At 36.1% G+C, this 72,089-nt stretch overlaps 3 protein-coding genes across 8 annotated transcripts; 1 reads left to right on the forward strand and 2 right to left on the reverse strand.

The window, feature by feature from the left end:
* Nucleotides 1-4,221: 4,221 nt before the first annotated feature.
* LOC104889364 (meiotic recombination protein SPO11-2) lies at nucleotides 4,222-7,541 on the reverse strand. The gene is made up of 11 exons (XM_010674562.4): nucleotides 7,289-7,541; nucleotides 7,131-7,214; nucleotides 6,875-7,004; nucleotides 6,461-6,598; nucleotides 5,896-5,984; nucleotides 5,271-5,399; nucleotides 5,087-5,181; nucleotides 4,930-4,992; nucleotides 4,774-4,850; nucleotides 4,561-4,688; nucleotides 4,222-4,431 (listed from the first exon to the last, which is right to left on the reverse strand). The coding sequence occupies exons 1-11, from the start codon at nucleotides 7,526-7,528 to the stop codon at nucleotides 4,297-4,299; spliced, it is 1,308 nt and encodes a 435-aa protein (XP_010672864.2). The 5' UTR covers nucleotides 7,529-7,541; the 3' UTR covers nucleotides 4,222-4,296.
* Nucleotides 7,542-12,044: 4,503 nt separating this feature from the next.
* On the forward strand, nucleotides 12,045-46,531 carry LOC104889365 (ABC transporter A family member 1). 6 transcript variants are annotated; one of them, XM_010674563.4, is made up of 40 exons: nucleotides 12,047-12,317; nucleotides 13,906-13,985; nucleotides 14,521-14,692; nucleotides 16,216-16,298; nucleotides 18,782-18,998; nucleotides 21,249-21,478; nucleotides 21,631-21,691; nucleotides 21,837-21,923; nucleotides 24,223-24,455; nucleotides 24,542-24,656; nucleotides 24,740-24,829; nucleotides 26,817-26,974; nucleotides 27,059-27,171; nucleotides 27,682-27,788; nucleotides 28,387-28,449; nucleotides 29,383-29,469; nucleotides 30,303-30,401; nucleotides 30,483-30,667; nucleotides 31,298-31,352; nucleotides 31,452-31,523; nucleotides 31,657-32,355; nucleotides 32,518-32,696; nucleotides 33,125-33,335; nucleotides 34,358-34,441; nucleotides 35,434-35,475; nucleotides 35,593-35,689; nucleotides 36,326-36,453; nucleotides 36,559-36,663; nucleotides 38,402-38,548; nucleotides 40,880-41,143; nucleotides 41,231-41,366; nucleotides 42,370-42,449; nucleotides 42,528-42,635; nucleotides 43,047-43,197; nucleotides 43,617-43,753; nucleotides 43,849-43,923; nucleotides 43,990-44,290; nucleotides 44,628-44,761; nucleotides 46,016-46,074; nucleotides 46,152-46,531. In XM_010674563.4, exons 1-40 carry the CDS (start codon nucleotides 12,231-12,233, stop codon nucleotides 46,231-46,233), a joined length of 5,613 nt encoding a protein of 1,870 aa, XP_010672865.1. In that variant the 5' UTR covers nucleotides 12,047-12,230; the 3' UTR covers nucleotides 46,234-46,531. The 6 variants fall into 6 exon arrangements, with proteins under 6 accessions (XP_048497580.1, XP_010672865.1, XP_048497581.1 ...); XM_048641623.2 differs by having other exon boundaries at nucleotides 12,045-12,317; nucleotides 43,849-44,290; XM_048641624.2 differs by lacking the exons at nucleotides 12,047-12,317; nucleotides 13,906-13,985; nucleotides 14,521-14,692; nucleotides 16,216-16,298 and adding an exon at nucleotides 18,059-18,156 and having other exon boundaries at nucleotides 43,849-44,290.
* A 10,058-nt stretch (nucleotides 46,532-56,589) lies between these two features.
* Nucleotides 56,590-60,771, reverse strand: LOC104889366 (heat stress transcription factor B-3). Its single transcript, XM_010674564.4, has 2 exons — nucleotides 60,027-60,771; nucleotides 56,590-57,323 (listed from the first exon to the last, which is right to left on the reverse strand). The coding sequence occupies exons 1-2, from the start codon at nucleotides 60,270-60,272 to the stop codon at nucleotides 56,829-56,831; spliced, it is 741 nt and encodes a 246-aa protein (XP_010672866.1). The 5' UTR covers nucleotides 60,273-60,771; the 3' UTR covers nucleotides 56,590-56,828.
* Nucleotides 60,772-72,089: the final 11,318 nt, after the last annotated feature.

Here is a 72,089-nt window from a genome sequence, read left to right on the forward strand (position 1 = left end):
GCGGAGGCAACGGCGGACCAGAGGTCGACGCCGGCGGCTGCTGTGGTGGACCAGCCAAGGAGGCGGAATTAGTGGCCGAGAGATCCATGAGAAAATAATTATTTTTGGAGAAAAAAATTATTTTAGAAAAAAAACCTAGGCTGTGATACCATGTACAAATGTGGAGAATAATTGAGTGAACTTGTTGTAGGTTAACCTGGCATTCAATATTTATAATGTTTACAATACAGACATATGACTAGTAAAATACCATTCTACCCTTTACAATATAATATTATCCCTTTACATATAATATTATCTAATAAGACATACAGTTTTAATGGCTGAACAAGTATTGTCAACCAGCTAATGGTCGTGCCTAGACTGTTGCCCCAGCCTGTAGTGATTTTTGAGCAACTTCCAAGGCCTCCTCTACTGAAGATGCAGTTTCCAGCCGAGCTTTGTTGACAAAGGGTTGAACTCTTTCAAGTTTAGGAAGAAGTTGAAATTCCTAAAATGAGCATTAACGGTCCGTTTGATTAGTGGTTATAATTAGTGACAATAATAATGATATTTAGTGTAAATTTGTGATGAAGTTCTCATGTTAATGATCATGCGAATGAAACTTTAATACAAAACATAGGTTTCCTTTCATAAATTTACATTACCACCCAATACCAGTGGTAATGGATAGTAATGAGATTTTAGGAAGAAAATGTCTTGGGATGAATTAGCATTACTAGAGATAATGATATTGAATTTCTAGTACAAATTTACATTATAATGCATTATCATCCCACCATTAATAGCCTCTTACAAAACGGGCCGTAAAAATCTTAGTCATTGTGCATTATCACATAAATGCTCAAGTCATGATTACCAGTACACTATAGTCTAGAAGATTAAGATTAATAATGCATGTGTAACACTTTATTTAGACAGGAAGAAATGGAGGGAAAGGGAGCAAAGGAAAAGAGAGGGTAACATGTTCCCTTGTTTGGGTAAGGGATTGGAGGAAGGAAAAGGAGAAAGTTCAAATGGATGGATCATCTATTTTCCCTCCCTCTTCAACAAAGATCATCCCTCCAAATTAGATAGATTTGGATGAAAAATAGATCTCTCTATCTTCCCCCTCCTTTTTCTTTCCCCTCCCCTTCCTTTTCTACCCCCTCCCTCACTTTCCCTCATATATTGCTATTCAACAAAGTGTAATAAATTTCTAAGACCAAATACTTGACAAGTTGCATTTGTATTATATAAGTGTCCGATCACTTCCATAAAATGCAAATTCTTATATGTGATGCACTACACCATTTGTTGATGGTATAATGTAGCTTACCGCCAACGCACAAATAGGGTCATTGACATTGCATAAATATTTTACACTTTGTTTTGATAGGATAAAAATGGAGAGAAAGGGAAGGGAAGATGGGGGTAAGTTCCCTTATTTGGATACGGGATTGGGGAAAGGAAAGAGAGGGAGAGGAAATGATCTATTTTTCCTCCATCTTTCATAAACATTATCCCTCCCAAATCAAAGAGATCTAGAGGGAAAATGGAGCTTCATCTTCCCCCTCCCCTTCCTCTTTATCCAATCTATTCTTTTCCATCCTATATTGCTATCAAAACAAAGTGTTAGAAGAAATTTGATAAAACTTTATAGGAGATACTGATATGTCTTATTAAGATTATTGATGTTGTGGCTCCATTAGCTAAGCATGTGACATTTTAGCACAAATGATGTGAAATGATGTGGCTCCATTAGCACATACTGATAAAACGCACAAATGATGTGAAATGCTTTTACAATGTTAGGGTAGTATGTTACTGATAAGTGCGTTTTAAACGTATTTTATGGGCTCCTTTTAGCTCATTTTGATCATCTTTCTCCCCTTTCTTCCCTCTTTCTTCTCTTTTCCCCTTTTATTTCATTCACTTGATCATAGTGACATTTTGCTAGATTTTTAGTCATTTTTGACCGAATTTCTAATACATTTGCTTTCACCTTGTTTTGCCATGTTCTTGATATAGGTGAAACTACTAAGATGGCTACGATTTGTAAAGTTGGAAAATGTAGCAATAAAAACAAAGCACACATTGAGAAATGGTGCGCTTGCACCATTCTCCATGTCCGCTTGCACAAAGGAGCACATTGCATAATAGAATCTTGAACAGAGAACTTCAAATGGACATAAATTTCAAACCACAAATTGGATGAAGGTAATTCCAGTTGGAGGTGAAAGCTCGTTTCGATATCTTTTCAATGACTGGTCATAAGCTTGATTTGGATATAAAACGAAGAAGTTATGCTCGTTTTAAGTTGAACTGTCCAAGTTTAAGGCAGAAGGGTGAGGTGCGCCCGCACCTGATTTTGGTGCGCCCGCACCTCTGCTTGGTGCGCCCGCACCCTTCGTTTCCGAAAAGAAAAAAATCAAGCCTTCATTAAAAACGATAGTTTTGTTTTTTAGTTTGGACTTATGCTTTATTCTAGTTTTTAGAGAATATTTTTAGGGTTTATACTAGAGAGAAAACACTTGAGTTTTGATTGAGAATTGAGATCATTAATCATAGTTTGTGATTCTGTTAACATTGAAGGTACTTTTCATTGAATTTAATTTGAATTTTCAGTTTTTATTTCATTCTCTTAGCGTTTGTTCTTACTTTTAATTTATTTTAGATCTTTATTCTCATATTCTTATAATTGTGATTTATATTAGTTTAATTATCTTTTAATCATGTTTAGCCTTAGATTAGTTATAGATTTTATGTTTAATTGCTTAGAATCCATGATTAGTGAGTAGTTTCATATTTAGGGTTAAGGTGAAAGTATGAGTTAGGATTTTAAATGTTTTGTTGATGAGATTGTGATGTTCCAAAGAAAGTTATGCATTGATCTTGGTGTTTTGAAACCTTATGATAGATATTGATCACATTTATACTTTGGTATTTTGAATTCAAGTATTCTTAAATCGAATTTTGAACTCTTTTATCATCCCCAAGAATCAACTTAATTTCTATGCCAAGATATTGGGTAGAAATTAAGGAGATCCTTTATTAGGGGTTTTGCGAATTTATTGAATCTCTTAATCAATTAATTAAAGACCATTCGAGAAATGATTTAGTTGATTGATTAAGTGATTATTCTTGAGGACCATTCGAGAGAGGACTCGAGTATTTTAGAGGGAAACTAAACCTTGCATGATCATCTCCATTTCTTCACAATCGCATCAACAACAATCATTGTTCGTTCTTATTCATACTAGTAACCTTAACACTAGTGTTTTCCTATTTGATATTTAAACTCTTGTTATTTGCTAGTTCTAGTTTTTAGCTAGTCATAATTGTTACCAAACCATTTCAAACCCCCAAATACCATTCAATTAGGTAGTCTGGACTTGATAGACTTTAATTAATCTCATTTTCCCTATGGATCGACCCTTGACTTGCCCTTACTATTTTCTTAGTAATTGCATGTTAGAATTTAAAAATATTGTTTGGAAAGTGGTTTTTTGGTGTCTTAACGACACACTAAAAACCTCTTATCAGTTACTGAGTATCAGTTTATGATGTTTTGTTTTATGTTTTAGGTATTGAAGAGCAGTTGCAATATGACTATTATAATAAGATATGTAGAGGAGACTATGTATGATTTTAGAAGGGGTTTAAAATATTTCGTATGATGGAGAAACAACTATTATCTTATGATGAGCAACTGTATAGTTGAATTACTATTTTAAGCTATATTTTATTTGTGGGCCATCATAATCCACAGGCTTAAGCTATGATTCCGTTACCAATTAAAGTTATGTATTTTTGGAGCTTTACAGCTACACATAACAAATGTTTGCCATTGTCTACCCTTGACACATAACTTACCCGAGAGAATAAGAAATACTATCCAATTATGCCTGAACTTTCTTTCTATAATGTTCAACCACATTGGAAGTAGGGTGCGTTCTTTTCACCTTATTGGACCTGAACTTATCTGAACTGAATTTATTGGACCTGAACTGAACTTATTAGACCTGATTGGATCTGATTCAACTTATTAGACCTTTATTGCACCTGATTAGACCTGATTGGCTGATTGAAACTTATTGCCCTGATTGGACCTGATTGAAACTTATCTGAACTTATTGGACCTAAAACTTAATTTATTAAGGTGAAGAGAACGCACCCGTTATTGCAGCATGTAATGTTTTGATTTGTCACATTGGTTGGTTTCCTCTAAGAAGGTGCAAGTAGTCAATACCCAAACTCGCTATTAGCCTATTATTACCAGGCTTCTTGATAAGGTATGTGCCAAATGTTCATCTACTATATGTAGCTGGCCTGGACTATCTTTTTGGCCAAGTATTTTCCTAAGAAATCATATCCATGACAATAAAGAGCTTCGATATCTGCTCTTTGGCCACTGTGAACCATTTGCGATAACTCGTCCTGGTAATCATCCTGCAGTAGACAAAATCGTGCTCAGTTTGAGCTCCACATGCTTCGACAACAAGAAAAAACCACTTTCGGTGTAAAATTATGTCTAGGTACATTCTATTATTCTAGTGCTGAAAAACAGTAATCAGCTACCGGAAGTATATCCAAAGATGCAAGGCTTTTAGCAATCTGCTTGTCCTTTGGCTTCAATGGTGTCATAGATTCTTCAGGTATCAGCTGGAGATCATCTCCTCTCACTCCTAGCCATCTCACATTACAAGCTGAAACACAGGATTGTGATAGGAGTCAGACCACTACACAAGAAAGAATCGTTCATATGCTTGTACAAGTACTAGCTGCAAGTACCATATTTGTACGCCTCGAGTCCCATCCCAATGCTTCCATACTTGAAGGTACACAAAATGCCTAATCCAGCAGGATTCCTTCACAGGTGGGCACTTGAAAGATTACCATATGAACATAACAAGGATGTAGTAGCAAGAGATCAGAGATAATGTATACCAATCAACCAGGGCCAGAATGGGCAAGTTAGGGAAAGCTTTCGTAATCCTGTGAAGGAGAAACCTGTGCCAAAAGACCAGTGAGGAAGTTCAGAAGTTCATCAGTGTGTCTTGCCTATAAGCTGCAAAAATGGCAACTGTACAGCTTAGGAACATACCTTGTAGCTAAATCTGGGTACCCTTTTGCTGTAATAAGAATGCTTGGGACTTGGTTGAAGAAACAATCTTCAACCAATCGTTGGAATATGGCATGCTGAACATTCCAAAGCAATTGTTGAGAAATGAAACTGCCTATCATCTGGTGGCCAGATTAGCCACTTTAACCCATAGAGGTGAAAATACCTTCTCTATGACAATTATGTAACGTGCATCTGATTTCATAATGAGGGATTCTAGCATGCTCAGATCACCTGAGATAGGATGTCCTGAAGACCCGCAAATTGAACAGTCTACTATCTCTTTATTTGGCTCCTGATCCAGATGGCACCGTATATGATACATGCAACACATGAGCAAGTTCATTAATATTCCACACATAATCTACAGAATGACCAGTGATACTCTTATAGCACAAATAAGTTATAGAGAGAGGCAGTAACCTCTTCGAAGCTCTATAAGCTTCTGTTCAAATGTTTAACTAATAAAACAGTTGGTGCTTTATCGTCTTTGTATAGGGTCATTTGGTAAAAGAAGATACCCCACAACTCAGGCATCTCTAGCAAGGTATTGCACTATTATTAGATCTAAAATTCCAAATTGTTAACTAAGTCAGTGGGACTCTTCAACATTCACTGTGACCAGTATCTGTACAGACACTTAGATTCTTCATATTAGATAAGTTCCTTGATGTCATACCATCGTATCCAAAACTGAACCAAATTATATCCTCAAGTTTGAGTAATATATGCACAACAAGTCAACTAGAATTTAGCGAGGAAATAGAAAGAGAGAGAGAGGAGTATGGTACCTGCAGCAGTATCCGGCCAGCAATAAGCCCTCTTGTAGAAGCCATGATCCCAAGGCTAAACCGGCTACAATGAAGCAATGCAACCACATCTGCAACAATATAGCAAACATCAACCTACTGAGTTAGAAACTAATTAGCTCAACTTTTGCTAGAGAAAAAGGAGCTTTGCAATTATTAATTTTGAGAAGCCTAAGATTTCAACCTTTTAGAGATGGAAGTGATTTTGAGCTTTGCAATCATTCAAATTACAAGTGATTTTGATGAACATTAAGACCAAAAGAAGAAGTGAAATTTAGCCAATATTTATATATGTTTTATATTTAGTTGAATTTGCATCGTTCCCGTAAAGTGGCATTTCACAATTCATAATGTATTGATATTACAATATGACCAGTAACATTAATGTTCAGAACGTCTCGAACCAAAAAAATTGGCTACAAAACTACTTTTGAGTTTGCAATTTCTTGGATGTCTCCGAAAAAAAGGCCGTTGAACATAAAGTGCTACTAGAAGTGATAAAGAGAACATGTAAACCAATAAACCAAAGTGATAGGGTAAAATTGACCTTGAACAGTCTTATTGACCTGTGTTTGTGAGCTAAAGTATTCAGATGAAGTACATAGCAGCTTATAGTAAAGTTCTCGTTGAGTAACTCTCTTTTCCTCCACAAGTATCTGGTAACACATTTCCATCACCTTCCACACTGTATAATTTTCACATCAAATCATCAAATAGTGGACAAAAAGAGAATATTATCATTGAAATTCAATGAAACACATAGAAGGCAACAAAATCTTCACAATAAACCATCAAAAAATGGACACAAATAGAGAAATTCTCATTAACATTAACTCAAACGCTTAGAAGGCAACAAAAATTTCACAATAAACCATCAAAAAGCGGACAGAAATAGAGAAATTCTCATCGACATTAAAACAAACACTTAGAAGGCAACATAATTCTTCAGGTTTTAACAAACCTCTAATAAAGGCTTTCGCCGCATTCTCTCGCATCAGAGATCGCTTAGAAAAGGAGTGAGAGAGAAAAATGTGTGAACTATCACTCATCAAACCTCTATAAACATTCACATTCTTCGAATTTCGACTTGTCTGCTCATTCAATCGAAAAATTCAAGGTTTTCGTAGTTAAATTCATCAAAATAACAAAAAAAAAAAACAACAGCGATAACATGATTTTGAAATTGACAGAGTGAGAAGATAAAAATTAAATCAAACCAGAGGAAGATCGGTGATTTCTGGATTCGGAGAGTTCAAGATCTTCAAAAAATTCAAGACTGCTACCTCCATTCTAGCACGCACCTGCTCGAGATTCAGCCATTATTTGTTAGGATTTTGGAGAGAGAAAAATATCGACACAGAAAGAGATAGAATACTTGAGAAGGAGAGAGGATGTCGGCATAGCAAAGTTGTTGATGGGAGAAGAGTAGTGATGATTGGAAGAACTCCCACATTTTTGCTTTGCGAATTGCAAATGATCTTCTGCCTTCCGGTAATGGTTCTTGTTTAACAGTTTTTGGCGCCAAGGTTTGTATTCTAAATTCTATTAGGTAGTATCTCCTTTTTTTTTTTTTTTGACAGGAAAAAAAATTAAGGGATATTCCATTTGGTACCATTAAATTTTTGGCTTTTTCATTTGGTACCACTGTTATTTTAAAATTCCACATGATACCACTCTAATTCAATATTAATCTTTATCATACCATTTTTTTAAGTAAAATGTTAGTTAATGGTTGAACAAGAATACGATTTTGTTTGTGTTTGCATGTTTCTATTTGCATTTGCAAAAATTTAATATATTAAGATTTTAGGGTGTCTTTTTAACCCTTAAAGCTCTATTTTTCAATCAAAATTTTCATAAAAATAATCATAATATTCTAAGTATTTTTATTGTCAAATATGACCTCAACTTTGACCTTAACGACTAAAACGATTACTAAAACCTTAACGCAAATTTAAACATGTACATCGAAGTAAAACTCTAGCCTATTCTAACTTAAATCAACACTTTACTTAGTTGAATGCTACAATAGAGAATAAAATCAAATTATAGTGGTACCATGTAGAATATCTGAAAAATAGTGGTACCAAATAGAAAAGCCAAAAATATAATGGTACCAAATGGAATATCCCAAAAATTACACTCTTATTGGGTGTAAGTAAAAATTATTAAAAATTGATATTTGAAATATTTGTATTGAGATGAATCTAACAAGATTTCACTTGACTATATGTTTTCTTATATAACAATGCAAGATCGTTTAACTAAGTTGGTTGATGATGTACCACTTTATGTGTTCGGGAGCTCACTAATAGTATTGTCCTCTTTGGCTTTATCTCGCAAGGATTTGCTTTGGTACAAAATCGAAGTTCTAAGATCTTGACTATCCCATATCGGAAGTTGAAGATAATGAAGTCATCTTTATATAGAGAATATTTCCAAGACTAGTTTCTCCAAATGAGCAAAATGAACAAATGAACATATGAGCAAACACTTTTATTACAAAATGAGCAAAACGAGCAAATGAGTAAATGAGCAAAATTTCCATATGAGTAAATTTGGTGTCAAATGAGCACATGAAGTTCTAATTTATTACAAAAATACCCCGGGGTGTACCAGGAGTGAATTCCTTTATATATAGGTGGATACCTCAACCTAGCAGAGACCTTTTGTATAGAATTTCAGTTCATTGTGGCATCAAATTTAGAATTGTAAAACCATGACATCTTGCTACTACATAAAGCAAAAAAAATACCACCCGGGACAATGCCCAAGCCCAAATACTAATTTACATCATATTTGATGATTATTATATTGATTTGAAATTTTATTTTGCTATATTTCAATACATTAACTTGAATAAAGCTTATACCACGACAAGTAAGTTGATAAAAAACTAATAAATAGGTTAGAACTTATAAATTGTACTATAATTATTTTTACTAGAGCCACATGGCCCATATGTAATTGACGGGAGTCAATTTTAGCCAAATGATTCATGTCTCTGCTTCTAAAGTAAAACGGCTCCCGATTTGGGGTACGATCAATTCACCAGGAAGATCACCTATACATATCAATAAAGTTATCTTCTATTGTAGCAAGTAAATTGTTAACAAGACTTATAGCTATATTGTATTTTCTTATAATGAGCTAGTAAAATACAATCTTACCCAAATAATTGTAAGAGAACGTATTGTGTCGGACTCGTCCGACACAACACTCTCATCGGACGAGCAACGCAACGCAACGCGCGCGACTTATTAAAGACCGAAAAAATAAAAAAAAAAAACAAAAAAAACACTTTCATCCCCTTCATCCGCTTCATCCGCTATTGTTCAAGAACAAAAACATATCCAACACTTCCACTTTCTCACTACAAATCTAGTTCCACTACTGAAATCTAGTTCGTTACAAATTGAACAAGAATGTCAGCCGAAGATTCGAATTCACAAATCGCAAGTTCGTTACAAATTGATCTGAGCAATGAGAATACTCACAGAGATCTCACATTACAAATTGAACTAAACAATGAAAACCGTAACACAGATATCACATCAGAAAAAAAAAGAAAGAAATTACATGAAGAATCAGCTGGAATACAAGACAAAGTAACAGGTCTATGTCTAAATTTAATTTTCAATTGCATTTACTCATTTTCAGTTATAATTTGATTGTATCAGTTAGTATGCATAAAATTACCTTTTACATTGCAACAAAAGTCTATTTTTCACTCATTAACTTCTTTTTCAGTTAGACTTAATTAGTTTTCAGTTAGACTTATTAGTTTCAGTTAGAGTACTTTAGTTTTCAGTTAATATAGTTTTCAGTTAGACTTAATTAGTTTTCAGTTGGACTTATTACCTCTTCAGTTAAACTTATTTACGCTTCAGTTAGACTTATTTACTCTTCCGTTAGACTTATTTACTCTTCAGTTAGACTGATTCAGATAGACTTATTAAGTGTTCAGTTAGAGTAATTTAGTTTTCAGTTAGACTTATTTACTCTTCAGTTAGACTGATTCAGTTAGACTTATTAAGTGTTCAGTTAGAGTAATTTAGTTTTCAGTTAGACTTATTAACTCTTCAGTTAGACTTATTTACACTTCAATTAGACTATTCAGTTAGACTGATTCAGTTAGACTAATTTAGTTTTCAGTTAGACTTATTTAGTTTTCAGTTAGACTTATTAACTCTTCAGTTAGACTTATTTCTTTTCAGTTAGCCTTATTTGCTCTTCAGTTAGACTGATTCATAGACTGATTCATTTAGACTAATTTAGTTTTCAGTTAGACTTATTTAGTTTTCAGTTAGACTTTTTAACTCTTCAGTTAGACTTATTTAGTTTTCAGTTAGACTTATTTGCTCTTCAGTTAGACATATTCAGTTAGACTGATTCAGTTTTCAGTTAGACTTATTTAGTTATACTGAGGCCTAGCCCCCCTTTGAGCCTAACCAAGCTTCGTCGTTGAATAATATTAATATATTGGGAATGAAAAATGGATCACACGGCTAATCGCTAACCTTACTATTAGACTCCACAATCCTGTTTACCGAGACAAAGTGAGTCATTTTATCTTACTTATATTCTCAATCCTTTGTTACATGTCCCTATACTGTAATAATTTATAGAGTTGTTGAAATCTATGTGATTGATGCCAATTTAGTATCCATCATATAGATTAGTACTCATATTGGCCATAAAATTGTCATGTCGCTTTTGTTCCCTTATTTTTATTGTTATACAAATAACGATTATATGTCAATTATGATTGGTTTTCCTCATATTCTCATCACAGACAATCCTCATATATGTGTGTGTTTTCTATCTTTATTAGTTATGAATTATTTTATGTTCTTTTGTATGAATTATTAAGCTATATGTTCTTTTAGAGAGGCAGGATCACATGAGAATGCTCCTTACATGAGAAATGAGAATAAATCTCAACCACACGATTGGTTTAGAGTTACAACACTTATTCATTAGAGTTATATCCCTCTAAAAAATTTTGAATTCAAAAAAAAAAATTATTTTTTAAAATTTTTTTTTTCAAATATTTTGTTTTTGGAGTTACATCACTTTTTCATTAGAGTTACATCACTTATTCATAAGAGTTATAGCATGTAAAATTCATTCTCATTTCTCATATAAGTATGCATTCTCATATGAACTCACTTATATATATATATATATATATATATATATATATATATATATATATATATATATATATATATATATATATATATATATATATAATATATATATATATATTATATATATATATATATATATATAAGAACATGTCGAGAATTATCTAATACACAGAAAATAAAATTTCTACCTTTAAATGTAAAGAGCTTGTCTCAACCACTAATACTGTGCAATCATACTGACACTATTAGGGAGCATTTCAATCTTTCCACAAATTGGAGGGAATAAATTAGAATTATAAGATCACAGTTTTGGTATCACATGAGTGCTAATTAAACCTTGATATTACCAATCCAAGACTTTAAAGAACTAGTACCATAAAAACACCTTTTGATACTGATAGGGTAAATTTATAAAGTATTCTCCTCATATGCTTATGATTTATTTTATATAAATATTAACTTAGTACATACTGATTCATTTATAACCCCTTATATATTGATTAATGAAAATCACTCAAGTTGAGGAGCTTCACACAATCTAACTGCCACTAAAGGTACTAATTTAACTATCTTTTGTACTAATTTAAGTAAACTTAGTTACAAATCCAAAATTGGTTATCTTTAAAGTTAAGAAAAGCTACTCATTGATAAAAATATTCATTTTATATCGCCAAACCAATTTAAACACGTTAATTTATACGTATGTAAACACTTATTAATTCCTAACCCCAAATTTCCAACTACACTATATAAAGCTATCAATCTAATGAAAAAAACAAAAATCATCATTTGTCTATTCATTGTTAGAGTCCATTTACGGTGATTTCCTAGGAATTTCTCAAATAGTAGCAATGAAATTGAAAAGTGACGTTAATACTTATATGAAGAGTGCAATGCAAAAATATTCTTGTTAAGCTTATCTAAAACGACAATATTATAAACAACAGAAAAAACAGGATTCTTTTTCTAAAAATTCACAAGGAAGCTTCCGTTGTACAAACGTCCAACCCCAACACTTGTCTGCGGTTTTACTCTTTTCAACTCCTCCCGCTTGCCACCTTTTCTCTGCTTTCTTTTATACTCAAATTCTCTCTCCTACTACCATGCTTTTTCCGGCGAATTATCGCAAATTCTAGGGTTTTTCTCTCTCCTTTTCCCGCGAAAATGGCGGAGTCGAAGCGCCAGTTGAAGGCGATGCTTCGCAAAAACTGTCTCCTTAAAATTCGACATCCTTACGTTACTTTTGCTGAGGTTTTGATTCTTCCCTTTCTATTTTCAAATTAAAATTTCTTTGTTTATGTTATTCGAATTCAGTGTAAGTTCTCTTCTTTTCGTTTAATTGTTTTTTTGCTGTTCTGTTAGTTGAGTGTTTTTGTTTTTGAGTGTATGAGAAGTTTGATCATTTTCATTTTTTTTTTTTTTTTTTTTTGCATTTTTAGATATATAGTATTTTCATTTTTGCGTGAATTTGTGGTTAGAAGGTTGAGTGTTGGTGTCTTTGATTCATTTTAGAGTGATCGTACTTCATAGCAGGGGAATGAATGAAGTTATATTCATTCTCTATTTCAATTTTGGCGGCTGAATTGTTTTTAGTTTCGGAATTAGGAGGTGATGATCTTTGATCGATAATTGATTGTTGCTATGGCCTACGGAGGAAGGTAAGTTTAGGGTGTGTTCTCGTCATCTACGATGGAGGGCTTAGATTGATGCATATTGCATTACAATATGTTACCTCAATTAGAGAAGAATTAATGAAGTTGTTGATTATACTCCCTCTGTTTCTTTTAAGTTCTTCTTGGTTTCTCCATGAGTGTTTTGGAAAGTTCTTCTATCATGTCTACACAACAAAAGAAAGAGAGAACTACCAAAAAATATGAGAGAAGTATTAGAAAATAGGAGAGAAGTAGTAATAAGTAAGAGAGAAGTAGTAATAAGTAAGAGAGAAGTTCCAAAAAGTAAGATGGAGAGAGATTGCAAAAAGTGGCCATGTCGATGAATAAGGCATGGAGGCACTAGAGTACTTAAACAAAGCACCTGGACTGGACCAGGTTGAGCGGAAAACTCAATTTTTCTTTGGAGCACAATCGAATTTTGATACTATTAGTTATGTGACACACTAGCAACCTTATTCTGATCCTGGCTAAATTGAGAGCTTTATTGGTTGTTTGGGTGTTCAGTTGTTCACTGTCCAGAGTCGTATAATTGTAAGTTCTACCTACGTAGTTGGTATTTAGGTAGGGGTTTTTATATTTCCATTATAATAAGAGTGGAGATACCCCTATACAGTTGTCATGTTGTTTTTTGATTTTATCTTTGAGGGGTTTTCCATAGCTTTGCCTGGTCTCTTAATTAATCCTTATTAACCTCGATTGTCTTTACTGTGCATTTGAGGCTTTTTTCTCCATTCCAATTGTCTGAAATCTTCCATGCATGACCTTTTCCCTCTTTTCTTGGTCATTATGGTAGACCCCATAGTCTTGAAAGAGATAGAAACAAAGTATTTAGTGGGACTTTAGAATAAAAATATGACTTAATTCTTGATTATTTTTCCCGTAACTTTGAGGCTAGAACAAGATATACATTCTTGTTAAATGTAGTTATGCAGTGGTTGGTACATGAAGATGGGTTATTTGAAGGGCCTACCTTGATCATCATGTTGTTGCTTCCTTGGAGGGAACTATTGCGACATTTTATGTACCGCTTGTATATTTGGGGAATGTGCCAAATTGTGATGATAGCTTTTTCTGCAGTAAAATACTAGCTAGGGACTTCGGTAGTCATATATTATGCATTGTTCATTTGCAAGCTATTAATCGTTTACATTTTCCTTTTCATGTAGATATTTCTTCCTACAATTGTGATGCTGATGTTGATGGCTGTTCGAACTCAAGTTGACACGCGCGTTCACCCTGCCCAACCGTATTTTTTCCACTTTCCACAACTTATGCTATTTTATCCTGCTTCAGTATTTTTCCTGTAGACTAACATGAGATCATACCTTTTCTATGTGTGTATGTCTTAGACTTTTTTTTTAATAAATAAGCAAAACTCTTGATGAGCTAAAAAGGCTTGCAACTTGATTGAAGTGGAAAACTGGACACTACATCTGTGAATATCATTCTATTTCAAGGTTTGTGCATGGAAATAAATGGAGGCCTTTTTTAAAAGAAAAAAAAAGAACCTTAAAACTAATAAAAAAAAATTTCCTGACATGCTGGCGATCCTCATAATTGAAGACCTCTGTAGGCGCGTACGCCATTATTCTGTCGGAAGCCTTTGATCTGATCTTGGGAATCGAATATATATGCAGAACTTTTCATATCAATTATTGTCCTTCTCGCATACTATTGGTTTTGTTTCTGGTCGTTTTGACCCAAGGAAACAATTACATTTTGGTTGTGAAGTATAATAATTGTAGATGTATAATGACGCTTGTCTGACTGAATGCATATAGGTATATTCGGAAAGATATGCTAGTGGAGGTTGGTAAAGGCGATGTATCTAATCCCTTTGACCAAATTTTGGAGTTCTTAGTGGCAAACAATGAGTTTTTGGCTTTTACACCCAACTCAAGTGAGACACGAACAATGATAAATTTGCTGTCATTACGGTACCCCTTGCTGAAGGTTTGCAACTTTGCATCGTTTGGCCCCTGTCATTTTACTTGCTTCATAGACAACTATTACTACAGGCATTTATTTATTTTTTAAGTCTTTTACCTGTCTACCTTCTGGATCAAATACAAACTGTCACATATTTGTATATTTGTGGTTCATCATGGATTTGCTGAGGGCCCGTTCGACATTACTGTCAGTTTTTGGTTTTATGAATATAAAAGTCATATGATATAAGGAGTATAATCATCTTAAAATTAGTCATACTTATGCTAAACATTTCAATTTTGAAAAATGACATTAGAAACCGGAAACTACTTTTTCTGGTTTTCATATATTTGTGTTTGGTTTTTAAAGAAAGAAAATAAAACTGGAAACAAAAAATGATTAACGAACGAGCCTGAGAAGTTTGTGGGATGTAACAAATTATTATTACTATGCTACATTAGCATTACAATGTAGATGGATTTTTACCTTGAGAAGGTTGAGAAGTTTGAAAATCTTTCGTGTTGGGGGTTTATTCTCTCTCTCTCCCTCTCTCCCTTTTTCTCTCTTCCGTATACCTATGCATTTCTTTTTCTATGATTGTCCCTATCAACTTTTATTGTTATGGAGAGGGAAGTCGTTTTTATCTTTGTCGGGATTGAGGGGAAGGGATGGAAATGTTCAAAGGTTTTAGTCAATTTTGTCTGAGGTGGATAGGTCTTTCTAGAAGAAGAGACTTAGAAGATTTTTAGGAGGATTAAAGCCCATACTCCAAATATAATTTTTGAGGGAGAAATCTTGATTAGGGCTTTCTTGGAGGTAGAAATTGGCGGTTATCTATGTATTGTGGAGGCTGATTGGTGATTCTCAGTCCTTTTGGTGGCAACTGGCAACTCGAATGGGTGTTGGACAAGGTATGGCTAATATTGGCTAAACACTAGTCACTAGGTGATTAGATAGTGCCTATGATTGAGCATGACCATTTGTGCTACTATTATCTAATTATAACCATCTATTACCTTAAAGAAAAGAGGTCTCTGAAATATAGGGGGACAAAGTTAAGAGCATGTTTGGTTCGAGTCGTGGAATGGAAAATGAATGGAATCAAATAGAGGAGTGTAATGGTAATAAAACTTGTTACCTTCATTGGGTGTTTGGTTCAACCATTGGAATGGAAAGGAAATGGTAAACATTACCACCAAAAAATGTATTTTGTTACTTAGGGGGAAGGTAAAGTATTTCAGGGGAATCCATTACCACCAATTAATGGTAATAGATTGAGGAGGGGTTGAACCAAACGAGAAGAGCCGGAGTAGGTATTTGATTATGTTTGTAGAGTTGTTGAACCAAACATGCTCTAATTGCACCCATTATTCATATATTTCTCTTGTTTATCTCCAAGTTCATGTTGTGCGGTTGTGCCCCTTTATGATTTTCTGGAATGAAGTGATTATCTTTTACAAGTTTGCTATAGTCACACTTTTGTGATCTTAAGGATATTTTGCGAATTATATGAGCTTTTATTTCATGTGGTTTTGTTTTTCTTACAGTTGGTTGCTAGAGTCTACGAGGACGAATTGGAGCTTGAAACCTACATTCGCTCAGATCTATATGGTACCTGCAATCAGGAGAAGTGAGTCACAAAATTATAAGCATGTTCCATTTAACCTTCTGTGAACATTTTGTTCTTCCAGTTTCAAAATAATCAGTTAATTAATTTGTGCCTTTTCTTTTTCCTGATAAGAGTTTACTTACGTGTGATTCGCTCACTAACCGTAATTTTCTATCATTGTACTTCTTTTTCCTGTTACGCGGCTATCTCTCTATAACTAGAATCAATTAGTATTTTATAAATGACAGTTTTTCTAACATCTTTTGATAAGTACTAGCAGAAGCACAAATAAGATATAACATATGAACCACCATTTTTCTGAACCACAGGGCTGCATGCTTTGACGTGAGTCCACGATATTGATGACAAAGTCGTGTGCCTTAATATATACACATAATCAGTTGTTTCTCTTGGTTTCACTTCTTTCCTTCCACGAGTTACCCACCGTTATTTTTTCAGGCCCACCACCATGTTGGACTTTTGGGTTTGCAATCCCAACACTATGTAGCTCTTGAGTTTGGTTCATACAACGGTGTAATGCTTTCTTTGTGGGATTTAAATGTTCTTTTTATGCATGTCTCAACGGAGTTTTTAGATATACAACAGGCATCTGTAATCTGTATAGTCATTATGAAGAGATCATGTTGCGTTTCACCTTTTGTGCAGGGATGCCGTAACCTATGTAGCACACAAATGGTTGGGGTATTGGAACAGAAAAACCTCATGTTCCAGCCATTTCTGGGCTTCATTAGCATGGAAAAGACCGGAATTTCAGGAATATATTTGTTTCTGGACTCATTTTGGAAATGGGAGGTTCAACAGATTTTTCGTAGTCCTTAAATTTTGTAGATATTGAGGAGGCTTTTAACAATCCACATATCTTCATGCTTCGGCTCTATGCTGTAAGAACATTTTTGGGGATACGAGGTCTTCTTATTCTTCTGAAATATAGCTAAGGACAAGTGCCAAAGACATGGAGCTGAAAGACAGAAGATTTAGACATGATCAACATATTTTTCATCCACTTGACATGCCCGGCAAATTAGATTGTCTTTTTTCCAACTACATCTTCTGTTGGGATATTAATAGTGGTGGCTCACATGCAAACTTGAAAATACTAAGTGGAGCTTTAGTCTTCAAATGGCATTAGCAGGATAATGGAGACAGAAGTTCCTATGAGAAAGATAAAAATCTTGACCTTGAAGAACCTGCTTGTCATGCAGGAAGGCTTTAACAAGGAACCTTATAATGCTTTAAGAGTTCTTGTTACCCTTCGAAGCTATGATCATGTTAACAGTTCCCTTGTTAAGTGACACTATTTTGAAAGAGGTTTGGAAACTGGACCTTGGAGGGTTGATCTGCACACCGTATGTCATGGTAAAATAACCTTCGGTCCACCGATTTCCTTGGGACTTTTAAGTACATGCCTCCTAAGACGGATCTTCACTTTCCTACTTCAATTTTACTCCACCACACTAATCTCTCAATGACATATTTGAAGTTGATGACATTCTTCCACAATGCTGTCTCCACATCAGAAAACCTCCAGGCCACTTTCTCTTCAGTGTTGCATTCATGGTACAAAGGGGGCTAATTCCAGGATCACCCATCAGACTCGGGGGGATGTTTGGTTCACCTTCGAGCTTGAGGTATCAGGGTTAGGATTAAAGCCATGGGTTTAGAATGTTTTCTAGAACCCGATACCTAGAAACAGGTATTTGGTTGGAAATCTGTAAATTTTGCTCCCCTATTTTAATTTCTATCTCCTCCTTCCTTTATAGCTCTCCCTGTCTGCGGTTCTCATTCAACGCCATTCTGTTTCTCGTCTCCACTACTCGACTCTTATGTCCTTCCTCCTCTATTTTCATATCGTATAACGGTACCCCTCTCTCTGTCTCGTCTACTTCCACAGCCTCTTGTATCTATTATTATATCTCTATATTCATATTTTCATTGCTTGAGATTTCCCTCTATCCTTGTTCTGAAATTAGTTTCCATGAATTGGTCACAAGTAAACATATGACAGATTGCAATTTGTTCGTGAAGATGATGTTTGACAACATTCATTTATAATGGATTGTGAATGTCAGTTTCACCAATACCAATTAACTTTAGTTTTGATTTTTTTTCTGCTTCCTTGTTATTTTGGGCGAGGGGTCTCCAGTGGATGAGTGGTTGAGATAATTTTTGTACTGTACGTGGTGGTTGAGATTTTGTAGAGGTTACTGGTCGGAAAGCTTGAGAGCAACAAATTTGAGCTTTTTTTTTATATTTTAATATCTTGATTCCAGTATGGGGGTTTGGAAGAAGGCACCTTCCCCCTTGGGTTTGAGAAATCCATCACAATTTATTGTAGTTGCATGTGTTATTTAATGCCTTATTTTGCTCCATCTTTTGTGAATGAACTTCTGTTACAATTTTTTTTTCTGGACATGACATGGAAATTCTGTATGCTTAGCTTGCTTTTCAGTGTGGACTCATGGTAATGATGTAATATTTTTCAGGAATTGTCCAAATCCCAAAATCAGAGGGGCAGTGGTATTTCACAGTCAAGGGCCTAAGCTATTTGATTACAGTATACGCCTTAACCATACATGGGCTTTCTCCGGGTTTCCTGATGTCAAGAGCATCATGGATGTAGATGGTCCTTATCTTAATGACTTGGAGCTGGGTGTGAACACTGTTCCAATTATGCAGTATGGCTTAAGTGGTTTCATGACTGTATGATCTCTTTTTATTTCTATCAACCCTTATCTCCCATTTCCAAAGAATCCAAACTGTCTGTCTGCCTCTTGCAAGTTTTCGTGCAAATATACAATTGCAGTCATTGGGAAGGGTGGGCAGTATGGGAATCACACATATACTTTTTGGGTTGACATCATGTGAACAAGAGATGGAACCTTTTATGATTATGCAAACTGTTTGCTTGTAGAATAATGCATCTGCTATCATGTGAAGCTTTTGCTTCCTTTGAGAACCTTAGGGACAAGAGTAATTGATGAAGGACAACATATAGAATCATGCATCACATATGGAGAAGATTGATAGAGAGTATTAATTATTAACTGGTGATACATGGTTGTACTGTACTCAGTTAAATCATTCTTATTCTTGAGTCTTGAACAATTGATTATGTGAGGTTTTATCTTGATTTTATTTGTCTCATGAAATCTTGTCGTTATTTATAAAAAAAATGCAAGGGTCTCGAGAGTGGAAAACAGACAGATGCTATTGTGACGCTTATCTCAATTGCATTTGTCTCATAAGTCAAGTGGTCATCATAGACAATAATAGGGTTCAAGACTCTACAACAAAAGACAACCAACAACTATCTTTAAGTATTAGAGTAGCTATTCATACTACAGCCGTGTTTGGTAAGGAGAGGTTTGGACTCATATTAGAGGATTTGACTAGTCAATCTTCTAATTTAAGTGTTTGGTAAAAAGAGGTTTGAAATAGCTGATTAGGCCCCAAAAGCTCTCTTTGAAAAAGCTGGGGGGAGGAGCCTTTTGTCATTAGGGGTCTGGGAATGAGTGGTAAATTACATTTATGTCCTGAAGTTCTCGAAAATTATAAATAAATAATAAAAAGAACAAATGAATTATGCACATGTCCTTATTGATCATTTACACAAATAAGTAGCAATCATATATCAGCTACTTACTAAAGACCTTTATACAATACAACCATCTATCAACTAATACAATCAGCTATGAATTAATTTAATAGGCAATCCGTTAATTGCCAAACAGGGCCTATGTATTTTGGTGTTGTTTTCTTCTTCCTATAGCGTCCTTATCGTGGAAGTTGGAACCCCTTACTTTACCCCATCATAATGTTGTTTCTTGGTGGTGTCTTTTCATGATCTCAAAAAAGGATACAATAGCCAAAGAAGACAAAGCACACTATAACCTGTTGCGGATACAGTTATTTTAAATAAGGATAAAAACTTTATCCCTTCTCCCTCAGAAAAAGGCTCGAGTCCTATGCCCACGAGTACTACTATGTGATTTTGGAGCATTTTCTTTAATGAATTGAAGATGCTTTTGCTTATGAGAATTTATTGGACTCTTTCTGTTGTCACGAACAAAGAAAAAAGGCTGTGCAACAAACCAAATGTTGTTTCTCTCTTGTTTCACTCTCCAAGTGTTTATTCCTATAGTTCTCAACAAAAGATTTACTATGTAGATCTAGCAAGTATGGTTAAGTTGTATATACAACTACAAATCGGTGAGTGCAAAATTTTTCAAATTATGTGGCTGTGTAGACTTCATGTCTAGCTCATTCAGGTGATGATTCATGTAGTTTTTGTTTTGGCTCTGTTCGGGTCTACTCCTGTCATGTCATATTGTCTATCTGCTTATTATGATAAATTAGTCAATATTTGCCACATAATTTTCTGGTTGGGTCAATTAGGTTCAGGTCGAAATGGCCAAATGGGGACTTGTAATTTGAGTTACAGTTAATGTAATCTGGTAAACGTTAGTTTTGCCAGATTTACTCATATTCAGCATACATTGTAACTAAAAGTAATACAAACAGTTGCGTTATAGGTTATAATGAGTCGATAATAATAATAATGACATTAGCATGATCATGGTACACTGTACACATATAAAATTTTGATGATGACACAACATTTCACGGGGCCATTTCTTTGCCTCATGAACTGTTGTACTTGAAACTTGCATAAGTTTGAAACGTTTCAATCCCATCCTTGGCCTCAAAAACTTCTACATTTAAAACTTAGTGCTTTTGACCAACCTTTTTTTTATGGAAGAGTTTACCTATCATGCAAAGTTCAATCCCTCTTGCTGTAAGTTAGGCTTCCAAGTGCGTTGTAAACTTGTAATGCTATTTACCATTAACTGTGAGCAACATCCTTGAGACTTCATCTGTGAAACTGTGTGCATGATCCTTTTCATTAACTATTGAAGGTTGTGATTTGTTCTTATGTCATCCTTGGTGCAGCTTCAACAAGTTCTCGATTCCTTCATAATATTTGCTGCACAGCAAACTGAGATTAGTAGTGTCTATGAAGGTCCGGCAGTTCCTGTGTTGAACTCCTCTAACATGTTGCCCCTGCTAAAGTTTCCTTCAATGCAATTCATTCCTTCAAACATAAGGGTGGTTCCCTTTCCGACTCGTGATTACACTGATGATGAGTTCCAATTGATTATAAAGAAAGTTATGGGAATACTGTATGTACCTTTCAATATATATATATATATATATATATATATATATATATATATATATATATATATATATAATATAAGCTTATATTATTTAATATTAGCCTATGTTTCTCACTTGTTTTCTGTTTATTTCTACTTTCTCGTGTGATGTGCAGGTATCTGCTAGGTTTTCTGTATCCAATTTCCCGCCTGATAAGTTCGTTTGTCTTTGAAAAGGTTGGATGTTGAATAGTGAATGGTGATACTTGAAACAAATAGTTAGCTGGGGATTCTTTCTTTTGATGGTCCTTCTCCTCGTATGTCGAAGTTTACAGCTTTGAATTCTGGTTTGAGCTTATTTGCATTTTTGTTATTATTATAGGAGCAAAAAATCAAGGATGGGCTTTTCATGATGGGTCTTAAAAGTAATATTTTCCAGATCTCATGGTTGATAACATATGCTGTACAGGTATCTGCACCTTGTGAAGTAGTATTGTTTATGTGAAGAAAATCAACTCTGAATTTTCATTTCCTCAAGAAATGTGTTGCTTGTTCTTTGATAGGTTTTAACGCTTCTAATTACCTCAGTAGTTAATACTTCTTGTGTCCCTTAATGCTTGTCAAAATTATCTTTTCTGGATGTCCCAAAAAGTACGACAGTCCATGTCATTGGGGCAGATATAAAGCTAATGAGTGAGAGTCCCTTTTTTGTTATTCTTTTTGCAAATTGCGTCATTATCTTTGGCTACCTTACTCTGGTTACACCTTTGTTTCTTATAGATGATGGATAATTCGTGCACTTTGTCTCATTGAAAATATGTACTAGCCTTCATCTCGTAATTTCAGTTCCAAGCTTTATTGTACATGGTGATACTTCGTAGCTTGCTTCTAAAATTATAACAATAGTGTCACAAGTCATGTGAGCTGCAGTGCTTTTCACTACTAGTTTGCACCAATCTTTGGTGAGCTTGGACTTGTGGACGGTGGTTGAGGACTGCAGATCTGAGGTTCCAGTGGTGTAGCTTAGTTGTCTATCTTTCCTAGCTGCCAGTAGGTGACAACCATTGATAACTTTGTCACATCCATGAACATGAGCAAAGGTGCAATTTCCATCAGAAGTTGGGCCTTTAGGAAGGAAAATATCAGAAGATGGGTGTAGCAAAATGTGTATTGTTCAGATGGATATGTGGGAACACCTTATGGGATATAATTTGGAATGAAGATATCCTGATAAAGGTTGGAGTTGCAAATATGAGTATAAGATAAGGGAGAACCAACTACGTTGGTTTGGGGTTTTGGGCAAGTGCGACGTTGACCTGATGCACCAGTAAGGAAACTAGGGATATGAGATTATGGCGATTTTAGAAGAAGCTGACTGACACCATAGATGACTTGGATTGAGCCTTGAGGTAGTTTAAAATGATATAGCGAAAATGGGTTTGTAAAGAGTACATAGCATTAGATAGAAATGAATATACGTTCACATGAGACAATGTTGTTGGTTCATACAGCCAAAACCATCTTTTGTATTGAATTTGCATTGTTGTTTTGTTTGGTTGGTAGAAGACTGCTCAAACAAGTTTGAAGATATATATTTGGCATCTTCATATCACGTTGGCATTTGTAAGTTAAACCTTTGTCTTGAATGAGAGCCTGTGTTCCAGCCCTAGGCTAAGCATTATGTTTTCCACTCTCAATGTTTTGATGCTTCTTTGTTCATTGACCAATCTTTTCATAATTATGAAGTTTGAATGAGATATATTGATGATCTTTCGACATCTATATGAAGTTGACTGTGACCATTTTACCTTTTGCGAGTCGGACTTATATCTTGTGTCCATACCCAATTTGGTCGTGTCGACATGGGTACGGCCAGGGTAAATGCCAAGTTTGAGCATTACATCTTTTTAGTTGACCTTTTAATCTAAGGCCGATTAATTCAAATTTAGCGTGACTTGTCATGCTAGATGGTGTCGGAAATAGGAGTTGTTCCTGCTGATAATGAGTACCCATGGACTTGCTTCCCGTTGGGGTTCATGTTCTTCGTTGATTAGGGTAAGATCATGACAAGGGGAAGGGCCTAAAGCCTTATACCAAGAATTGAAGTTGAAATCCTTATTTCCTTTATAGAATCGGTTATGGATTGGTTAGAATTTAGAAGTGGTACGTGGAAGGGAGAAGTATTGTTGAAAATAAAGTAAGTTTGTAGGAATTGGGCTTCCTCATGGTTTGGTAGGGAATTTATGTGCTCAAGCTGCATGCTTTGTCTTCTTTTCTGTTAAAGCCTCAATGCTGCTTGTTGTTTCCTTGATGTAAAGGTGCTCTACTTCCCTGTTGCTGCTTGTTCTTTATTGTATTGGAGTACTTTGAGGAACTAATTTTTTGCTATAGCGTCTTCTAATTCAAGTGTAGTTGTTGTTATGATCTTGGAGTATCTTCTGCATTTTAATGTTTATTGTTTAATGGGTTCCAAGAGGCATATGGGGCATATATACATTGCACTGTATTAGGTAGTATTCTTTGCTATTTTGCAGCGTATTTGGTAGGAGAGAAATGATAGGATCTTAGGGGATTGAGTGTCCTATGAGGTGTCTATTGGGGGCTGGTGTCGTAGTACTTTAGCTTCTTGTTGGGCAAATTCTCATCAGGAGTTAGCTTGGCTGTAAATGACAAGTTCTGCTAGTTGGGTCTTTACTGGTTGCATAGTTTGCTTGTTTTCTGTATCGGGATTTTGGTGAAATGACTAATTGTGGTTCCCCCGTATGCAGTTTGCAGTCTCTTCCGGGATCATCACAGTATTCACCATGTGCTCTCTTTTTGAGTACAGTGATAAATCACTGGTGTTTGTGTACTTCTTTCTCTTTGGGTTGAGCACAATAACACTTTCTTTCTTGATTTCCACATTTTTCACAAGAGCTAAAACAGCTGTGGCAGTTGGGACACTTTCATTTCTGGGAGCCTTCTTCCCTTATTACACTGTTAACGACCCAGATGTATCAATGTCAGTATCTGAGTCTTGATAATGATAATATTCTGTTATTTTATGTGCCTGACGCCTGTATCTTTTTCAAATTCTGCCTTTTGCAGAGTATTAAAGGCTGCTGCATCGTTGCTTTCTCCCACAGCCTTTGCATTAGGAACAATTAATTTTGCTGATTACGAGAGGGCACATGTTGGATTGCGTTGGAGCAATATATGGCGTGTATGCTAACATTTTATTAAGATGCATTTCTTACTCTTGGTTCTCTCCACTTACTGAAGATTTTATGCTAATGATCCATGTAGGAATCATCTGGGGTTAACTTTCTACTTTGTTTAAGCATGATGCTGTTTGATGCACTATTATATGGTGCTATTGGTATCTACTTGGATAAGGTATGCTCATCAGAGCCTAACATTTGCCCCTCCGATCCCCCCTCCCTAGGATGGAGAACTAACGGAAGTTGAATTATTGTGTTTCCTGTTGCTTTATAGATTCTTCTCATTGCTACAAGTTTTTCAACTCTGAAATACTGCTATCTCCTTTTACAAAAAAAAGCAGTCACTTTGGTGGTCGAAGTTTTTTGATTTTATCCCTTATTGGTCAAAATATTATTTGACTTATAACTTAAGAAGTAATATATATAATGACGGCGTTTATGTATATATTAATGACATTTATCCGAAAGTAAATAGTAGAAAAGCTATATGGTTTGTTCAAAAAAGTGAATTGTGAAGTATTGTTATGATAAGAAGGGAGTACTACTACTAAGGATTGGAAATGCAGAGGCACCTAATGGCTTGTCATGTTTGGCAATACGAGTCTTCCGCCACTGCTTTTAGGTAGAAATTTCATTGAAATAGATGAGTACAGGCTTTATGGAGAATGTCTTTGTCTTTTTAGTAGTCTGCCCTTTCTGATCCCTTCCAATTGTTGTTCAAATAGAAAACTTTATCTTGCTTGTGTAAGTAAGTCTCTGTATCACGGTTTGATCAAAATCATACTTAATAGATCTTGTTATTTTCCTTGATCATAGTTGTTTTAGTTGCAGTGGAAAGGGTTTGGCACACTTTTTAGGTGGAGAGAGAAAGTGGAAGGGGGCATATAGCTCACCCAATCAACCAAAATCTAATTTCACCCCATCCTCCAGCTGACCGCCATTTATGCTACCCGTTCATCGTCATTCCCACCTACTTCGCTTCCCTATCCCCATCACCTTTACGACCATCACCTCTCTCCCACTACCACCTCACAACCAATACACACTGTCCTTACCTTCCCACCTAGCTCTTTCCCATGCCAGACAACAAATGAATCCAAAGAGGAGGGGTGGGGGGTGGGGGGCCTAGAAGATCTTAGATTGAAACACGTACCTTAGCCAAGGGCAAACCACCAGTAAACATGGAGGTTTGAAAAGTTTGGAACTTATATGGTTGGATTTGGCCGTCATCATGTGAAATCTGGAACTTCCAACTAATTCTGACCACTAGGTGCTCTATTTTATGCCAATTCTCAGGTTGCAGGCAAAAATACGAAGGAAAAGTTCGTGGAGGTGGGTGGCGTCAATGGTGGTTAAGCTACAGTGTGGTTGAGGGTGAGGCAAAGTTGTTGATGATTGTTTTGAGGGGATGATTTCTGATGAGGACACTGATGGTGGTTTATCAATTCTAGTGAGGATGATGGTGGTTTTCGGCTCTGGTGTTGGGTATTAGGGAATGGGCGGTTTAGGTAGAGGTGAATGGGTGGGTGTGTGGGACTGGTTGTGGTTGGGGAATCACCTGTCAGGAAAGAAAGGGGATGGGTTGAGGAGAAAGGGCAATTTAATCCTTTCGTTAGTTGATTAAATACGGCAGTATTGAAATTCTTCTCCCTCCGTCCCAAAATATAGTTCTCATTTCCCTTTTTTCACGGTAATTTATGCAAGTAGAATCTAAGAGGGATAGTAAAAATTTATTGTTTATTTAAATAAATGTTGTATGGGAAAAGATGATTTTAGGAGAGAGAATGGAGAATAATTGGTGAAAGAGCATTAATTGTAACATTTTGGTTGAATAAACAAAGGAAAAAACAAAATTCAAGAAGCACATAAATGATGGGACACAATTTTTCTAGATAAATTACGGAAAAATGTGGAATTAAATATGGAAATGAGAACTATATTTTGGGACACCCAAAATAGAAATGGGAACTATATTTTGGGACGGAGGGAGTATCTCATAAAGATTATTAAAAATATAGAGATGTCACCTCAAAAAAATATATATATATATGTAGAGATGTCGCAACTGTTATTGACAATTTCCTAAAAGGCATTTGCTGTAAACTAAGAATATGTGTAGGAAGTTGTTTTCTGCTAATAATTTGTGAAGACTGTGTATACAGGTTCTCCCGAAAGAGGATCATGAACATTTTTCATGGAAGCTTATATTGCCTAAGTTCCTCCAGACAAAGAAAGATAATATTAAGCCTTGTACTGTTGGCTCTGTGTTGAAAGTGGAGGGTACAAGCATGGAGATGAAGCAGCAAGAAGTTGAAGGCAGGTCTGTTGGGTCTTCCATGAAGCTATAATATGAACAAGTCTTTCTTTTCCCTGTTCTCCTTTATGCTTAGCATGTGATGTGCAGGTGCCTCCAAATAAGGAATCTTAGTAAAGTATATGCCTCGAGAAAGGGGAATTGCTGTGCGGTTAATTCTTTGCAGCTGACTTTGTACGAAAATCAGATTTTCGCACTTCTAGGTATGCATGTAGATCATCCCTTATGTTTACTTTCCACTTCTATTAGTTAATTTACATTGCCTATGTAGAATACCTACTGCATACTGATAAATTACTGGGAGATATGTGGTTAAAAGCTCTTGGATTTAGATATATTGTAGTCTCTTCCAAATTATTAATCACATTTAGCTTTAAATTTACTGAGGTCAGATTTTTCTTTTTGGGCAGGAGGGGACAGTTTAAACAAGTGCTTAATTAGTAACAGATGTTTATCTGTCTATCATTGCTTAGCTCTAGTGAGGTACCAAGTGAACAAGATATTTTCCTAAAGGAACCTGAAAAACTGAATAGCTTCCCAGATCATATAAGTCGAAAATTGATTACTTCCGGAAGCGGGAACACTTTGTTTTGTGAATATTGAAAGCTATGTAATATAGGTCACATTACTCTTATCAAGTCCTCTAGACAAATGCCTGATCTCTTTCTATAAAATACTACTTTTGTTTTAATACTCTACTTGATGTTATGTAGGACACAATGGGGCTGGTAAGAGCACAACCATCTCTATGCTAGTTGGACTTACTCCTCCAACTTCTGGGGATGCTCTGGTTTTTGGAAGGAATATTTTGACAGATATGGTATGGTGTACCCTCAGAAATTTCTTTTTGATTTACTCGTATTTGTGCTGCACACATAGTTTTGGCTTGTAAAGTTATTAAGGCTGTAAAATCGATGGTGACATCTGCTGATTCTCTGCTCAGTCTCATATTTGCGGGTTGACATTATATCTTTGTCCTTGCTCCAGAAAGGATGATGTTAAGTTCCCTGCTTGTGTAGTTGGCAAGGAGATATCTTGTTGTACTTATCTGAAAGTTCAAGGAGAGATGAGCCTGTGTAATATAGACGTCGGACTTTCTTGGAGAGTTGTGTTTCGATTTAATACTTTCACATCAATTGATTGGTTGAAGTTCTCCATCAAGGGTCAATAGTGTACCTATAAAAGTGCAGTGTCCCATTTAGGACATTGTCCTTTAACATAGGTTTATGATTTGTTCAAAATAGTTCAGATGTGTTGTATGTTGGTTAATTTGTTGTGACTCCTTTCATACTTGTGGAAATAGACAAAATTGATGAACTCATATCCATTGATAGTATCTGGTGTTTTCATTGCTGATTGCCTACTTGTTTTGAAGTGTTGAATCCTTTCCATTTTTGTAATGTTTTCCTCTCATGCAGAATGGTGTCCGCAAGGACTTGGGAGTGTGCCCTCAAAGTGATATCCTTTTCCCAGAATTAAGTGTAAGCATTTCAATTAATTTGGCTTGTGTACACGTCAAATATTCTGTAGACATTCTACTTTATAAAACTAATGGTCCTGTAGATATAAGACTGTACAACTAGACCTCCTTGGAGGCTCAGACCGAGAAAGTGCAGAGTTTACATTTGGGGGGTTGCCGGGGATATCTTAGAGGAGATGAGATTCTCATTGACTGATCATTAGTTATTTAGGAAAGACTATCCTCAAATTCAGTGATAGCTTCAAAAATCCGATGGCCAGTGGGAACAATCTTGGACCCTTTCCTTTCTTTTTTTGCAAGTACAGGAGAAGACCTGTGTGTGAATTAATTAAAGTCTGAGATTGTCATTATTTGACTTTTCATTTGTCCATCCATTATCATTTGTGACCTGTGTTAAACTTCTTGTTACTCAATGTCTTATAAACTATCTTACTCAGACCTTTTACCTCAAGTGCTCGTGTCGGATTTTCAACCCTCGGACACTTCATTTTTGGCCAAAATCATGGAAAAGTTTCATAATATAGCCGAGTCAAACACTTGGACAAGTGCTTGTGTCTGACATTAGTACTCGAGTCCAAGTAACATAGCTTATAACAGGAGGATGTGGTCTTTCGAGATCTCTATGATGTTGTAGTGAATATTCATCTATGAGCTATGATGTTGTAGACTCTATTATGAAAGAAAATCTTACAGGAACAACTTAGTATCTCACATGAGGCAGAAAAAATGAGGTGGCCTTGGTGGTAACTAGCCTCAATATTGAATCATTGCTTAAGAGTTCTACGATGGATTTCAGAAATTAATATCTCTAGATTACTTTTTTGTCATCTTTACCATAGAAATTATGGTTTGATGGTTTTTTTAACTTCTATTTTTACGGTTTTAGATTATACATTCTCTTGAGTATGGTCTTAACTCAACTTCATTTATGTAGGTGAAAGAGCATTTGGAGATGTTTGGCGTACTAAAAGGTGTGGAGGATGACATTCTTGAGAGTGTTGTTGCTGACATGATTGATGAGGTATTGTTATATTGGTGGTGCTGGCCTCCTGGAATCTGTGTGCTGTTACTTTCTTACTTGCCATCTACAGTTTGTATTTCATCGATGAGGACTTGATGTCCTCCAATTTTCATATTATTGTCCTTAACTGAAGAAGTCTCTATTTATCTAAAATAACTGTATACTCAAGTGCCAGCTGAGCTTTCTGGCAGCCTGGCAGGATGTTATGTAACACATTGTTTTTGTTAGTGGTTTTTTAAAATCCACTATTTAAGCTATAATGCGACGTCTTGAAGATAATTCATGTTGTGATTCAGACGGCGAATGTGGGAAACCAGGGAATTCTAAGGGTATGCCAGCTGTGCGGTAATACCTTTATGTGCCAGCTGTGTCTTGATTTCTGTATGATGCTCTGGTAAAATATAGGCAATTCTTTTATCCATCACTTAAGAATGGATAGATGAACATGAACTGATTAATTTTACTTCTACTTATTGGTGGACGTGTGTGATTTTTCACTTGAGGCTTTACTGTTTCCTTTCTCTGGCCTTCCGTGTTTTAGGGCTTTTCTATGAGTTAAGAGGATGACAAATTTTGCTGCATCTCTTTGCTATCCTTAAGAAAGAATATAATGTTTGTGGAAAAATTGGGATTCTACCTGAGTTTGATGGTATTTTCTAATAGAAAATGTAGAGCAGAAGCATTTGCCTGGCTTTTCACCAATGTTAAGTGGGTAACTTTTGGAGAATGCAATGTCCTCTCTTGGCTGTCCTTTATCTATATATGTTCATTGCCTGTAAATTGGTCTACGGTGTTGGTTTTCTTGTAATCTTTTCTGATTCATCGGTTGACAGGTTGGTCTCTCTGACAAAGTTAACACTCTTGTAAGTTGTTTATCTGGCGGTATGAAAAGGAAACTTTCCTTGGGAATTGCACTAATAGGAAATAGTAAGGTATAGCGTCAGTTTGATACGGGGATTCCTATTTTTATTTTATGTTGAATTCTATAGCTTCTTACTTGATATCTTCTGTAGGTTATAATTCTTGATGAACCTACCAGTGGAATGGATCCCTATTCAATGCGCTTGACATGGCAGCTAATAAAAAAGGTTAAGAAAGGAAGGATAGTATTATTGACGACACACTCAATGGATGAAGCTGAAGCATTAGGAGATCGTATAGCTATTATGGCAAATGGCTCTTTGAAATGTTGTGGAAGGTTTCTTCTCATCTCTGAGTCACCGTTGTGATTAGAACTAAAACAAAGAAATAGAGCAATCTGCATTATATTTTTGTGATTCTGGCCTCAGAAGTTTCATGGTATTGATTAATAGTATGTGATGAACTGACCTGAGGTAGAGGGGTAATATGTGTAATGCACAATTAGTTAATTATTAGTAGTAACTTGAGGACTAAGATAAAAAGTGACTGAGGGATGAAATGCTATAAATAAGAGGAGTAGGGAGAAGGAAAGGGTATGGAAAAATATTGTTAAAGGGTTTAGTATGTTCTTGGAAGAGAAACAAGCCTCTCGAAAGCTTGTTATTATCTTTGTTTCAGTGTCAAATTCTATATCATCAATTAAAGATCAATTTTCCTTCTTAATCTTCTTCTTTAATCTGTTTTAAGATATCAGTTCATTACATTGTAATGATGTTCCTCAAGAGTGTGAAGAGGGATGGATAAAGTTATTTCATTGAAAAGGCTTTTTTTTCCGGTGCTCATATAGTATGCTGCTTCATGTCTTTTGTTTTATATCCCCCTTATTGGTAGGATACTTTCTGAATCAGCTATAGATGTGAGTCCCATCTTTCTATGCCTTTTAAAAGCAGAATATATATCGTTGCAGCTCCCTCTTCTTGAAGCATCAGTATGGGGTTGGTTATACCCTTACTCTAGTGAAGGTTAGCCTACTTTTGTGCACATTTGGGTGATCGTTTATCTTATTTTATGATAAGTACATGATTCTGGTCCAATCTTCTCATTGCCTCTTCTTTTCTCAGACTGCGCCAGGTGCCTCTCTTGCTGCAGATATAGTTCATCGGCATATTCCGTCAGCCACGATAGTGAGTGAGGTACTTTGACTTCTTCATAATTTATGGGAGAGTATCCAGCTCTAGGTTTGCACTTGTGTATCACATAGTGGGAAAAGTAACTGTTTTAGATACTACATTGCATGCTCACATTGGCTTTAATATGTTGTCTTAGGTGGGTACAGAGATATCATTCAAGCTCCCTTTGACATCGTCATCTAGTTTTGAGAGTATGTTTAAAGAACTTGAAAGCTGTATGAAGAGGTCAACATCGAATTCTGAAGCAGCTGCTGGTGAGAATGAGTGTGCTGGTATTGATAGTTATGGCATCTCTGTGACAACTTTGGAAGAGGTATTTTTGAGAGTGGCTGGGTCTGACCTCGACGAATTGGAGTCTGTAGATCAGAAAACAACTCTCCATGATTCTCTGGTTTCTCAGGCATCTGAATATCATCCTCCTGTTAAAAACTCCTTTGTAAAACTTTGTGGAAGCTACAAGGACTTTATAGTGGTCATGTGTGTTATATTGGTGAGGACCATGAGAGTGTTCTTTGCTGCAGTCTGGTGTTTCTTTAACTTTCTATGCTTGCAATTTTGTTGTCCTTCCGTATTTTCAAGGTCAGACTTTTGGCAGCACTCAAAGGCATTACTTAAAAAGAGAGCAATATCGGCTAGGAGAGATCAGAAAACAATTGTTTTCCAGCTTCTAATTCCAGCAGTCTTCCTGCTTTTTGGACTATTGTTCCTAGAACTCAAACCGCACCCTGACCAGCAATCTCTAACATTTACAACTTTAAACTTCAATCCTTTATTGCATGGTGGTGGTGGTGGTGCTCCACTTCCATTTGATCTATCTTATCCTATCTCAGAAGAGGTGAGTTGATATTAACTTTTCTTTCTGCTTTCTACAATGTCTATCACTACTATTGTTCTGTTAAAAAGATGTATGGAAGAGAATCTTATCAAATATTTTCATTTTGAGTATTGGTATCATGTATACGACAGAATACTTGCTTAAATATGAGTTCTGCTTCAGATTGCATCACGCATAGATGGTGGCTGGATTCAAGAGTTCAAATTAAGTGCATACAGATTTCCAGATTCAGAAAAGGCACTATCAGATGCCATAGAGGCTGCTGGGCCAAATTTGGGACCACAACTACTTTTTATGAGTGAATATCTGATTTCTAGCATAAATGAATCCTATCAGTCAAGGTTTAAGCACTACTCTATGCCATTATATGCTTAGTTTCTTTACTCTGATGCCATTACATGTTTAGTTTCTTTAACTTCAGTTCTTGCTGTACTGGATTTGTAGTCCGGAGCAAGGAAAAACGTTACAGACGCTAGAACTGGATTTCTGTTCCACTATGGTTATATTTTCTTATCAGAACAAATAATACTCTAATATATCGTAATCCTTTTTTCGGCGTTCCTACTAAGACCTTAAATGACAACTTCTAGGGTAGAAGAAACTGAGTCTAAGATACAAATGATGAGTCATCCTTCTTTCTCTTGGGCTCTTTTGGGCATTTCTTGGGGGTGATGTCAATAATGTCTAAGTTGTGAGTTCTTGAAATGCATATACAGATTAAGTGTTTTATTTCAGATCTCTTTTTTGATTGATTTATTGCACTATGCAGATATGGGGCTGTTGTAATGGACAAGCCAAATGATGATGGAAGCCTGGGGTATACTGTACTGCACAACAGTACTTGCCAACATGCTGCGCCAACGTATATAAATTTGATTAATTCAGCAATCCTCAGGCTTGCTGTTTCTGATAAGAACAGGACAATCCAAACACGTAATCATCCACTACCAATGACAAAAAGCCAACACCTGCAGCACCATGTATGACCTGATTCCGTTTCTTTGTTTTCTGTATAATTTCTGCAATAAATGTTTGATACAAGGCTGTTAAGTAGGTCCCTCATCATCTTATTTTGCTATATCTGCTCCTTATGTAATGTTTGGAAGGAGTAAGAGCGGGAAGTTCTTTTGAATATCTTCATGCGGCTAGGGCAAAAAGATGGCTTTCCCACAGTAGTTTGATGGGTTGTTACTCTTCGTGGGATTAGGATAGATTGTTTAACCTTACAATCCATTAGTACTCCACTGTCTTTTGGGGGGGGGGTGTTCCATGGTTGAGTTTCAGGGGCATGCATAGTTCGAAAATGCGGTTTCGGCCACGATCACGGTATTGGTCACGATGATGTGGGAACGGGGATGATGTGGTTGTCATACCGCCAAATATCGGCTTAAATCATGAGAAATCCTCTAGAACCTGCCTAAAACGCGGTTTTTTTATACCTTTACGATGCGGATAATATCGGTTCGGTAGATTTGAAAACCGTTACAACACGGTTGATACGATACGATGCAGCCTTGTTTTGACACCATGGGGGCATGTGACTCTTTGTGAGATACAGTGGTTTATCCTGTTACCAATCAGTATCACTTTATGTTTGGTAGAGGGAGAGGATGTCCTTTTGTACTATGTTCTACTCGTCTTTTACGGCTGTGGTACTTTTCATGTTTTTTTCTTCTTTTAATTACCAAAGGCAACTTAGGCTTACCCAACTAGTAAGAGTTTTCTACACAACATCATGTCAATCATGAAAGAAAGTTTCAGCTAATCCGTGTAGGTTATCTGAATGATTACTGATTAGTGTGTTAGAATTTTCCTAATTTTGTATGAGTTTGAGATACTTTGCAATGAAATAAATGATTTAGTAATAGTCTTGATGACTGTAACTTGTTCAGATGAACTACTTTGTTGAGGCTCCATCTATTAATTTCTATTTCATATGCTGTAGAAGTGATGCAGTTGCGATCATTTGGCATGTAACTCATGCCACATTCTCAATTTACAGGATTTGGATGCATTCTCTGCAGCAATCATTGTCACAATAGCTTTCTCATTTATTCCTGCATCATTTGCTGTTCCTATAGTAAAGGTACCATCATAGGCTTTCATTTTCTGTTCCTTCACTGAATGCTTATATCTTGGTTTTCTGTCAAATCATAGAGAATGGTGATGGCTATCAGCCTGCAATTTTTGGCTGTTGTACTTGATTAGGGTATGGAAATTAGCTCCAAGTCCAGTAAACCAATCATAGCTGGTTTCTGCATAGTGCATATGTAAATTGTCCTTGCATTGTGTGTGGGAGAATAGGTAGCCTGTGTTCGAGATTCATGGTCAAATTCTTAAAGCATTTAGTTATGTGATCGTTTGCTTCATGGTTAGGAATGAGTATCCCCGGACAGGCATCACTTATACATTTATTGAAAAGATGCCATCAATAGAGGCACAATCTGGGAGAACTTTAATCATTTTATATATACATGGTGATTTATAAAAGGGACGTCGAATTTCTTATTTCCCCCTCAGGCTAAAATGGTACATTATATAAAGAATCATTTAGGACTTTCTTGGCTTGATTTATGTTGCAAAGGAAGAAATCGGGCTGTTAAAGTCAGTACTATGATCAAGTTCCTTCATTCTACTCTTTTACTGTATGAATATTGTTATATAAAGGACGTTTTCGGGTTTTCTTCCTTACCAAGTAGTATGATGTTGTTGATACCAGCAATCAGGTCACATGTATTCTTTTTGTATATAGCAATGCTGTCTACTGAAGAACTTTTACCAATCGTCAATGTCGTCTCTCCTAAGTCCTACCCATCCTTGACATAATATTTTTTATTATAGCTTCTTCAGCTCTTCACTCTGTCCATTTTTGTTCTAGAAAGTGACGTGCAGAAAAAAAACTCAAATCTTAGATAAACAAAATTGAATCTCCTAAAGTCACTAACATCATGTCGTGGCCTGCTTTATTTGTTGCCTTTGCTTTCTTTTGTATTTTTTGTGGCGATTATATCTCCTTTCTTGGTATAATTTGAGGATCATCAAACAATGGTTTAAAAAGATTGAAATGTGTGATCTCAGGAGCGTGAAGTGAAAGCTAAACATCAGCAGTTGCTGAGTGGGGTATGATGCTTTTGTCCCTTTATTTTCATTGTGGAATATGGGTGTTATGCTATCATTATAGGATTTGATTATTTCTCCCTTTTGGTGACATTCATGTAGCTACCTGTGTTGTTTTAGGTATCTATACTATCATATTGGGTTTCTACCTATGTGTGGGACTTCGTCAGCTTCCTCTTACCATCATCATTTGCAGTTGTTCTTTTCTACATCTTTGGTATGCCTAATTCCTTTATTTTCTCAAATCTTGCTGTGTGTCTTCTTTGGAACTCTGTGTCACATATTCTACTGGCTGATGTTGAATGTTTATTAGAAGATGCGTTAAAAACCAGGGCGCGGGGGGGGGGGGGAGAGAATGGAGGTGAAGAATAAAGAGCTTACTGAAACAAATACCAACATCTTCTGTAAGTGATATTAGTTTTAGATGCTACGGACAAAAAGCAATATCAACTTTTTCCAGGTGTTAGTTTTGTACTTGCTTCTGCCCTTTAACTGGTGAAGGGTGTATTTTATGAATTGTTGGAGGTAATAAACAATGCTAGATTCTTCTCGGATGCCTCTTCTGTCCCTGAAGCTTTCCAAGGAAATATTTGTATATACAAGTTTATGGATGGACAATATCAGGAACATTGTCCAGAATTGTTGTCTTCTGTGTGATTCTTCCATTTTGTCTTTTTCTCATTGAAAGTGCAAGTAAGAGGGATTATTATTCTTTGCTGGCGATTTTTGGCAGGCAAATGTGATCCTGTAACCTACTTTCTCTATTTTGTACTTTTTAATGCTTCTTATCTAGTTCTTTCTCCGCATTATGTGCCAGTGAGGCGGTGACTAAAAATGTCATATTGATGTACAGGTTTGGATCAGTTTGTGGGAACTAGAGGTTTATGTCCAACAGTTATTATCTTTCTGGAGTATGGACTAGCAGTTGCCTCTTCAACATATTGCTTAACATTTTTTTTCTCTGACCACAGTGTGGCGCAGGTTTGGTCCCTTCTGGGTTTTGTTGCAGTATGTTTATACTTTATGCTAAGCAGACCGAGCTTCCCTACTTCTTGACGCACTATCATTTTTATATTTATTTTGCAGAATGTGATTCTACTGGTCCACTTTTTTACCGGACTTGTTCTTATGGTAATATCATTTGTAATGGGAGTTATGGAACCAACTGCAACAGTCAATTCTTATCTTAAGGTTTGAGCTCCTCTATCTCTTGCTTTTGTTTCAGATTTTGTATTCTGATAACAGTTGTTTGTTTGTGTTTTTATTTTAGTCCAATTTATTCATAAACTCTGGCTTGCCAATCCTTCTGCAAGCTTTCTCGTAAACCCTTATATAGCCAGTCACAGAGGTCACCAATCTCATTGTCTTCCATGTTTCTAATAAATATTGAGGACAGACCCCTACGAAGCTTATTCAATCTGCCAGTGGTGTGGCTTACTAGTCTGCCAGTGAATCATTAGAGTCTTGGATTGGGCACTCATGATGCTAAATGCATCAAGTTCATCCAAGATTCCTACATAATTATACGTCAGATCTAGTGCGAGCCTGTCAAAGAATTGTCGTTTATGAGTGTTTCCCTCTGTGTAACCTATTTAGGAGGTTGAAGATAAATGCTTTATAGATCATGCTTGTTGAGATTGAGGCAGTAGTAATTGGAAATAGCTTACGAGTTGCGGATCAGAATATTAGACACCTCTTTTCCTCTCTTTCAAGTGTACATAATTGAATATTTGGAAATTAGGTTGGACTTTTCACATTTGTGTGGAAATGAGAATTGTATCACATTAAAGAATGGTAGGAAGCTAACTAGTATATAAGTTATGGGATAATCAACCTCTTACCATTTGCTATTTGGTCTCAAAAAGGTAACCTCACTGAACTTGTATGCAGTATGCATGGCCCAACAACTGCCAACTGTTATCAAAGTCCATGTGGTTCTGGATGAATGCATGCAATGGTGAACCCCATGGGTTATTTGGTGTTGCAAGATGTGGATGTACAGTGTATATACATCTGAACCCTGTTGTATGGTCTTCAAACCCTGTCCATGTACAGACGTGCTATGCTGGTCAGGAGCATAAACATGTTGGCTAAAAGCATGTGGTTTGAAGGCACGGTGCATTGGTTAAGCATGGTATGATGATGGAAATCTCCTGGTATAGAATTGCGTGTTAATTCTCTCGGGGGTCATGTGACTCAGGAGCACTGTGACTTAGATGGCAGATTAGCACAATTAAGTGAGAGCTGAAAGAACACATATGTGAAATGGGAAGAATGATAGCACAATTGAGGAGCATAATTATTGGATTTCCCACGTGCGTGGTGAAGAAAATTGTTTCACATTTAAAGAATGGTAGGAAGGTTACCAGTAGATAAGTTGGCGTGTTACTGTTATTGGCAATTGGTTCCAGGATTGAACCTCACTGGATGCTTGTGCTGTTTTTTTCCCCTCTTATTGCGCTTGGCCCGATAAATACTACAAAAATTACTCGTGGAATTATAATGTCTGCAATTCCTTATCTAGAAAATGTCAGAAATATTGAGATTGACGTGTCAGCATGCTTGTTATTATCTTTACCATTTCATCAATTTGAAGGAAAGGGTTGCAGGGTTGCCAGATTCCCTGGCAGCAAAGGGTGTTATAGTTTAATGTTACCAAGGCTGATATGCTTATATCTCTGCCCAGTGTCCCTCCCTTTCCTTTTTCCTCTTAACGCTGTAAGATAGAGGAAAGGTAAAATAGCTCCTAAAATGTTATTCTATAAGATTCTCAGTCTGAACCTGGTTCATACCTATGAGGTCCTTGACCTGAATGCTATGAGCATGCTTTCAATTCTCTGCCTGATTGGACTGATGATCTTCCTTCTTTGTCTATTTCTTAATCACTATCCTTATAATTTTCCTGATACTCTTTTAAATACTTTTGCAGAACATATTCAGACTATCACCTGGATTCTGCTTTGCAGATGGACTTGCATCAATTGCCCTTCTACGCCAAGGGCTGAAAGATAAATCCAGCCATGGGGTTCTTGACTGGAATGTTGCTGGTGCCTCAATCTGCTATCTAGGTTTCGAGGTTCTTTTCTTATCCTAGATTGGTCTTTAAGAAATGGTTTTTATTCAAGCTTGGGATCCTACATATGTTTGTTGTAATGCTCGCTAGAAATTTGGAATTTCTGATTGCCAAGTATTTTTGTTAGCTTCTAAGTTCTAACTATTGTAACTAGTTAAATTTATGTGGGTGCTTCTAAATTCTTTAATGCTGACTATTTGGGAATAAAATGGAAGTGTAAAACTGTTAATCTCCTTCTACATAATTTTTACGGATTTTTCACAAGGTACCCAGAGTTTTACGAAAATGCACCGGGTGCCCTCACAGTTCCAAAAATGTCCAGGGACAAGGTTTTGAGGTTTTAAAAAGTACATGACTAACGTCAATTTTATCCGTTGATTATCATATTCTAAAAGAACAATTGAAACCAACCTAATTAGCCCAAGTAACCCCTAATTAATGCTAATTAATCCTAATTAACTTTTGTTTAACCCTTCACTAACACTAGTTAATTAAATCCCCACACCACCCCTCCCTTGAAGACGCTTTGTGACATCTGTTCTAACAGAAAAAAGTCATCCTGAAGGTCAAAAGTTCCGTTTAGTATCACCTCGAAACACGTCCAAAAAATTGACGTACTAGTACTCATTTCGATCAGGATCTCGAAGGCGTTTGGTGGCGTATGTTTTTCCCAAAAAAGTCGTTTTGAAGGTCAAAAGTGTTGTTTAAGACCGCCTCGAAACTCGTCCCCAAAATTCAATGTATTCGTACTCAATTTGACCGACTTCCACCTTTAAAGGGCGATCGGTGTCATCTGCTTTTTTTTTTATTTTTAGATAAGTCGTTTTTAAGGTCACAGTGCCGTTTAAGATCGATATGAAACTCGTGCCCAAAAATTAACGTATTGCTACTCATTTTGACCCCAATAAGGGCAGGGCGCTTGGTGGCATCCGAAATTTGCTTCTCGAAATTTGCACCCAATAAGGGCAGGGCGCTTGGTGGCATCCGTTTTTTTTGAAAAGTCGTTTTGAATGTCATAATCGCCTTGAAATACTTGCCTCCAAAAGCGTGAAAGACAAGACCCACAAAAAAGAAAAAAAAATTAAAATTTCCAACTGAAAATATATTAGTGTCAATTTTTCCTTTAATTAATTAGGATTTAATTAGTATAAATTAGGGGTTAGGTTAAGAACCAATTCAACAAGGAATTTCGCTACCTTAGGACCATCATAGTTACGGCCGCTGTTCACCGTGGCTTCGGAGGCCGACTCCCCTGTCATCAGGTCACCAAATTCCTTGGCCTTTTTACACTGGGAACGCATCAGCCCCCATACATGGTCTTATGAGTTTTTGGTAAATAGTTGCCCGGGGCCTGATCACTTTGGCCCCCTCACTTAGGTTGATTTGGCCTTGATGACTAATGAAGTTGACGGTCGTTACTTATATTCTGATAATTTTTAAAAACTTTAGGGCACTTTGTGCATTTTTGAAACTGCGAGGATACCGGTGCATTTTCCTAAAACTTAGGGGTACCCGGTGAAAAGCTGTACTTTTTACTTCTGGGTAGTAGCCCAACAGCGACATGTAACATGGCCTTTATCTAAGTGAAAGTTTAAAGTGTTGATTGTGATTGATATGGAGGGAAGGAGAAAAGGAGAAACCTGATCAAATGTAGAGTAGAGTGGTCTGAAGCTCTCTTTTTAGCGATGAGTACCAACCTAAATTAGGAAGATCTATTTTACCAAATAGCCCATACTCAATTGCAAAATCGGGATACCTGATTTTCAGAGGAAGGTTCTGCTAGCAATGTAGTTGCTTGTGGAAGAAAATAAAATGGCAGTATTTTAGTGAAAAGCTTCTTCATGCCAATCTCTTTCTCTCTCCCCCTTTATTTTTTCTGAGGCTGTTGTATGATGCTTGCCAATGCTACATTTGGAGCAGCAAATATATTTTCTTGAGCGCACGAGATCTTACAAGTTCTCTTGAGGGTAATTAATGGTTTTTGTTTCTAAAGTATTCTAATTGTTTCTTGATTGCTTATCCAAAAAGGTGAAGAAGAGCAAGAATAAAGACTATTGTGCATTCAATCTATCTAAAAGTCGAGAACCTTCTTTGGCATTCTTTCCCAGTTCCTCTATTACTAAAGCCTCCTGTATTATAAAGTAAAGATAAGCAACAACAATACTAAAATTGTAGGTTCCTATTTCATCATCGAAATTTTAAATGTTGTAATCTTTGCCGGACTCATATGAGTTATCTTAATTAATGGGACATACTTGATGGATGTGAACTTTTTTCATGTACTAGAAGGAGAATACAAAACTGTCTCTTTAATTAAGTACTTTGATGTTGCAGAGCATCTTCTATTTCCTTGTAACGCTTGGACTTGAAGTTCTACCTCCTCGCAAATTAACTCCCGTTACAATAGATTTTTGCTGGAGAAAATTAAAGACTTTGTGCCGTGCGAGCAACAACAGTGTTTTAGAGCCTTTATTAGCTTCATCTTCTGATACTTTGGCTCTTGAACTTGATGAGGATATAGATGTAAAAGCAGAAAGAAACAGGGTGCATTCTGGTGCTGCAGACAGGGCAATTATATACTTGCGTGACCTACGGAAGGTGTTTTTCTTTTTCTGTTTTATTCTTTGTTTTATGATGTTGCTGTGATTCATGCATTACATTAAGTTAAATCTGTGGATATTTTAGGTCTATCCAGGTGGAGAAGTTCAAAGTCCAAAAGTTGCCGTTGATTCGTTAACATTCGCTGTCCATGAAGGAGAATGTTTTGGCTTTCTAGGAACAAATGGAGCTGGAAAGACGACCACGTTGTCAATGCTATCTGGTATTGTATATAATTATTTATAAATTGCGTATAAGTAGCCACTAACTAAATCACTTCATTGATCTGGAATCATTATCTATCTCATGTTAGCTCTAGTTTTATTCTGTCATAGACTATCAATAACACATATGGCATAATATGGCTCCCCTGAAATTTAGCATAACATCAGTTCCAAATTTAAAGTCATCAACTTCTATCTCCTCCATTTCCCAGCCAATAAATAATAGCACATAATAATCTCATTTGAATGTGTTGCTGACTTTTTGTTGAATTATTATGCATGCCTACTCTTCTCTTGTCTATTTTCTGTTCTTCTCTTGACCCATGCGATAATTTTGTGACCAATCATGCTCTCTATGTAGAATCCAGCCGTCCAGGATAGCCCCTTCCTATCTATAGGTTTGTGTACGTCACATGTCCATCAGTCCAAGTGGATGACATGATTTGATATCATATTAATCTGTGTTTTATTGTTAATATTTTCTAGGGAATATTTTATAGGTTATACCTGTACGTGCTGAACATTTAAATAGATCCCTAAATCTTAAATTATGCACAATGCATGCAAAAGTTCAATGTGTTGTATCTAGCTATTCTGATCAAGTACAATGCTGATTAAACCAACCTACCCCATGTGCTGTGGGCCCTCCCCAGCCAGTGACTCTTTTTCTTTCACTCCCTCCCATATATAGTGTGATATGAGATTCTCCAGTACATTCCTCTTTCACAAATCACAATCAAGTTTTTATTTTTACTGTTTACCACTATGGCGCTACTTACAATAGTCTACCTTACTCTACTCGAACTCTTAGTATGCATGCCCAAAAATAGTCAGGGAAATTTTCTAAGGACGGAGGGAGTATACTTTTTTGTTTGTTCATGGTAATGGGCCAAAAACTTCTTAAGGTTTTAATTTACACATCTTGTGAGAACAATTAAATTATGTTCTTCTTTATGTTACATGAATACATGATTATTGTTCTATTGTGATTTTCTTATGCAGGAGAAGAATGCCCTTCTGAGGGAACCGCTTTTATATTTGGAAAGGATATACGCACAAATCCAAAGGCTGCGCGTCAGAATGTGTGTGTTTTTCCTTTCACATATTATGACCTACATACACGTGTTTACAGAATTGATATAGTTTTGTTGCCTTAGCAGATAGGGTACTGCCCCCAGTTTGATGCTTTGTTAGAATATTTGACTGTGAGGGAGCATCTTGAGCTTTATGCAAGGATCAAAAAAGTACCTGACAATCGGATTGAAGAGGTATGTTAAATTATAGAACACATTCTACCTATAAGTATGTATGACGTGGATATTTCTGAACCCATTATGATTCTCTTTTGTTCCTGTTATCCTGTTATTAAGTAACTCAAATGTTCCCTGAAAGTATGATATGTTGAAGCTTTTTTTTTGTATATGAAACCACATTTTATTTATAATTTTTTCAATGGCTCAGGAGCCTATACTTGTGACTACTCTGTGCAGTTCAGTCTAAGTTTACTTTATGTGTTGTTCTTGTCTTTAGCTCCGAAAAGTACGCGTTTGCTCCTGACTTGTTAATTTTGGTGCTCTCTGTTGTCTTTTCTGTTAAATATTTACTTTGCTATGAAATTTCTCGAGTGTATCATTATAAATCTATCAAGGGCTTCTTTAGTCTAATCAATCATTTTCTAGGTGGTTATGGAGAAGGTAGTTGAATTTGACTTGTTGAAGCATGTCAACAAACCATCTTTTACCCTTAGTGGGGGGAACAAGCGCAAGTTGTCCGTGGCAATTGCAATGATTGGAGATCCTCCTATAGTCATACTTGATGAGCCGTCTACAGGTATCTTTAATGGATAAAGTGTTGCTGCTTCTGATAATTATCTGTTTTCTTTTCTTCTATAGTAATGTTTTCAGTTCGTGCTGCAGAGTTCTGTTCTCAATCTTCGAGAATTTCAATTAAATTAACGTTCCACTAATATTGTATTTTGTTGACTGTATGAATGATTAAATTTACGCTCTTATGTTAGATTGATTTTGTAGCATGTGAATGCTATCTGCTATGCACTTAATTCTGGATGACAAGTATCCTCTACCTACACTCAAGCTGTCAAGCCTCCTTATTTAAAAATAGCTATTATTTTCTTGATCACCTGCTTAATTCTGGATGACAAGTGAAACTTAAATATTTGAAATTTTATTCCTCGACTAACTGTGGAGGCTAAACTAAATATAACCATATTTGTGTAATTTACCTCGTAGGCATGGATCCTATAGCTAAACGTTTTATGTGGGATGTCATTTCCTACCTGTCCACAAGACGAGGGAGAACAGCAGTTATACTCACTACACACAGCATGAATGAAGCACAGGCACTGTGCACCAGGATGGGAATAATGGTATTTAAAGCATTAAATTCTAATCTGTTTGGGGATCACCTCCTATTTTCTGATTTTATTGACCATTTTCCTTTTCTAACATTTGGTGATTGAAGGTTGGGGGCAGGCTGCGATGTATCGGAAGTCCCCAGCATCTGAAGACACGATTTGGGAATCATCTTGAGCTGGAGGTACCAAATTTCTTCAACCTGATAGTAACATGTGAGAATATCTGTAAACGTGTCCTTTACTTTCAGGTGAAACCAACGGAAGTAAACTCTGAGCAACTGGAAGCCCTGTCGCTGATGATTCAAGAGAAGCTCGCTGAAGTTCCATCTCACCGGAGAAGCTTACTCGGCGACCTGGAGACATGCATTGGGGCTGTTGATATCACACTCGACAAAGTGTCTGTGGCTGAAATTAGCTTGTCAAGGGACTTGATTGTGATGATAGCTCGTTGGCTTGGCAATGAAGAACGAGTAGGGGCTTTAGTACATTCAAGTAATGCATCTGATGGACTACTGAGTGAACAGCTAACAGATCAACTGGTCCGTGATGGTATGGGCCCTTTTCTCCATCTCTGCTTTCTCTTTCTTGATAGCCGATAAATGATATGCTTTCTTTATGAGTAATTCATCAGAACTTTAGCCGACATCACATCCTAGATAGATGATCACCATATTCTACTTTGCTTGATATTCTTGTTCTGATAGTTTTAAACATCCAAAAGTATTTTGTCCTGGTGCTTCTGGACCTAGTTTCTAGTTCAACTCTTTCTTAGATTTTGGAAGTTCTATCTTACCTGTTGTAGGCATCAGTTTTTTTCCTCTAGGTATGACAAGTATAGAGGAAGTGATGCCTGATGTCTTTTTTTCACTTGATTATGTATTTGTAGGTGGCATTCCGTTACTGGTGTTCACTGAATGGTGGTTGACAAAGGATAAGCTTTCTGTAATAGAGAATTTCATTCTATCATCATTTCCTGATGCTACTTTCCAGGGGTGCAATGGATTAAGTGCCAAATACCAGGTACTGGGAACTTTCGCCTTTTTGTTATCTTTCTTTTTTACCTTTGCGATCCCACTATAACCAATTCACAAATATTGTGGGACAAAGATAGTAAATAAATCATGGAAATATTATGGGATGGGAGGAGTATCAGCTATTGAGCTTTGATGGTCTCTAAGATCGGTAAGTTTAGCCCTGTAGGGCTGTATCCTTATGTTCACTTGTTGTCTCAATCTTACATTTAATGAACATCCTGTAGGATTTCTGGGTTACCTTCAAAGTTTTTTGTGATTAGTTTGTGAGAGTTGTCACTATAAGTGTGGTATAGTTGATTTGTCTTGTTGACCTCATCACAATTGAGTATAGATACTGCAGTTGCGCTCTAATCTCAGAATGTAAAGAAAACTGAGCCCGTTGACTTTTGCCTGTTTTATTGCAATATCTCATATTCATTACATGTCTGCCTACTTAGGGATTTTGGAGACACTATGCAACTGTTACCTTTAAGTTTCTCGTAGCATTCTTATAACAAGTTTCTCTAGCATTTTTGCATTTAAAAATTCTATTATGTCCCACAACTTCACGTTTCTGATGTTGGGATCTGAGACACATCTTCTCACCATACCATTAGTGAACTGCATTTGAAGGAACTATATTTGGATCCAACAAATCCTCTGTTTCCAGCCACCCCTGTTTTCTCATCTGCCTGAGTTGTATCATGTGTATCTGCGCTTTACCTGCCTAGAATATTCCCTTCTGCATTTTCCATCATGAAACAATGTACATGTAAAATCCAAGGAAGCCAGATGCCACGGTGCTATAACTACCCAGGGTAATTACTTGTACATGGTGAATAGAAGAAGCTTGGGAAACAAGTAAAGAGGGAATATAAACAGGAGAATTAAAGAGAAAAAAGAATCCAGAAAATTGTGAGAGTTTGTAGTAGGCTTGGAGTTGGAGAGCTGCCCACCTCTTGAATGCATGTGGAAGTTGTATTGAGGATCACACTGCTAGACTATTCTACTGCTTTGACCTAAATAATTTTGGTCTCTGTCATCAGACCAGCCTGACTTTGCCACAGATAATATTTTAATTGAAGCAGCTGTAGCTTGCAAAGATTTATATTGCCATGTCTCTCGTTTTGATAATTTGTTTCTGACCGACCTCAGAGTTCTTTATTCTCCATGTTTAGCCTAGTAGAAAATCACTGATGTGTATCTGTTCCCTGAAGTGCCGCTTCTAATTAAGTGGTATGTGATAATTCTCCGTTTGCAGTTACCATTTCGGGAAGACATATCGTTGGCTGATGCTTTCGGTCACATAGAACGCAACAGGTAAAAGAAAAAGGCAGATTATAGTTGTTCTGTAGCTCTTGTTTTTCTTATAACTTGTGTGAAAATTGCCCTTTCAGAACTCGAGTTGGCATAGCAGAATATAGCATCAGTCAATCTACTCTGGAGACCATCTTCAACCACTTTGCTGCCAACTCATGATAATGTTGCGATGAATATCAATTTTTTTTGATGCCGCCTCCTTGTTGGGGCCTGAGGGAATCTGAAGGTCAGTTTCACTGACATCCCGCTATAGGTAGATACCATAGTGATTTGTTTGTATAAAACTCATGATAACTATTCAGTAGCTAAACAGAAATTTTGAATTTGTTTCTCCCTGTATAATCACTTATTAAGTGTAAAACCTTTGGTGTATATTATGAGTAAAGCCAGACGGCAAATCCGTCTCATTAGATATCAAGAAATAAATGATGTCAATCCATTTCAATTGGTATCATGACATGCATGCTTGAGACGTATAAAGTGTTCAATGGCAATGCATTGAAATTGGTAAGTTGCTCCACTAGTGAAGTATATAGTCTCATATAGTACTGTTGAGATTTGGTCAGATTGAGTTATGTTCTCATTAATCATCAAAAGCTATTTATACAATCTAAAGGACAAAGTCCTGATGCTATGCAAACGAGGTATAATAATCTCTATCGATAATATAATAGGATGTTCATGGTGAAATTGGTAACTGGTCTGGGACAGTCACCACCCTAGTCGAATCGTCAGCCACTTTTACAACCAACGAGAATTGGTAATCCATGTTGTCTGTTTGCAAATCCCACCAGTACTTCGCTGCCTCTTGAAAATCCATTTGCCAGCAGGCATAGGTGCTGAAGTTACAGCTTGCCTTTTCTTAGAAGTAATTTCCAATCCAGGTTCCACGCCCAAATGTCGTGCCATTGATATATCAGTGATAGCCTTTCCTCGAACCCTCCCAGGATGAGCTCCTACATTAAAGCCTCCTTTAGCTTCCCATTGTGCCAAACGTTGACGCTTCCCATTGCAATCCTTGGAACGACCCTTGAAGGCCAAACCATCCATGCCCTCAACTGATAAAGTACGCTGCAAAGGTTCCATGCAACGCTTGTTTCCCGCAAAGAAACACTTGGGCCCATCATGTACGGCACGAAGATGTGCCGAACCACCACATGGTCCATCGGAGTTGGAGGACGTATCCTCTTGAACCGACTGCGGAGGTGGATGAAGGCGTAGCCACGCACTAGGTCCAGCTTCATCAGGGTCTGGCGGTGGATTAGTAAACCACCCTTGTTAAATTAATGCTTCAAGAGTCCCAACATCACTAGAAGGAACCCGAAGAGGAGAAGGATTACCAGAACCCGAAGCTTCATTATTTGTAGGCGCAGAAATATCCTCCTGATCAAGGCTAACACGAAAGGCTGTTGGAGGCCGCGTAGTAATTCCCAAATGGCGACGAAAAGGAAACCGAACTCCCCTAGCTCGCCCTTCGTCTGGTGAACCAACGGCCGAAGAAAGAGAATAAGGAATGGCTGCATTCGACGGCCCATGGCCATCTCGCAGGGGAAAAGATCCCCCTATTCTTCCATATATAATGTCATCCCCACCTAAGCGACGTCCAGGAGGTGGTAACACCTCGTGGCTGCTGGTGGCAGGTGAAAGAAGTTGAGTGACACTGTCGGGCGAACCCCGCGAATACGAGGCGGGAGGGTTAGTATGGTGATCCGACTCATGAGATGAGGGATTATTAGCCTGAGAAGGTAAATTTGGTGGTTCCATCGAAGGTTGAGAACTTTCCACCTCCACATAATCCTCATCCGACGAGTCCACAACATGAACATCAACATGTCTTTCAGCAAAAATATAGGGATCGTGGTCAGGCACATGACAGGTTAAATCGACACGATCATTCCTGTAAATAAAACGATCTGGCAACCCACGAATAGTGTTGGTGTAGAGTGGAATACCCATAGGACCAAACATGATGGTCATTCCATCATGCTCAAACTCCGTGAATCGACAATGAAGGAAATGGTGTGCATCATAAGCAGACATCGGACATCGACCAGTATGATGTCCCACACAACCACATTGTTTACAATATTTAAACACCCCTTCATACCTAAAATAAACCCAAACAACTTGACCATCACCCAAAGGCAGAAAACAACCAGGTATAAGCGGCCTTGACAAATCCACTAATAACTTTGCGCGCAAAAAAGCCTCCGGTGTAAGCCCCGGCCCGGTATCGTCCACATATTCCACCACCCCAACGTGGGACAGAATATGAGACGTCCATGCAGGTTCCAAAAACCGCCATGGCAGATTGTGAATACGCACCCAAAGAGTGGCCAAATTAAAATTAATACTCGAGGGAACTTGATTGGGGGAACTAGCTCGAAAGGTAATAAGCTTACCATCAATCACCGTACTATGCTTGCGGAGGAGCTCCGCACTGTCACGCGGATCTTGACATTCAAAAATGAAATAGACCCCCGTTCGCAAAACACGAATCGACCCACGAGTATGCCAGTGGTTATTAACAATATTAGCCACTAGACTAGTGTTCGGAGGAATGAAGTCGAAAAACCGCCCCACCACGGAATGAGACCACTCAATATTAGGTAAAGGTGGGAGGTTAGAAGGTGGCGTACTAAGAAGAACACCCATTCTTTTGTGAACCGAACGAACTGGCATGCCCTCACTATTACTAGTTTGGTGCCCAGAAAAACTCATCTTGCATTTATAGTTTGTGGGGAAATTTACAGGGGATTTTATTACAGTAGTTACGTTGGAAATAAGTGAGTTAAGGTAGTACCGAGTAATTTTTTGGTGCAGTGAAAACTTTAAATAAGCAGAAAGGGGATTGAGAGTTGAGAAAAATTACCGGATGAGGAAGGAAATGACAACCGGTGTACATGCGGTGGGCCAGGTGTCACTGACCATTCATTTTTTGAGCTGGAATTTAGTGTTTTTGGAGTCGGTGAAGAAACCGCAGAAGAAAGGAAGAAAGATAAGAACAAAAGCTATAACCAGGTGGCCTCACATTCTAGTGAGATAAGCTCTCGCTTTTTTGAGAGAGGAAAATTCTGACTCGGGGGTTGAACTCCAGTGACGCCCCGATAATTCCGTATATACACTGGTTGTTAGCTACAGTTAAGCCCATGTTTTTGTTTTTGCAATAAACCAAGTGTTCTCTCTCGAATGTACAGTCCTTGTTACATAGTACTAAACCACGTACTGTAGTAGGTGTAGATGCTCTAGGTTCCAGCGGGGGGTTGGTTGTTGTATCGTGGGCTCCTTTTGTTGTTAACGTACTTAGTTCTAGCTGTAATTATATCTTCTGTAAAATCTCAGCTAATAATGGAATGATCTGGTACGTTTTGTTTTTGTACGGAGAATCGCGCCAAGAATTTCGTCCTTTATTATGGGATCAACTGTTACATTTGTTAGAGCCATATCCTGACTTCGTCGTTATTGGGGATATAAATCAACTTGATCATTATGGGGATAAGTTGGGTGGTGCTACTATTATTAGGGGATGGGAAGAGTTTATCAATTGGAAGCATACTCTGCAACTACAGGATATTCCCTTTGTTGGGCCTCGGTTCACTTGGACAAACAACAGGGATGGTGTGGAGTTAATCATGGAATGTCTTGATCGAGTGTATGTTTCTCCAACTTGGAATGACAGATATCCACTTGGGTATATTAAAAACTTTCCGATTCTGCATTCTGATCATGCAGCTATCTATTACCAAACAGAGCCGCCACCCCAAATCCATCGTCGGCCATATCAGTTTGAAAATTGGTGCCTCTTACACCCTGATTTACCTCACATTATCTCTTCTGTATGGCGCATTCCCATAGTTGGGTCAACAATGTACCAGTTTACAAAACATATTTCCATCTTTCGCACAAAGATTAGGCGATGGTGCCTGGATCATAAAGTTGTTTGGGGAATTGATTGGAAAGACCTTTCTGCAAAGTTATCGGCCAATGCAACGCATATTTCTTCTCTTCGTCAAGGTAACGCCTTCATGCTCCAACGTCAGCAGGAGTTGGATAAGTCGGCTTTAGCACACTCTTACTGGTCGCAACGTTCTAAAGACAAATATGTTCAAATAGGAGACCTACCAACTAAGTTCTTCTATAATAGGATGCGACAAAAACAACGATCAGCATATATCTACCTACTGCGGACAGCAGATGATCAATGGACTGAGGATGGTCCTACCATAGTGAATACTATTTTACATCACTTCAGGGTTGCTTATGGTCCCTCACAGTTGTCTAATGTCTCTGACCAGGTCCAAGATGAGGCCAAGATTTAGTACTTCGCGTTAAATTTACCTCATCTTTCTCTTTCACAACAACACAGCTCATTCGGCCTTTCTCTCAGGTTGAAGTGCATGAGGGAATGTTTGGTATTGGTCAGGGAAAATCTCCTGGGTTGGATGGCTCTACGGCTGAGTTTTTCAAACATCACTGGGTTTCCCTTGGAACTGAGGTGTTCCAAGCTGTTAATCACTTCTTCACCACCGGATTCTTACTCCATGAGTGGAACCAGACGCTGATTGTTTGTTGCCAAAGGACAGAATCCGAGGATGTGACACAATTTCGGCCAATTAGTTTATGTAACACAATTTATAAATGTGTTTCGAAGTGTCTGGTCAATCGATTACGGCCGTTGCTCTCTGATCTTATCACTGACTATCAGAGTGCCTTCATACCAGGACGATATATGGATGACAACATTTTGATCAGTCATGAGTTAACCCATGTTCTGAATAAACATCGACGCGGTAATGTTCATCTAGCGGCTCTCAAAATTGACATGAATAAGGCATATGACCGGGTTAACTGGATGTTTCTATTAAAAGTTCTTCAAGCCTATGGGTTCCCTTGGATACAGTTGATTAGTCAATGTATATCTACAGTGACATATCGCATCTTGGTTAATGGACAGGTTACAGAGTCCTTTCCTTCCCATTGTGGTCTACGCCAGGGTGACCCTCTCTCTCCATATCTGTTCTTGTTTTGTATGGATATCTTCTCTCGCATGATAATTTTAGCTACGGATATTAGACTCTTCGACGATTTTCGAGCTCACATGTACGCCCCTTCTATCTCCCATCTGTTTTTTGCTGACGATGCCCTTCTTTTCTTTAAAGCGTCGACTACTTCCTGTACGCAAGTGTCCTCCCTCCTTGCTTGCTTCTGCCATATCTCTGGTCAAATGCTCAGTTTACGCAAATCATTTGTTAAATTTAGCCCAAATGTTTCCGAGGACATGGGTCAGGAATACAAACGTATCCTGCAATTGGAGGCTAAAGATTCCCTGGGTACATACCTTGGCACTCCTGTGGATATTCAAGGGAAGAAAACTCAGCACTTCACCTTTTTATTAGATAAAATTTCTCAGCGTATAACTGCGTGAAATCATTCACCAATTTCGCAAGCTGGGAAATTAATTCTCATTAATTCAGTCCTCATTGCTTCTATCGCCCACATCCTTTCCGTCTTCTTGATTCCCACAACAATCACTAATAAGTTGGATGCGATGCTGGCACGATTCTTCTGGTCAAATTGCTCTGGTAAAGGCATTGCTTGAAAAGCAAGGATCTCTTGCATTTACAAAAGGCGTGGGGCCTAGGCTTACGTAGTGTTGCGGTGCATAATCGTTCCCTTCTAATGAAGAAAGTTTGGCGTATTCATAGGAATGCCAATGGCCTCATCAGTAAAGTATTTGCTGATCAAACATTGGGCCCAGGTTCATCGATAGCTACACTGCGTCCTATGCGGAGTCAATGTTCTTGGGGTGCGCGTGGTCTAATTCAAGCTGAGAAAGTGCTCTTAACAAATTACGTTTGGAAAACTGGATCTAATTCTAGATTACTTGCTGGAAAGGAGAGATGGGTTCATGGGAGGATTCCCATCTTTCGGGATAATGTTTCTCTTCGCACTGCTGCTACTGTCTCCATTGCTTCTCTTTTGTTGCTTCACCGACAAGGTTGGAATGTGTCCCGGCTTCATTCACTCTTTCAGTGTAGTACGGTTCATGATATACGTACTCTTGAGTTTCCAAGATTCGCAATCCAAGATGACATTTCTATTTGGCCGTTTACCACATCGGGCCATTATACTACCAAATCTGGCTACTACCTCCTCTCTCGACATATCGACATTTACAGCATGACCTCCCCTCTTAATTCGAAGTTCTTTCGGATTTTATGGGGATTGCGCATCATGCCAAAATGGAAAATTTTCCTCTGGAAATTGTTCCACAATGGATTAGCAACAACAGCCAACCTTTCGTACCGTGGTCTGCCTATTTCAGATGGTTGTCCAAGATGCAACTTAGCACCTGAGACAAGCCAACACCTCTTCAGCTTTTGTCATCTCACCACGGTAGTGTGGCAAACTAGCCAACTAAATATTATTTCAAACTCAACTCCCCTAGTGCACTTTAGAGATTGGCTCATTGCGTGGATACACTATTTCTACCAGCAGGATGGATATAATGGTCATCGTCTTCCCTTGTTTGTGGCTACTTTATGGGCTATTTGGCAGGGTCGAAATCAAAAGGTTTTCAACGGAATAACACCTGATCTTGCTTTGCTCCGTTCACTTCTGGACAAAGGAGTCCAACAACACTTCACCTTTCTGTCTAATCCTGTTCCTCAGCCTAGTTTGTTGAAGGAGGCACCAGGTCCTCCAGGGTTCCTTTTCGCACATTTTGGGTTATCTTTCTACTGGATACCACAGTTACATATACAAGTGGATGGATCCTTGAAGAAGTCTTCTTCTTTCGCTGGTATTGCCTGGGTTGTTGATCATGTCAGTCCTAATAAAAGGGAGGGGGAAGGAAGCTGCATTTATGCTGACTCAGCACTGGTTGCGGAAGCACAGGCTTGTTTGGGGGCGTTGCTTTGGGCTCAAGCTCGTGGTTATTGTAAAATTTTGATCTATACAGACTCTGAAGTACTGGTTCGGAGTCTACTGCATCAGGCCACACAACCTATTTCAATTGCCTGGACGCTCAACGACATTCGCTGCCTGGGACAACAACTCCACTGGTGTCGGATTATTAAAGCTACTCGGCAACATGTGCAGCGGGCACATGCACTGGCCAATCATGTCCGCCTAGGACATATACCAATAGTCACTCTGTAGTTAGTTGTTAAGTTTTCTTTTGTATTTTTGTATGTTTTACCGATGTCCAAAAAAAAAAAAAGATAATATAATAGTAATAGGAGTCTAACACGTACCTAGTCGTGTTGATTCTTGTACACTCAGAAGATAGTACGAGAAACTACTTTTTTTTTTCAATCTCCAAAAAGAGGTTACTTTTCAAAAATAATAACTGAAAATTCAATCGGAAATGACATGAATGAAAAGATAATGAAAAGGGTTCAGATAGCAATAATGGATAAAAAAGAAAACGAAGAGGTGTAGGATCAATAGTCAATACTCACTTCTTACCACAATTGAGAATAATTTACATAGAAAACTTGGGTATAAAATTTTACAAAAAAGTTGCTGATAATAATTCTCTGTCTTCCCTTGTTTCTCAAAACCTTTTTATTTGGTTGGTTGTTCAAAGAAAAAAGCTGATGTTACGCCTCAGTGGGGCCTCATATATCTGCTTTGAAATTGTAGTGTGGTTAAGACTTGGGAGATTGGTGGAAATCTTTCTGATCCCAAACCTACTCATTAGAAATAATTAGCCCTTCCTTGTAACAAAGAAATTATTAACCCTTTGTTTTACTTTCTTATTGATGGGTTACTTGAAGTTAGCCATTACTTTTTTTAATCTATGTAATTCTTAGAAGTACTATTGTTCTTGTTGGTATGGTTTTGATAAAATTTGAATAAACAAACTGAATACAAGAACGTAGTTAGAATTTCTTATACTTTTGGTCAAATTTGTAACAGTGTATTTCATCTTTTGGACTCTTCTACAGTCATCTATTAATTTTTTTGGTTTCTTTTGAATGGTGTTGAAAGTCTTAAACAGAAATTGGCTTTTGTCAGTTGTAGTTTGGTTATATCTGCTCTTTTATCTTTGATTGAAAAGGAATGTCTTTAATTTGTCTGTAATGTAGGACTGCACAATATGGTATGTCTTTGGTTTGAATGTTGCATGTTAAGTGATACGGTATTACGGTTGGCTCGGACTGCCCACTTTCAATTTAAAATTAGGTACGGTCTAAGCTTAATATTACCTTTGTTATTTTTTGGTTGCAACGATTAGACATTTTCTACTCACACTTTATGTCTAATCGTTGCAACTGAAAAAAACAAAGGTAGTATTAAGAAGAAAGCGGACCATTTTTATAAATACAATTAACTAGTTTAGTCTATTAAGTGACCAGATTAATCCATTCAGTATTCAGATTGTTTAAATCATTTAGTGATTAATTAAATTCATTTAATGACTAACTAAATTCATTTAGTGACTTGTTTAATATATTTTTTTAATTCACAATGAGATGGAATAGACTTGTTAAGATGATATAAGCTTGGATTCGTTTAATTCTATGTTAAATTTAGACCACCTATTCTAAAAATTATGTAAGTGATATACCCGAGCCTAATATTCAAAGATCAATAATAACTATGCACATAAAATTTGGCAACAATTCCTCCTTGTTCCATTATGGATATCATTATCCATAAATTTTTAACCTTTTTAAGGTCGTAGATAAAATGAAAAGCTCTGCCGAGTTAGAACTTATTGTTGGCAACCCGAATCGAGATAGTGGATTCGACCCTTTGATAGTATGGGGGAAAGTAAGGGGTTCTCCTCTCCCAAAATAGTCTTAATGGTGGATTTGATCTCTCAACGAGGTTGGAAGATACATTTATAACTGGCCTAAGCTTAGCTTTGGCATATCCACAAAACGAAGAATGTAGCAATCTTATACATTTATAGTATACTAGTGGACTGCCAGTATATGATGAATCTACATAGTGCTTAAACAATTTAAGATGCTTACATGTAATTTAGAGAGAGCGGCACAATTCTAGTGTATTCTTTTCATTACTGAATTGAAAGAATCTTGTCTATTGATTTTTTTCAACTAATGAAGTGCATCCGCTCAAGTTAAGAACATGTTAAAACCTATTAAATGCCACTTGTGAGTGTCCAAAGAAAGAAGAGAGAATAAATCACTTTATAAGATTAGGAGTTACTCCTCCTATCACCAATTGGTTTTAGCCTTTTAGGATGGAATCTCCTAACTTGTAAGTGGGCTAAACTCTCCTCCTCCTTAAACGCTACTGAATAAGGATTACTTCATGTCCAGCCCCTAAGAGGATTATTGCTCTGAATTTCTAAAGACACTCATATTGTTTGGTTTTTGGCTTTAAAATTTGTAAGTCATGTAATACCGGTTATATAATAAACATGTACAATTATGGTTTTTTTGAAAATTGGAAACAAAAAAGTGTAATGTACTTATTCTGTTTTAATTTCCATATTTCTTGCTTTAGTTTGTTTTAAAAATAAAAAATAATAATGAAGAGACTTTATAGTTGTTTTTTCTAACCTTGCTATTGAGAAAAAATAAACTACATTATCATGAGGAAAGAAATTTCAAAACTAAGATTCTGTGTTTGTTGGATTGACATCATTTAAAAGATGAAGAAGTGGAACATGGGCAAATGCAATACATGAGCACTTTGAAAATCACATAGAGATAAATATCCAACAAGCACATTTCAACAGTTTGAGGTCAGTATAAATACCAATTAAGACCATACATTATAATTCGGAAATCTCGCAAATGCTATACACATTCTGTGAGAACAATCAAAATAAAATCTTGTCATTTCATAAAATTTAGCATTTGCCAACTTTATCAACCCACTAAACGAGTTACCCACTAGTGGTGTACTGTTCTCCTGTGATATGGTATGAATATAAATATCTGGTATTGTTAGGACTCTTATTCCTATTACATTATATTGTCAAGAGTTCGATGTTTTATGAACGTACTATATATGTTGAGGTTGACTGTCATTCTGTTCGTGATGCTGTGACTGATAGATTAGTGATCTGTCATATGTTCCTAGTAATTTTCAATTGACAGATATTTATACTAAAGCACTTGGTAGGACTCAATTTGAATTTTTGTTGTCCAAGTTGGGCGTTTGCATACACGCTCCAATGTGAGGAAAGGTGTTAGGACTCTTATTCCTATTATATTATAAATTGATATCAGTATGCCTAATTTGCATATATCGGGACCCTGTCCTCTAGATTGTATCAATACTCTTGATGAATGAGAACACAACACAAATTAACCAAATCTTAACACGTAGTTTATTTCAGAAACAAATGCACAAGCTTTTTTGGTCGAGACTGAAAATTCAACTGATAAAATTCCAATTACGTGATCTTCTTATTATTTGCCTTTACTAGATCATTACATTCATTGAAGTATGGAACAAGTACCCTTCAATTAATTGGTTCAAATCTTTCATAGAGTAGAAGAAAGACTAAAAACAGCCAACATAAATGTATCAAATGTCAACTTTTATAAATTTCCAATTACTTGCGAACAAGAACAAGTTTATATATATTTATCTACAGTTATGTTCCTGAAATTAATCTTTAAAGTTCAATCATACTTTTAATTGAACTGTAATTCAATTTTCAGGAGAAATTTTCTAAATCTAAAAACAAGTTTAAGTACTAGACTTAATTAGCCACTTAGCTTGTTTATTACATTTATAATCATGCATGCATGCATGCATGCACATTACTTGCATGACTGAGATAATAGAAGTCTTGCCGTCTCATAAACCTCTTCAGACCTCTTCCTCTTTCTTTCCCTTTCTCCCTGAACTTCTAATCTTACACCAAACAACTTGGGCTGTTTTTTATAATTATCGTCGTCGTCGTCATCGTCGTTTTCTTCCTTTCGGTTCGCGTAGATTGCGACCAAGCCAAGGAGTTCATTGCACTTGTTTTTCATGGTTGTGAGCTCTGAACTAAGCACCCCATTTTCCATTTTTAGTCTCTTGTTTTCATCCACTAGAATATTGAGCTCAGAAGATGATGAGGTTGATGAGGATCTTTGATCTTCATCATGATTATGTGGAGGAGCTTCTAAGCTTGTTGGTAATGCTGCCACCGTAGGTGGTGGTTGACGGTAGGCTTTTCGACGGCGAATCTGGCCGAGAAACTCTCTCTTGCCTCTTTGGAACTTGTCATTGCTAAACTCCCACCGGTTTGTTGCCACTTTCCTGAATCCCTATGAAGTAACATAGAGAAAATCCAAAGTATTAAAGCCAATTTTGCATGCAATAAACCTTTAACAAGATAAAGAGTTGCATAGATTCTCACATATGTAATGTAATGCAACTTTATTATTAATTGATAGTGTGATATGAGTTCAATATGGGGTCATTGATAAGAACTACTAACATTGTATGTAGTGGCGGATCTAGGATTTTTACATAGGGTGGGCCGAAGAACTTATTGATTAATTTCTTTAAAACTACCTGCTCCACCATATCTATTTGCATTTCCATTCCAGATAGGTTACTTATAAATATTTTAGATCATGGGGTGGGTCGAGGCTTGGATAGCCACCCCTAGACCCGCTCCTGATTATTTGTATGTAATGGGTTATTATTTTATGTACATATAGGATTATTAACAAGTTTACTTATAATGATTCATCGACACTTAACCATGCAACATGTTAGATGAAAGAGATGAAACATGTAAAAGATTGCAATTATGTACATGTTGTTTTGGATTTTATACCTCTTAGATTATCAAGAAAATAAAGAATGAAAACGTGTAGCTTTCAAAATCTACCAACTCCACTCCTTCCTTTCTTCTTCCTAACCTTCTTTCTTTTAATTTCTTTTCACTGATATATAAATTTCAATGAGAAACAATAAAAAAAACAAACAATTTGGTCTATCAAGCGTGCAACTTTTTTTACTTTCTTGATACAGAGTACTTATAATGACTATTTTGTCAAGTGACGATAAATGCAGCCAAAGTTTTTGCCGAAATGCCTTTATTCAACATTCTACAGCTTAATCTAGACAAAGCTATAACAAAAAAGCGAATTAAAGCTTCCAATTTTCTAGTTGAACGTTTGACTCACCAAGCCCTATCATATTCAATATTTGACTGAAACAAAATTAATTAGTGGTGTGTACTGAACAATGAACATGTGGAAATTGGGTAATATTCAATTGATAGAATAGTCTACCAAAAAACTGAAAGCAAGTCCCATCTTAAAAGTGTAACCATTAAAATAAAACTGAGCTGAGTATATGATATGCGATAATAGTTAAAATTAATGGTAATGAAGTAATTTTGTAAATGAAGTTTCAAATCAATGTTCATAATATTGTTTCTATACCATGAGAGATCTTGTTTATCTTGGTAAATTTTTTTTTTCATATTACCATGTTTAAATTGAAAATGAATGGTAATGAAAAATTTTATGAAGAAAACATGTGTTTATAGATGGGGTTGCACTATCAAACACCTTTACATGGAACTTATCTTACAAGACTCTCATGTATAAATTTTGTAATTATTATCTTTAGTTATTACTCATAAGTCATACCAAACAAGTCGATAGAGTAAAATAAATATGATGTTTATGTAATAATTACAATGAATGAGTCTTGATTTTTATTTTATTTTTGGGTAAATTACGAGTTTAATTCCATTTTTTAAATATATTTATATAAGATTGTATGTCTTATAGGGAGGGAATACTATTGATTAGTGATTACTATGAAAAGTTTTAGAAATTTCAAATATATAGGTTTTTGGATCAATTCAACTATGACCGAATTGTTTATAATTTGGGTCAACATAAAATAAGATTTGAACTCGTTCAAGTAATAGTTGTAAACTTGTAATCCGACAACCAAGTACGATTTAAAGTTGTTAATTAGGTTGAACATGATATTTGTCTTTTAACCAAAGCTAAGTAAATCACAGAATTATAATTACTCAAGGTAAACGTAACTTATGGATTTTTTTAACTAATATCCTTGAATCAAACAGACAAATACCAACTACAATCATAATCACCTTGTTGACAATAACTTTAAACCTTTAATCCATTTCCCATTTCTTAATCATGGTTACCTAAGCTTGACAATCCGCAACAACAAACAACAATATTTTAGAATCAACTTAATCATAATTAAACATCAAAAGCTAATATTATTTGGCACTAATGATAATTAATTATTCAATTTAACTAATACTTAACCTTAAAAAAATTACTTTCATCTTAGACAATAATTACAATCCACAATTAACAATCATAACTTGCACTAATCTCATAAACCAATCTAATTTTAATTATGTTGCTCATAGTGTACATTAAATTATGTGTTATATAATCAATCATTAGTGCATGCTTGAACGTTGCAAAGTAAAAAATATACTAGTAGAACTGTATAATCTATTTTGATCGTATTAGATGTAAGGAAATAATAATGTTAAAACTTAAAAAAGAATGGATCGTGAAGAAGGATAAAAAATTATTACCCTCCACCTTTTTCATCTCTCTCTACAACTATATTCATTTTGTCTTATATTATTTCGTACTCCCTCCGTCCCAAGTTGCTACATTTGCTTTTTTACAGTTTACGAGATGCAAATTCAAACAACAATATCTTGAGTTACATATATGAAAAAATTATAAAAATTATATATTTGGAAAATACAAGTTGGGACGAATCAAACAAGATCCAACATGACTATGTTTCTTCTTATGTATATGGAGTAAAAGATAGTCAAAGTTATGACGTGAATAGTGCCTACGGTCAAAATGTAGCAACTAAATTGGAACGAAGGGAGTAATTCATTATCTCCAATCCAAGCATACTTTTTCAGTTACTACCAATCAATATTGTAGTCATGTAGCAGTAAAATACTTAGTATGAAAAAAAGGAGCAATAATACTCACGTAAGTATTGAGTTGCCTAACAAAGCTAGAGAAGTTGCAATGCTTGAAGAGAGTAGGAAGCAAGTCCCGGGAAAACTCCGCCGGCTGCCACACAACGAAGGCGGTACCGCCATCGTTCCATGAGATGACGGTGTCTGTGGCCGGATCATCCACAAGCATATAGGTCTTCAACAAGAAGGGTGGTGGATTTGATTTCCTCATTATTGCATACTCTAACAACTCCTTGTCACACACACCACCCTCCATTATGTTGCCGAAAATAGAAAAAACAACCCTGTGTAGATTAAAAAGAAACGGACTAAAAAGAGAAGTGCGTAAATTAAAAAAAATGAAAAGAGTAGTATGAATTACTAAACCTTATCCCTTACACTCTTTTCTTATTATTCAAAGATGAAATAATTTATAGGGAAATGAGAAGAACTTAAAATTAAGAAGAAGAATAAGAAAGAGATTAAACTGAGAAGAATGAAGAATAAATAATCAATAATGCAATAATATGATCAGTAAAAAAAGGCAGCCGAGAAAAGAAGAAGGGCAGTTAAGAACTCCCAATTCCAGCAATAGAAACCCAACACGACTCCACAGTTCATGAGATTTGCAAGGCCTTGTTGTTTGTGTTTTTTTGATGAATGATGATAGATCTTAATTCCCTTTATCTCTCTTCTTTTTAATTTCTCTCTTCTTTCTTTATTTCTTTCTCTCTTTGGAAGAATGATGAGGTTGTTGAAACGTATGTAAAAGGTTGGACCTCTTCTTTATATACTGGAATAGTTTCATGCTTTTTTGTCAAAGGACTAATTTTTTATTCATCAATTTGTGTTATAGTATTATAGTATGTTGTATTAGAGTGTATTACATGGACGTACTACTAGGTAGATAGTAGGGATTGGTAACACTTGGTGCAAGGAAAAGTTTTATGGAAGCTTCCTTCCTTTCCTTCCTTTTATACCTTCTTTAAAGTACAATAGCCAACGTAACGTTGGTGACTTCATATTAACCCATGGGTAGGTAGGTGAATTTGTGGCATTTAGGTCCGGTCTTTTAGATGGCGTGAAACTGAACTGAAATGAATATAAGAGAGCAATTGAATTGAGATAAATTTAAAAGAATATGGTCTAAAGGTGAGCTCAGACTAATATGAATATATTGAATTTTTTATGATTTTATTAGGATTAATCTGAATTATTTATCATTAAATTTATTTTTTTTAAGATGAGAAGAACGCATGCTGAAAATGAAAAATAAAATTACTTATCTTTGGCTATTTGAAATAATAAAATTTTAGGTTCCAAATCAATTCATGATAGAGCAAATTGTGGATGAATTATTTCACACTAATTGATGTATTGTGAAATTCAAATGTATTCCCTCCGTTTCCTAAAGATCTTCTCACTTACTATTCCTACAGATACCAAGGAAAATCAAGTTGTGTGGGGCATGGTGTGAGTAAAGTAGGAGAGAGAAAGGAGTTAAGATAAATATACAAATAAAAAGGGGTTAAAGTAGGAGAGAGAAAGGGAGTAAAATTGAATTAATAATGTAATGGTGGACCATATGATAGTGACATGAGAGGGTAAATAGGGAAATTTATTTTGCCAAATAAGGAATAAAGCAAAAGTGGGAAGATCTTTTGGAAACACCCTTAAACGGAAAGAGGGAAGATCTTTAGGAAACGGAGGGAGTAAATGCTAAATTAACAGTTGGTCTTGTAAGAGACCGTCTTCTTTTATTTTAAAATTAGGCAACGGTCCAAGCCTAATATTAAGAAAAAAATGAACCACCTTTCTTAATATAGTGACTAGTTAATCTATCTATTAGTAGCCTGTTTAATTTATTTAGTGACCAGTTTAATTCATCCAATTCTCAAATTCTTTAATTCATTTGGTGATTAGTTTAATTAATTTAGTAACTAGTTTGATACATTCAGTAAGAATGTCGGCTTATTTTCTAAAATTGTTTGTTATAGTTCGAGATTCGAAAGGAAACAAAAGAGATAAGCAGGGACGATTAGCTTGGTGCAAGATGTATAGAGATAGTGTTGGGTTAGAGTTAGATGCAATGGGTTTGTTGGGATAATATAGGCTTAAGTTTAATTTGTCTAATTTTATGTTAGAATTAGACTGCCTATTCTAATAAATAATTAATGCATTGCGCAATTCCAATGTAAATGCTAAAATATAAGACCTTTATAACAGAGCATGTTACCATTATAAAAAGGCTATTATACTTTAAACAATAAACAATAAACGATAAACGATAAACGATAAACGATAAACGATAAACGATAAACGATAAATAATAAACAATAAACAGTAAACAGTAAACAGTAAACAGTAAACAATAAACAATAAACAATAAACAATAAACAATAAACAATAAACAATAAACAATAAACAATAAACAATAAACAATAAACAATAAACAATAAACAATAAATAATAAATAATAAATAATAAATAATAAACAATAAACAATAAATAATAAATAATAAATAATAAATAATAAATAATAGATAATAAATAATAAATAATAAATAATAAATAATAAATAATAAATAATAAATAATAAATAATAAATAATAAATAATAAATAATAAATAATAAATAATAAATAATAAATAATAAATAATAAATAATAAATAATAAATAATAATAATAAATAATAAATAATAAATAATAAATAATAAAAATAAATAATAAATAAAAAATAATAAATAATAAATAATAAATAATAAATAATAAATAATAAATAATAATAAATAATAAATAATAAATAATAAATAATAAATAATAAATAATAAATAATAAATAATAAATAATAAATAATAATAATAAATAATAAATAATAAATAATAAATAATAAATAATAAATAATAAATAATAAATAATAAATAATAAATAATAAATAATAAATAATAAATAATAAGTAATAAATAATAAGTAATAAATAAATAATAATAATAATAATAATAAATAATAAATAATAAATAATAAATAATAAATAATAAATAATAAATAATAAATAATAAATAATAAATAATAAATAATAAATAATAAATACTCCCTCCGTTTCCTAAAGATCTTCCCACTTACTGTTCCTACAGATACCAAGGAAAATCAAGTTGTGTGGGGCATGGTGTGAGTAAAGTAGGAGAGAGAAAGGGGTTAAGATAAATAAACAAATAAAGAGGGGTTAAAGTAGGAGAGAGAAAGGGAGTAAAATTGAATTAATAATGTAATGGTGGACCATATGATAGTGACATGAGAGGGTAAATAGGGAAATTTATTTTGCCAAATAAGGAATAAAGCAAAAGTGGGAAGATCTTTTGAAACACCCTTAAACGGAAAGAGGGAAGATTTTTAGGAAACGGATGGAGTAATAAATAATAAATAATATTAAAATTAATATTAATATTAATAAGAATAATAATAATTATAATAATAATAATAGTAAATAAATAATAATGATATTAATAAAAACAATAATAAAAAATAATGAAAATCAACAAAATATAAAAAATACAAATTCATCGTTATTATAATAATAACAATATTAGTAGTAATATTGAAAACAAAAATAATAATTACAATACTCCCTCCGTTTCCTAAAGATCTTACCTCTTTCCGTTTAAGTGCGTTTCCAAAAGATCTTCCATCTTTTACTTTATTCCTTATTTGGAATTTTTCTCCCTTTTTATCCTATGTCCCTATCATATGTTCCATCATTACATTATTAATTCAATTTTACTTCTTTCTCTCTCCTACTTTAACCCTCTTTTTATTTGTTTATTTATCTTAACCCCTTTCTCTCTCCTACTTTACCCACCCCACACAAATGGATCATCCTTGGTATCTGTACTCTGTAGGAACAGTAACAAGGAAGATCTTTAGGAAATGGAGGTAGTATTAGACAAGACTGGACTTATTTTGGCTGAACTGAACTCAACTTATTTTAGCTGATTGAACTGAACTAAATTAAACTTATTTTGGCTGAATTGAACTAAACTAAACTTATTTTAACTAAAGTGAACTTATTTTAACTAAAGTGAACTTATTTTAGATGAACTGAACTGTAAATAAGTCCAAAAGAACAGAGCTTAAATTTCCTCTATTAAAACCCCTTGGTTCTACAGGAAGAAATACATGTAGATCAATTGATTAAAACGTATAAACTCAAAATACTGACACTAATAAAATGCCCAACCATGTGCATATTGGAACCTTATATTTGATTCCAATAAAAGTCACTTATGACTTTATTATTCCATATGGTTTTCCCAAATTCCACATTATTACACAAAGTCTAGAACGAAAATTCTTACAAAATTTACATCAGCTAAGACGTACTCCTCGAGTAATTGGTCAATCAAATTTCATGACAATTTACAAAAAGAATACTTTGTAGTTTGTAATATATATAAGGAAACACACGTCAAAAGATTAACTAAAGTCAATACAACCAAATAACTTGTTTTCAGTACGCGCCAAAATTCTAGAAATTAATGCAGAGCAACACAAAGTGAAAAAAATCTACTCCATCCGTCTCAAAATATAGTTCGTGTTTCCATTTTACTATTTTAGGTGTCCCGATATATAGTTCTTGGTTTCTAATTTTAATTCCACATTTTTTCGTAATTTGTCTAGAAAAATCATATCGCATCATTTATTTGCTTCTTGAAATTAGTTTTTTTTTTGCTTTGATTGTACAACCTAGTGGCTACATTTAATGCTCTTTCACCAATTATTTTTCATTCTCTCTCCTAAAATCATCTTTTCTCATACAATATTTATTTAAATAAACAAAAAATCTTTATTATCCCTCTAAGAGTCTACCTACCTTAATTCTCGTAAAAAAATAGAATCAAAAACTATATTTTAAAAGAAGTATTTGCATGTGTGATGTTTGTGTGAACATAAGTGCCGCTTATATATGGACGTCAAATTCTTCAACTTGGAAATATGTAGTCAAGGTTGTTGAAATTCTACTAGTACACTTACTACTACTACTTCCTAAGCATGCATCGATCCAAACCGATGACTTAATTGATTATTACGCAAAACTATATGTATCCTCTTTGATTGATCAATTCAAAAGTTTGTTTTTCGTTGAAAATACACGAGTCCCATGATGCAAATTGATAAACTATGCACATTCAAACTCTCCCAAATATAACCATCTAAATTTAAGGTTATGACTTAATATGCATGCATGGATATTAAGGAAGACTTGGTTTTTTGGTTTTGTTTTGATGGAAGACTTGGTCATTGCGATAACAAGTAGGAGTATTGTTGATTTCTTATAGTTCTTGAAGTGTGAAAGAAAAGAAATTAGTTAAGTAGTCAAATGTCAAACTATATGGAAATAGTCACTCGAATTTAATTAATATTTTACGGTTTTTTCACCAAATACCCCTGATAAAAAAATTTATTCACCAAATACCCCAGGTTTTTTCAAAATTCACCATATACCCCTGACTTTTAACATAATTCCCAATACCCTGCTTTGAAAAATAACCAAAATACCCTTTTTGGTTAACAGACGTTAGTCCGTTAGTGGTAAGTATATATTCACCATATACCCCTAAGTATAATATTTATGCACCAGATACCCTTATTTTTGAATGACTTGTAACGGCTATTTTTCCAGTTTTAAAAAGTAGCCGTTTGCTTTATGTTTCCTATATAAATACATGGATCCAACACCCTTTTCCTCACCTTCTTTTGTTATTGCAATTGTAAGGAGATTTGCCATGAGTTACTCAAATAGTTATCACACACAATCTCATACATAAGAGTACTAACTCCTACTGTAGTTGTAGAAAAAATTGCAATCGAAGCTCTGAAACAACAAAATCCTCAGCGACTGTTACAAGTGTGATACATGCAACAATTTCAGATGGTGCAAAGGGAGTGTGGAGCACAATCTGAGCAACCAACATGAATCTCCATGTGCAGAGAGAGAGACAGTTCAGAGAAGAAGATGATGAAGGAAGAGCTTAAGCACTTGAAGAAAAAACTGAAGCAACAACAGAAACTAGTAAATGCAACCATAAGAGTAGGAGTAGTCATGTTTATAGTTGTAATATTTGTAATATTTAAGTGAAATATTGTAATTGGGGCAAAAGACCAAATGTAATATTGTTTTCTCAAAATTAGCATGTGTTAACTGCTGTAGCATCAACTTAAAACCTAATGTAGCAAAAAAATCACCATTTAAAGCACATCCTAATGTATCATCAACAACATGATAGGCCTACATAATCACAAAAAACAAATATAATCTAAGACCTCCTAAAACAGTTCAGGTTTCTTGTTGTTCCTCTTTGTCTTCTTAGCTTGAGGTTGGCTGGTTGAGGACTGTTAGCATCTGTTTCTTTCTTTTTCTTCTCTCTCTTTAGTCCCTGGTGCAGCTGATGTAGACCCTTTCTCCTTCCTGGTCTGAGCAGTTGGTCCACCTCCATAGGTCCTTGCATTGTGGCCAACTTCTTTACATTTGCTACACTTAACAGTGCTGTGCCTTTTGCCCTTCTTGGCTTCATTTGGACCTCTTTTCCTCTGCTTTTGGGGTCTCCCAGCACCTCTCTTAACATCAGGGGGAGAAATGAGGGGTAGGTCATGGTCAGGCCAGTGAGATGGATCAGCCATGGGGTGAATGTGCTCCCCATAGGTTGCCTTGTAAGCTGCCCCCTTAAAATAAGGAGATACAAAATCAGCAGCCTCCAATCTCTCATCAAAAATAACTCTCAGCCCATGTTTGCAAGGTATACCACAACCTTGCCATTTTCCACACCCACACCTACCATCAACTAACCTAATGGGGAAACTCACATTCCCATCTCTAACCTCAAATTCACCCCCCCCCCACATGAAGTAGCATAGCAAAACCTTGATTCATCACTCCTAGTTTGTAGGACCTTCTTTGCATAATCAGTGAGCATGTTAACATCCATGTCAACTGCCTTATCAAACCTTGGCCCAATTCTCTTCATGGACCAGTTTCTTATGGCTGCACAAACAAGAAACTTGTTAAAATCACAGCAATTTAAGCAAAGTGAAAACAGGAATAATTTAGTTTACTTACCCTCAAGCAAAGTGAAAACAGGAAGGTCCCTATATGGTTTTGTGCAGGATTGAAGCTCTCCACAAAGTTTGTTGTGTTATGATCACAACAAACTAGTGGATCAAAGACATGCCTAGACCATTGCTCTGTGCATGAGTCCAAATAAGCCTTGCCTCAGGGTTGTATTCATGAATCTTCAGCATGGACTTCTTGAAGACAAACTCATTGTATGCATCAGCAGCTGTCCAGAAGAGCTTGTGGAAGGCTGTCCCACTGTACCCTGCATTTTTGCAGTTCATGTACAAGTGTTGACAACAAACCCTCCTTGTTGCTCTTGGGAATACCTCATTCACTGCACTGTCAACACCCTAAGCAAGAGAATAAGAAATTAAATTAGTAGTGTAAAATAGATAAGAAAGTATGAAAATTAATCTATAACAACTGTATTAAGAACTTACCCTCATTCTATCACTGATGAATGTCCAATCATCTCTCTTGCATCCTTCTTTCTCAAAGCATATCCTTAAGTTTCTGAAGAAGTATGTCCAGCTAGGTGTACTCTTAGTGTCAACAATGCCATAGGCAATGAGAAAAATCTCATTGTTGCTATCAATGCCTAGGGATGAAAGGAGTATGCCCTTTTAGTTGCCACTGAGGTGAGCCCCATCAATGCCTATTAAAGGTCTGCAGCCACCTATAAACCCCCTGACATTAGCAGCAAAGGCAAAGAAGCATGCCTTGAATTTGGGAACAACAGCCCCTGTGTTCCCTGTCCAAGTAACCAAGGCATAAGATCCTAGGTTAGTTGCCTTGATCATCTCAGCATACCTTGACAGCAGACCATAGGACTCATAAAACCCTCCATGTATCTCCCTTTTAGCCAAGGTCTTGACCTTGTACAACAGCCTCTTCTTGACCTTGATCCTAAACCTCTCCATGGCCACCTTCTGTAGTGCTTCAACTGGCACCTCTTGGTTTGCAGCAATCTCCTCAGAGAGATTTTTACATAGCCACTTAGAGGACACCATGGGATTATCTTCTAATCTCCCACAAGTTAAATGTTCTCCCTTCAAAGTCTTAATAGCCCAACTGACCTTATCTGCTAACCTTGCAGCATGTATCCTCCACCCACACCCCTCAATTACACAGCAGGCTGTAAATCTAGTTATGTTAGCTTTCTCAACAGTTAAAGCAAACCCCTCTTGTATACAGAAATTCCTAAGGACATCCATGAACTCTTCTTTGCTGCTAAAAATCAACCAAGGCTCTAATCTTATGGATCCATATGGAACATCATTCCATATTTTACCATTTTTGTAGATCTTATCCTTCTTAGAACCTCCATCTAGGCAATCCTCAAAACCTGGCTGATAAAGCTCATCATCATATGACTCAATGTGTTCCTCAACAACAAAATCAGAATTGAAGATTGCATCTTCATCTGACTCACTCTCTCCATCATCCTCAAAGTCTTCATCATCTTCACTCCCTTCATCATCCTCATCCTCTCTTCCCTCATTAGCAGTATAAGAGGCAGTGCTGCCCCTTGACCTGGTGCTACTCATACCCCTAGAATATGTGCCCCTTTCCTTAGGCACATATGTCCCTAATTTTTTGGCAGTGCTCTTAGGAACTTTAAACCCAGATGGTCTTGTTCTTGGTGGTCTTGCAGATTTGGTTGTAGTGGAAGATTGTGACCTGGTTTGGGTTGGGTTTTGGGATGGTTGCACAGGGGTACTGGATGGTGGTGAAGGAGGGGTTGTGGATGGTGGTGGTGAAGGAGGGGCTGTGGATGGTGGTGAGGGAGGGGCTGTAGGTGGTGGTGAAGGGTCCCTCACAGGTGAGGGAGAGGATGTGGGTGGTGGTGAAGGGTCCCTCACAGGTGAGGGAGAGGATGTAGGTGGTGGTGAAGGGTCCCTCACAGGTGAAGGAGAGGATGTAGGTGGAGGAGTAGTGTCTCTAAATGGTGAGGCAGGGGGTGTTTGTTGTTGGGTAGTGGGATTAGGTTGGGATTCTCCAGGGAAAACCTCTTCTTGTGATTGATACACTCTCATGTACTCACAAATTGTAATGTCATCCACTGACAATACAGGTACCTCAATTGAAACTAGGTACCTCCTAGCCTCCTCAGCTTCCCTCTCCTCTTCTTCTTCTTTCCTCAGTCTCTCCTCTTCCTCCTTCTGTCTCCTTTCTTCTTCTTCCCTCTCTTTCCTCAGTATCTCTTGTACCCTTTTAATGTTTTCAGCCTTCTCTCTCTCAGCCTGATCCCTTAGATGTACATATGCCCTAAACACATTTCCTGGCTTGTCTGTTTCCTCAACCCACATCTCTATGGTGTCAGTTCCCCTCCCAAAACTCCACACCTTCTCTAAATCAGCATCACTACTTATTTCCATCTTCCTATTAGTTCTAGGGTTGTGCACCCAATATTCTAAAGGATTTGGGGAGATACACATTCTGTTTTTCAGATTCCACAAATATGTCTTCATATAATCCCATTAAGTGGCACAAGTCTGTGTCCTCCACCCTTACATCAAAATCATGCCCATTATAATGGACAAGCAACCATATTGATGCCATCCTAAAATTAACAACAAACAACCCAAAAACAAGAAATTTCAAATCACTAAGTACTTCAACTACCACATTGCACAAAAACAAGAAATTTCAAATTTTTTTCCATGATCAAAATCAACCCTAAACATGCAAAGAACTAACCAAAACACAATCGCAGTTCAAAAAATACTTTTTTCAAACATAAACAAGGTAATGAAGTTACTTACCTTCAAAGGGAGCAGAGATGATTGATTTCGCGTTCCAACCCTTCTCTGAAATTTCAAAATCGTCTTTTTAAACTCCTTTGAAGAACACCCAGTTCGCGAATCTATACTTTCCTCTTTGTCTTCCAAAATTGCAACTTTTTGTGAAGAAATTTCAAATTTGCAGTTAGTTTTTAGGGCTCCTTTGATGATTGAACCCGCAAGAACAACAGAGCAAGAGGGGGGGAGTTCAAAGGGCGTGGGTTTTTTTTCGCAGAAATTTTATGTCAGGTTGGCAAAGGAACATAACCATAATGGCGCCACAAAATAAGGGCAAAGTTGTAAATACAACCTAACGGCGCACTAACGTCCGTTAAAACTAAGGGTATATGGTGAATTATGTTAAAAGTCAGGGGTATATGGTGAATTTTGAAAAAACCTGGGGTATTTGGTGAATAAATTTTTTTGTCAGGGGTATTTGGTGAAAAAACCGAATATTTTATTATGTACATCACACATCGCCATGTTTTATACTGAATTACTTTCATAGTGGCAAAGAGATAATATAGTGTTAAAGGATGTTAATGATAAAATATAAACAATTAAACATAAAGTGTCCCAAAAGGACGTAAAATCTTGATTAAAGTGATCATGCATGATTTTATCCTTTTGTGTAACTTTAAAGATTTAGTTTACAGTTTGGACTCTTGTATTGTGATTGGGGACGTTAATCAAGTAGAATTTTATGAAGATAAGATTGGTGGTTCTCACCATATTAGGGGATGGGACTATTTTATGGAATGGAGGTTACGAACTCCATTAATACCCGTAGACTTCATTGGACCTCGCTTTACTTGGTCTAATAAGCAAGAACCCCCAGGCCGCCTAATCATGGAAAGACTGGACAAAGTGCATATTTCTCAAACTTGAATTGGTTCTCTAAATTTGATCAACATATTGTCATGCATGAACCTATACTTTGCTTAGATCACACATCCATCATTTACACTGCTCAAATGCATACTCCTCTTTCCAAGAGGCCTTATCAACTGAAAGTATGGTGTCTTAAATTTCCAGAAATTTTGGACATTATTACAAATGTATGGCAATAACAAAGTAAGGGATCTTTGATGTATAGTATTTCAAGAAAACTCGACCTTGTTAGAGAACAATGCAAGAAATGGTGCCTGGATCATAAAAAATTCCAAGGGCTTGATTGGAAGCTTATTTGCACACAATTGGCCTCATTGGGAAACAATGTTTCTTCCCAGAGCACGACGCATAATTATATTCAATCAATTGACCAACAACATCTACCTTCTATGATTGTGGGTTTTCAGTACTAGAAACAAAGAATGAAGAACGTTTGGTATCTACTTGGTGATAATCCTGCTCTTTTGATGTATACCAAAGTTAAGCAACGTTTAAGTATTAAACAAGTCTCCATTTAAGATTAAGAAGGCGACTGGATGAAGAACCAAGATGCAATATTTAAACATATGAAAGACTTTTTTTTGCTGAAATTTATAGTCACTCAAGCACGATGGAATCAGATGAACAAACAGACATGGTGCTTAGGGAGTAGAATCTTCCTCAAATCAGTTCTTTAGACTTCAATATGTTGCAAAAACCGTTTGAAGCAGATGATATAAAGGATGCTATGTTCTCTATTGCTAATGGAAAATCGGCAGATCCATATGGAATTCCGGTTGAATTCTTTAAGTAACATTGCACTCTTATAGGCCCAGTATTATTCAAGCTGTTAAAAGGTTTTTTATGCATGGTTATTTACTTAGGGAATGAAATAATTCCTTACTAGTGATGCTCCACAAGATTTCTCCACCAACTCAAGCTTTTCATCTTCGCCAGATAAGTTCATGCAACACTATTTAGAAGTGTATTGCTAAATGATGCTTATCTATTCGACTGAAAGAGGTGTTCCCTTATCTTATTTCCAATTATCAGCATGCTTTTGTTCCAGGGAGATGTATGATTGAGAATGCGTTGCTCTCTTATATAATCTTACACTTCATTAATCAACTCAAAAAAAAGGTCATCTATGTTGGCAACAATCAAAATTGACATGAACAAGGCTTATGATCGGGTTCACCAGAACTTTATTCTCAAAATCTTATAAAGTTTTGGTTTTCTTCCCATTTAGCGTGCGTGTTTAAATTCATCGGTGCATTTCTTCAGTCTCATATACAAGGTTCGTATGAATGACACTCTTTCAGATGTGTTTCAC

Source organism: Beta vulgaris, chromosome 3 (assembly GCF_026745355.1).
Source record: "Beta vulgaris subsp. vulgaris cultivar EL10 chromosome 3, EL10.2, whole genome shotgun sequence".
Classification (NCBI taxonomy): Eukaryota; Viridiplantae; Streptophyta; class Magnoliopsida; order Caryophyllales; family Amaranthaceae; genus Beta; species Beta vulgaris.

Coding starts and splice junctions, on each gene's coding strand:
- LOC104889365 (XM_048641623.2), top strand. CDS start 12,231: ATGGCGGAGTCGAAGCGCCAGTTGAAGGCGATGCTTCGCAAAAACTGT. Junction 13,986..14,520: donor CGCGTTCACCCTGCCCAACC/GTATTTTTTCCA, acceptor GAATGCATATAG/GTATATTCGGAAAGATATGC. Junction 43,198..43,616: donor ACTTGATGAGCCGTCTACAG/GTATCTTTAATG, acceptor TTTACCTCGTAG/GCATGGATCCTATAGCTAAA.
- LOC104889364 (XM_010674562.4), bottom strand. CDS start 7,528: ATGGTACCAAATGGAATATCCCTTAATTTTTTTTCCTGTCAAAAAAAA. Junction 7,005..7,130: donor AAATCACCGATCTTCCTCTG/GTTTGATTTAAT, acceptor TTGAATGAGCAG/ACAAGTCGAAATTCGAAGAA. Junction 4,993..5,086: donor TACCCAGATTTAGCTACAAG/GTATGTTCCTAA, acceptor CTTTTGGCACAG/GTTTCTCCTTCACAGGATTA.
- LOC104889366 (XM_010674564.4), bottom strand. CDS start 60,272: ATGGAGGGTGGTGTGTGTGACAAGGAGTTGTTAGAGTATGCAATAATG. Junction 57,324..60,026: donor TTAGGCAACTCAATACTTAC/GTGAGTATTATT, acceptor GTTACTTCATAG/GGATTCAGGAAAGTGGCAAC.